Here is a 72,089-nt window from a genome sequence, read left to right as displayed (position 1 = left end):
GGCGACGTGGAGGCGGAAATCTTCATAACCTTGTGCTCCGGCCGGAGGAGGAGGTTATCGAGGCGGATGAGGAGGAGGCAAAGGCAATGGCCGGCTTTCTCGGGTTCATGGCCGGACATGGTGGTCGAGTGCCGACGATCGTTTAGATTAGGTTTACAGTAGGTTTAGTACGGTTTGTGCGAAATATGTAATGAATTTCGTCCAGTATGTAGGAAAAGTTTTTGAAATGTAATGAATTTCATCTGGTTAATTTCATCCGGTTAATTTGAAATTTGCTTTGTTTGCACAAATTTCGTCCAGTTAGTTCATATAGTTGTCGAAAGGTATGCGGGCAGCATCGGATGGCATTCATCAGTGTCCTCGGACAGATGCCGGTGTAAATTTGTGGGCCAGCGCTGGAATGCCCTAACTATCATGCTATAATCGCTAACAATCCTCCATCATTTCGCAGGGAACAGTTATCCCTCGATCAAAATCAGATCTGCGGTGTTTCGCACTCCTCCCGCGTACGAGTGTAAACTCTTGCTTACATAAAAATGGAGCAAGTGGACGGCACTGTAGCATGTCATATCACTCGAACTAGCCCGCCTAACGAGCAGGAAAGCACCGCCCTCGTCATTTTGTTCTGGATTTCTATCGATCAATCGCGCGAAAATGTTACGGTTCGCAAGTTCTAAAGGAAAAGGCAGCACACTTACGACTCATACGCGTCGCAACCCCGACAGTCCGGCTCGCACGCCGCTCACCAAAGGGGTCATGTGTTGTCTTGCAATTTCACTGACATGTGGGACCGTAATTGAATAAACCGTCAATAGCCGAAATCTAATCGCTCGACGGGCGTCGGCTGAGAAGAGAGAAATGGGGGAGGGAGAAGAGATTGCCCGCCCGTCGCGCACGGACTCCAAGAAATATATGGTGATACTGTGAGGTGGGCCATGCTGGAGTCCGGACCGCTTCCGGAGCCTTCTCTCACCGCCCTGGCCCCTCAAGACGCCAGCTGCCCGCTGCATGCATAGCAAGTAGTCCCCACTTATGTGGAGGAGAGAGAGAGAGGCATTGACAAAGTCAGGGAGTAACAGTGGAGACAATAGCTTTCATCAAAAATAAACAATGAATACTCGTTGCTCGTCCTCTATATCGGAAAGAATACTTTCATTCGCCGACATGTGGGATGTCGACCGTCCTGGTCCACCTGCCATGCACAAAATTATCCTGGTCTACCCCAGTCGTATCGCAGGCCCAACCTTTCCCACCGTAAGTTGTTCGGATGAAGGAACCATCATGACTTTGTTGAATTCCGCTTCTTCAAGAAAACTTACTGTACCTGCAATACTGCTATCACACACGAAGACTGGACGGCACTATACCACGTCATATCACTGAAACCCACTAGGCCAAACTAGCCCACCTAGGTCATCTATTTTGGAACGGAGGCAGTACGTCTCTGCACTGCTATGATTTTGTGTTGCACATTCTCTGTACTTTTGCTACGATTTTCCTACCCTATGAACCAAATGAGGCCTGAATGTATGTCGACTATTGTCTGATCGATCGCTAAGCCTACAATTTTAGGAGCTAGGGCTATTGGTCGATCGACGAGGGATAAGTATAAGCGTACCACGAGCTCATCAACCCCAATGTTTCTCTTCGATGAGTGTTTTGCAAGTACTATAGCTCGCACAGTAGCTATCCTACTAACACCAAGAATCATCAAACAAGCCCTCCTGATATGATAAGCAGTTCAAACTTACATCTAAGCATGCCATATATTACATCAAAAGCTGGTGAGGATACATCTGTTTCCATAACTCAGAGAGGGTTCGCATGATTCATTGCATGATTCACTATCAAACAAAAGTAGCAAGATCCGCCCACACAAGATAGTGCACTAGCCCTAAGAAGGTTTGAATACACACATCGTTCTGGTAATTAAACATAGGGCAATGCAAACTACCCTGAAGGATTAGCGCGACCAACTATTTCTTGTCATCGACCTCTCAGGCAATGACCACAACACAGACAGCGGCATGGGAATCGATTTCTGGGGCGATGTCCACAGGACTGACCGCGACATACGAATTGATCTCTGGGGTAATGTCCAGAGGATGGGCAACGGCATCGGAATCGATCTCCGGGGCGATGCCAACAGGACGGGCCATGACATCGGAATCATCAAGGACAACCACCGGCACCTGCACAACACTAACATATTAGCAAGCACATTGCAAATAATCAAAAACTAAGCACATTGCAAATAATCAAAAACCACAACTATGGTAATAAGCCATTATTTTTTACCTTGTGCAGCTCATCGGGGGATCTCATCCCTCCGGGGTCCATCTCTTCGTCCTCGATGGGGGCCATCACCTTTCTAGGGGAATACTGCTTCTCAACGGCGACTATCTCCTCAAACTTGGTCTTGAGCCTCACATAGGTTGCAATCAGAGCTCCTGGGGTAGGCTCGGTGGGGCCCTTGCTGTTATTCCAACTTTCTTTGAGGAGTTCGTCCGCCAACGTCCTCAACTCTTTGGCCAGTGCTTGTTTCTTGGAGTTCTTTGTCTCCATGGGTTGGCCCGCCAACATGGTCAACTCGTTGGTCGGTGCTTGCTTCCTGGAGATCGCAGTCTCCAGTGGGTTGTCCGCCGACAACTCTTTGCCTAGTGCTCCAGGATCCACAAATGAACTGACAAACAAAAAGCAAACGAAAGGAAACCACAATCACAATGAAAACGGGAAAAGAATAGGATGTGAGAATCAGTCGGTGCTTCGCAAAAAGAAGATTATTGGAATGAAAATATAGCAGCATAACTGATTCGCCCACCTTTCCTTCGTCGGTAGAGAAGAAAAATGGCAGAAGTGAGTAACCTGGAGTGAGGTTTTCTTCAAGAAAGGGAAGGAAGGGCTTGAACAAGCATTCCAATGAAATGATGGTTGCTTCATCCAGTCCAACTTGGAGGCCAGCTTACCACTGCTGGTAAAGGTATGGGTTTTGTGATATGACGGGTCATGACAGCCACACAGGGGTGACAAGTGAGTCTCGATTGTAGCACCTCGTTGTGATTTGGTGGATGGCACGCAGGCTCGGATGCTTTGAAATGCCATTAACTTGATTTTAGTCTCTTTAGTATTTGGATCCAAGCATAGATGAGGCTAACAAGTTTTAGTCCCACTACTTTTAGTCATGAGACTAAAACGTATCCAAGCACTCTCTCAATATTGTGCACCGCGACCAAGGCGGAGAGGAAAATGAGAGAACTACGTAATTAATGCATGAGTTTAATTAGGGTAGTTTTGTAAAGTACGAGATACATTCCTCCAATCGCAAAATTGGTTCATGAGATTTGAGATTTGAGCCCTATAAACCGGAAGGGAGGGGGTACTGCACACGGTGTAGTCTAGTCACTTGTTTTTTTAGCCGAAGTCTAGTCACTTGTTGAAATCTCAACAAAGGCAAATACTCCTGTCTGGTTTACAGGTCTATACTACTCCCTCCGTCTAGGTGTGTAAGTCATCTTACGAAAACCAAATAGTCTCAAAACACTTAAGCGCGGTGCATTAACTTTTACCTTATTTCTTGTTTCTTGACATACGTATCAACCAATAAGAGATGAGAGGTGTGCATGCTTTTAATGACTTGCAATGGCTAGTTCAGTGCATGGAACGCTATTAGGCTGGTTGTAATGGGAGTATCATAGCTAGTATCATGCATGCCAACTAGACAACTTTGATGAGGTGGCATAGAATTATATGAAGTAAGAGAGGGTTGAGTATCATATCATGATACCGTATCATAATAAATGCTACACTAGTATGTGTCATGCATGATAATAAATAAAGTCATCTATGATACTACCATATGATACTATGCATTAGGGAGGTAGTATCATACACTAGTATCATATGCATGATACTAACTTATGATAGTACCCATTAGGCTGGTTGTAATGGGGAGTATCATATGCTAGTATCATGCATATGTTACTAGTGTATGATACTACCTCCCTAATGCATAGTATCATATTTTAGTATCATGTAGTACTCTATTTATTCCCATGCATGACACAAAGTAGCATAACATTTATTATGATACGTTATCATGATATGATACTCCACCCTCTCTTTCTTCATTTAATGTTATGACACCTCATAAAAATGCCTAGTTGGCATGCATGATACTAGTTATGATAGTATCATTACGACCAGCCTTACAACAAGCCTTAATTCGCAAATAAACATTGGTGACCCCAGGAGGAAACGGTGCTAAGCGCGTGGAGCTATGCAGAATGAGTATCAACCAATGGATAATGGAGTTTAATTGTTAAACAATAGCAATTTTGTATCATGCAAGAGCCTGGCAGGTACTCCAAGGAACCGCACCACGCGAGCGTTCGCAACTGCCACGTTCAGTTTGCACTTGGCTCTTCGCCTCTTCGAGAAGACGAACTATAATGTTACTGCTACTTCTACAGTATCGAATGCACTACTACATGTCCGTCCACCTTGTGCGGGAGGGATAGCGTGTAGCGAAAGCTTCTACTAACTGCTCCTGCCTTTGCATCCACGACAGGTGGGCCCAACAGGTGATTGGCCCACCTGTCATGCAGCCAAAGGCAGGTGTAGTTAAGGCACCGGAGCTTAGTCCGCGTGGGAGAGGGCGTCGTAGTAATCAAATTTCTCGGGTTTGTACGAGTTGACGCGACACATCAAAGCACTGCATTCGTTAAAAGTCTTTTTACACATTTCAAATGGGCTACTTCGTATGTAGGAGTAGACATATTCTGCTTCGTATGTACTCCCTCCGTTCCAAAATATAAGTCTTTTTAGAGATTTCACTATGAACTACATATGAAACAAAATGAGTGAATCTACACTAAAATATGTCTATATACATCCGTATGTAGTTTGTAGTGGAATCCCTAAAAAGACATACATTTAGGAACGGAGGGAGTAGTCACTTGTTGCAATCTCTAAAAAGACTTATATTTGGAAACGGAGGGAGTACAACGCATGCATGCATGCCATAACTTTCCTTTTGATACTTGTATGTGTTGATTTGACGCACCTTGCCAAATTTTGACTATAAATTTAACTAACCAAATTTTCATGCATGTCACAAAAAATCACAGGGCTGTTTGGATTGTGACTATGTTTGTCTTATGTTGCCACATTATTTTTCCAACACTTGCCACACTTGCCTAACCTGAGTTTCTCAAATTGTTAGACACACTTTGGCTTGCCTAAGGGAATCTTACCACAATTTTTGTGTCTATGACATGTGGAGTTCACTGCTAATAAAAAAATTCTTGTCTTAGGTGTGGCTAATAAAAAAGACATATATTTAGGCACGGAGGGAGTAGAAAATATAAATAATAATGCATGTTGGGGCAACCCGCGTTTCCTCTAATTTTAGCTGTGGGCTTGTTCACAATTTTTACGAGGGGGTGGTTGTTCATTTAATGGAGGGACTTGTAGTACTACCAGACTTGAACGATACAAAGTGCGACCTGGCACACCATAACACCACTTGGAACAAGCGGGTAGCTATCTCAAAAACTAATCAACAACTAAAAAAACCGCGACCTGGCATGTAGTAGTACACAATTTTAAACGATTGTTTTGATGGAGTGAAAAAGGAAAACTACCCCACTACTTATATATAGGCTGGATCCTCCGCGCTTGCTTGCTAGGGCTGCTCTATTCACACACTCTCATCCTCTCCAGATCTAAACAAGATAGGGGTAGTAACCCTGTCTTTCTCCCTTCAAAATACATTGGCTTTCTATCCTCACCGCTGGTTACAGATCCGGATGTATCCCCCTCCGCCGATGAAGGGGAGGAGGGGCAGCGTTTAGGCCGTCGTCGACGGCGAGGGAGGAGACCCTCTGCCGGCCGCACTGTTATCTCTGGCCAAGCGCCGACACGGGAGGTCCTCCGATCCCTTCGTCGTTTCCTGTGGGCGGATCCAGCCTCCCGCCGCCCACCTATCCACATCCCGACAACCTTCAGGTATATCTTCGTTCGAAACCGCCTTAGCTCTACTTCCCCAGCTCGCTACATCGCTGCATGTGCATCATTTTCTACCTCTCAGCCCCTCTCGATCAGATGGTCCAACGTCACCTATTTTTTTGTTCTATTGTTAGAGGTAAAGCTACTTCATGGAGTCGAATCTTGTACTCCCTCCGTCCGAAAATACTTGTCATTGAAATAAAATGGGGGTGGGGGAATTTAATATGTACATCGGACTTGGTACAAACAGGAAGGAAAGGGGATGGAAGTAGTACAGACTGGTCATCCAACCGGTCTCTTGGTCGAAAAGGGAAATATAGGGGTAACACTGTACACAGTGGTATGACCAGGACTAGATTTGCTATCCACACATAGGAGTAGGTGGCTAGAGTGAACAAAAATGGGACCAACCCAGATATGTTTCTTGGATGTTTGTTTCTCGGGGCAACAAACTATGAATCACCACTTTATGCCCCTGTTTATGTACATGGTGCTGTACTACTGGTGCACCGACTGTCCCATGCCCTTATACCAAATATTTAGGCTCCGGTCGGAATAAAGTGGCAGAAAACATAGGTCTTGATGAAAATAGAGGAATAGGAAAGGAATGTAGGTATAAAACTATGGAACAGCGAACCGGAGGAAACTCACAGGAGAATGTGTTCGGATGGACTATGAAATATACAGATTTGTTTTTTTAGAGTAGCATGCTTGGCAGTATGAGATGCTATTTGTTTATTCAGCTGCACAGTGAGTACTCTTGTCTCCACCTCACGTACCACACATAAGTTGATTTTTTATTCCGGCAAACACAGCACAGCAACCTGTCTAACGCATGGCAGCGAGCGCCTGCCTCGGGCTTCCGCCCAAACAATGAGCAGCGCGTGGATGTTTCTAATCCGATGGAATCAGTACTACCAGACCAGCTTTCCTATGAAACACTATTCACCTTTCCCATGTTCCGAACGGTTGGAAGGGAAAGAATACGGTAGGAATTGTGTTCCTACGAAAATCCTGCACCATACCTGTGAACCGAACGCAGCCTTAGTTGTTCTTAATATAATGTCCCTGGTAAAAATGAAGCCATGCCACTGTTTTCGCCTGTAATTGTTTGAGACTCTGACAAGTTTAGCCAAATGTTTTTGCCTATAATTGTTTGAGACTCTGACTGTTTCGTCTATGCCTTTTTGTGCAAACAGGGATATCCAATTCACCTGGTTGCTGTTGTGACCTTTTGGTGCACTGCACAAAACTCTTCTTAAAAGAAGTGACTTTTTTGCTGTTTAACTGGAATGTCAGATGGAACAATTGGTTCATTTTGGTGGGACTGGACAAAGGAAATCTGTGTTCCAATCCTCCTCATCCATATTGGCGCCATAACCTTCCTTTAGGTAAGAATGATATTTAATGCATGTGTTCATCCCTATTTTCTTACTACCATGAGAAAATAATGCAGTTTTTTACTAGTACACTTGTACTCCCTCACTGACAAAACCAATTCTGAATTAGAAGGCCAATCATGTACTTGGTTTCACCAACTGGTGAGGAGAAAGAGAAATAGAGCATGAAGAGGAGGAAGAAGAAGAATAAACAGTGCCAAGGCGATCTTGCTGAAGCCAAAGGCCTTAGTCGAGGCTATTCAAGGGCTCCGGCAACGACTACCTTACATGTGAGACGATCCTCCAGGGAGCCCTTCCACTTCTGGTGTCTCACTTAATTAATTAGGAGCACTTAAGTACCACTAATTTATTACTGCCTAACTTTCCTGTTGGAGTTAAACAAATCTTTAGTAGGACCCTATGCTGAATCATGTACATGTGAATGTTCGTCTATGGAGGTGAATCATGTGGTGGAGCAGGGAGGGAATATTATTAGTGTCATGGCATAATAGTGCTATTGTTTTGCATGTCAATTTATTGCCATTGGTTCAATGAGGCAATGTTTTGCGTATTGTCCATCATGAATTTGATGCTATTGTTTGAGTAATATGCTAATGTCTTCCTATCCTTTCTCACTAAGCTAATGAAGGTTTCACCTTGTTCCTACTTGTGGAAACGGGGATCATGTTGTGCCAATCATACATTTTAGTGGAACTACACAAGAAAATACAATAACTGTATCCCAGCCAGTGCTTTAACTCTGCTGGAAGTTCTTGATAATCTTTCGATATAATCTCAGCACTGGTAAACAAGAGTGATTTCAACCATACATTTGAAGTGCACAAAAATATATACTATTGTGTGATTCCAGTGGGTGCTTTGTCATCTCTTAGGGGACTACATGAATAAGCTTTTTTTCTCAGGTTGGTATGGGCCTAAGGCCTTCATCCATATTAGTTTGTTGTCATCTCTATTTGTATCGTGCTACTGTCATGAGAAACTCATTTATCTTTGCACTTTTAAGTTTTGCAACCTATGTTAAATGGCAATGCTTTGAGTGTTGAGTTGAGTTAATTGGCACTGATTAAATAAACTAATACCTCTCTTTAAGCAAGACTACTATGTTGCTAACTTTACCCATTAAGATAATGAGGGTGCTTCTATTTGTTAGTGTATGTTTCATCAACTAGTTCCACTATTACAGTAATCTCACTCTCTCCATATATGTGCCAACAGGGATGCCCGATTTTGGTAGAACTGCACAAAAACTTTGGGTGCTTCATTGCCTCGACAGCTTTCGTCCTTTCCTGTCAGTCGCTAATCTCCACTTGCTTTCTTCCTTTGCTGTCAGTCGCTTGCCTTATCTCGGCTTCCAGTCAAAGGAAATAGTAATTGATATGCTACCTCACACAGGTTGGTACTGGTCTTTATCCTGATTATTGTGCCTGTCATATGTATTGGTAATTTGGTATTGTGCTACTATTTGCCGATTTCATAAAGGAGTAATTTGGAGCCTGAACTCGCAAGCAAATCATTACATCGGGTGATTTCAGTAGAACTGCACAAAATGATCAGATGGACAGGTACTTATGATGCTGCTATGTACTCTAAAAGTTCACTCAAACAAGCATCGATGTTGCCAATAAGTGCCTATATTCATTCGAGTATCAACGGCGTCAACCAATTGTCAAACTCCAAGGATTAGGAGAGTGAACGCCCAGAAAAATGCAGTCCAGCCTTTGGTCCCAACTTGTGCCTTTTGGTTATCGACACATATGGTAGCGAACCATATGACATGGAGTCTAAAGATTCTAGACAAGTTGGTTGACGCGTATATTCATCTGAGACTTAATCAGTCTGCACGCCAAGGATGCTCCATTTCAGTTGAACTGCACAAAAAATTTGGGTGGTTCATTTTCTCAACCGCCTCCTTTCTCGTCTGCAATGTAGAATTTTGGTGAGATACATGACCAAGATGAGCCAGTAAACTAGTTGGATGAAAGTGGTGGCCAAGTTGCTCATACCTCCGTCGGCACGAGGCCACTATTTGAGGATAAATCTACAAGCAAAGTTCAGATTGTCTGTGTTGCCTCTTATGTACTCGAAAGTTTACTCGTACAAGAACTAATTTTAGCAAGAAGTACCTCTGATTGAACACCATTTACCAGTCTGCACCCTAGGTAATTAAAGTTCGTCCATGGATCATATTGGCTGTGATCTCAATCATTTGGATGCATAAACATACTGAATATGTGTATATCTGAAGCTTTTTGTGAATTATGTATGAATATTGTCGTGTGATCTATCAATCATTTGGATGCATAGATATGTTGAGCTTGTGTATATATGAATCTTTTGAGTAGTTGATAGTGAATGTTGGCTATGAATATGAACGTGTCCTGTGAACCTGAGTTTGATATGACTTGCAACAGAACCAATTATAACACTTCTCCTCCTCTCAACCTGCGACTCCACTGCCACATTTTCCCATCTCCGAGTCATTCCCGTCCGGGGCCTCACCGTCGTCCACCACCTCGCTGTGTTCGGTGCGGTGTGGTCAACAAACGAGAGTCATCGGAACAGGACTGTACATGGAGAGCCTGACGGCTGGGACCCACGAGGTCCATGGTCGCACGCAAGGAAAGTTCCTCCTTATTAAGCTGAAAAAAATGTTTCCTCCACCTGACAACTGGGACCCACCGGCTGTATCTTCGCACGGAAGGAAGCACCTCCTTATTTTGCGAAAAAAATTATTCATCCCATTGACAGCTGGGACCCGTCAGATTTGGTGACTGACTTGTGGGCTTGCTAAGCGGACATGTACGCATGGCTTTGTCAACTTAATCAACAAATGATTCTAGCAGTTGGTCCGTTGGATGTTAATCCAACAGCCGTGCTCCTTCTTCAACCTCTGTTCTTGCTCCTGTCTCCCATGGGCGGCACCGCGGCTGTGCTGCCGCGCACCCGAACCAGTGAAGTTTCCCACTCCTCCACATCTACGACTCCACTGCCCCGTCTTCCCCATCTCCTGGTCATTCCAGTCTGGGTGCGCTTGGCACGGTATGGTCAACATGGTCAACCGAGAGTCATCGGAAGATGACTGTACATGAGAGGCTGACAGTGGGGACGCACCACGCCCATGGATGCGTGCATGCAACGGAACGCGGCGAGGTCAACGTGTTCAAGGAACGACTTCCATCGGAAGTATACTGTACGTGGAGAGTCTCAGGTGGGTCCACGGCCGCAACAAGTAAGTGCCTCCTTATTACGCGGAAAATAATGATTCCTCCAACTAATAGCGGGGACCCACTGGACGGGCCACCATATTTTGTGTAAAAAAACGTTTGCCCCCTGACTACTGGGACACACCTGACGGGCCACCGTATTTTGCGAAAAAACGTCCCCCCCGCTGTCAGCTCGGACCCACCGGAAGTGCCTCCTTATTACGCACAAAAAAATGAATACTCCCCCAGCTAGCTGGGACCCACCTTGGTGGGAGGCTGACTTGTGGGCCTACTAAGTAGACGGGGACAAAGGGCTTCGTCAACTTAGTTAATATGAACGATTCTAGCTCCAGTGACCGTACGATGTCCATCCAATGGCCGTAGTGCTTCTTCAACCTCTGGTCATCTTACTCCAACCGCCTAAACCAGCGTCGGTCGTGCCTCATGCTCCTGCCTCCCATGGCCGGCTGTGCTGCCGCGGAGGACTCATCGCCCCCTACTATTCCCACCGCTGGCCAGGCACTGTGGCGACGGCAGCCTCACACCGCAGCTGAACCGGTGAACCCTCGTACTCCTCTCCACTCGGGCTTCCACTGCCGCGTATTCCCCGGCTCCGCATTGTCCCCTTCCTAGGCCTCGCTGTCGTCCACCGTCGTGGTGCTCTCCGTGCGGCGTGGTCAACGTGGTCAAGGAACGACTTCCATTGGAAGAGTACTGTATGTGGAGAGGCTCACAACTGGGTCCACGGCCACAACCCAGTTTTTTTGTGATTTGCCAAGTAAGTAGCTTTGTCAGGCATGTTGGGCAGCAAATCTTTCAAGACGAGGAGAGATTTCATTCGGCTGGCCGAGAAAATGGCCCATCGGTAATGAGAAATGGGCTGTACATTTTTAAAACACATCAAAGCGGCAATTAGTTTCAAATATGTTTTTTTTTCATTTTGAGATTTTAAATTGTATTAATTTTTATGCATGGAGAATTTGTTGGATTTTATATTGATATACATTTAGTTTTAAAATCAGTTTGAATGTGAGTCAAAATTTCGGGATTAAAATCAGTTCGGACCGCACCGAAATATGCAGAATTTTGTATAAATTTTTAACCGTGGCCACAATATGGGCTGTAATGCTAACAAAAAGAATATGGGCTCCAAAAAAAACCTTAATAATTAGCAAATAGGCCGTAAATTATTAGAAATAATGGCAGATGGGTTGTATGCTGTTTTCCACGGATTTGAGGCTTTCCTAAAAAAAAGGTTGACGCACAAGCAGTGACTGTTGGATGGCCATCCAACGGCCGTCGTGCTTCTTCAATCTCTGCTCTTCCTGCTCCAGCCGCTCAAACAAGCGCCGGCAGGACTGCCTGCTCCCTCCTCCCGCGGCCGGCTGTGCTACCGCACAGGCCTCAGCGCCCCACCGTACTCCCATCGCTGGCCTAGCCATCCCTCTACTCACGCACACCTACTGTTATTCTTCGGCGACGACAGACGAACCAGTAAACCCTCGTTCAGTCGTACTCCCTTCCGCGTGGGAAACAACTGCTGAGTCTTCCCTGCCTCCGTGTCATTCCCTTCCTAGGCCTCACCGTAGTCCACCACCCTGGTGCTCTCGGCGTGGCCTGGTAAACGTGATCAACGACCGACATGCATCTGAAGTGGACTGTACGTGGAGAGGCCGACAACTGGGTCCACGGCCGCAAGCAAGGAAATGCCTCCTTATTACACGCAAAATAATGATTCGTCCACCTGACATCAGGGACCCACCGAAAGGGCCTCAGTATTTCGTGAAAAAAATGTTACCGCCGCTGACAGCTTGGACCCACCAGTTATATCTTCGCACGCAAGGAAGTGCCTCCTTACTACGCACAAAAAAATGAATACTCCCCCTGTTAGCTGGGACCCAGTATGGTGGCAGGCTAACTTGTGGGCCTACTAAGTTGACGGGGACGGAGGGCTTTGTCAACTTAGTCAATATGCAGGATTCTAGCTCCAGTGACCGTACGATGTCCATCCAACATCCGTAGTGCTTCTTCAACCTCTGGTCTTCTTGCTCCAGCCGCCCAAACCAGCGCCGGTCGTGCCTCGTGCTCCTGCCTCCCATGGCCAGTTGCGATGCGGCAGAGGCCTCACCGCCCCATACTACTCCCACCGCTGGCCAGGCCATCCCTCTACTCACCCACACCCCCTGTTATTCTGCGGCGACGGCAACCTCACACCGCAGCGAACCAGTGAACCCTCGTACTCCTCTATGCGTGGGCATCCACTACCGTGTCTTCCCCGGCTCTGTGTCGTCCCCTTCCTAGGCCTCGCCGTCGTCCACCGCCCTGGTACTCTCGGCGTGGCGTGGTCAACGTGGTCAAGGAATGGCTTTCATCGGACGTGGACTGTACATGGAGAGGCTGACAGCTGGGTCCACGGCCACAGCAAGGAAGTGCCTCCTTATTACGCACAAAATAATTATTCCTCCACCTGACAGCGGGGACCCACCGGACGGGCCACCATATTTAGCGAAAAAAAACGTTTCCCCCTATCTGCTGGGACCCACCAATTACATCTTCGCACGAAAGGAAGTGCGTTCGAAAAAAAGAACGATTCGCCCCCCTGACTGTTGGGACCGACCAGCTACATCTTCGCATGCAAGGAAGTGTCTAACAATCAGGACCCACCTGGTCGAAGCGTATGTAGCATTGTCATTCTGGTCGCGAACATGTATGTACATATATACTGGTGGATGTAGAGGCACGCACGTGTCGTAGTAGAGGCGCGCACGTAGCATGTACACGTACGTACAACGGCGAGGGTGCAAGAAATAAAATACGGCCACGTACCTACATACGGGCAGGGTCTCTAACGCCTATCGTGCATATGTACATGGCTAGGTCGGAACGGAGAAACAACGTCGTCGTCGTGTTCATGGGGAGCCAACCGACTGGGTCGGAACGGAATACGTGGTCGTGTTCATCGGGAGGGCTTGGATGGAACAGGCGATGGAAACGAGGCCTGGCATACCGCACAACGGAGGAAACGGCCTTGTGTTCAACCGGCCACATTCGAAACGGAGTCCTATTGATTGAGAGGGGCCTGGCGTACCGCAAAACGGAGGAAACGGACCTCCTACGGCCGAAATGGGGGTCCTGTTGATCGGGAGGGGTGTGGCGTACCGCAAAACGGAGGAAACGGACCTCCTACGGTCGAAACGGGGGTCCTGTTGATCGGGAGGGGTGTGGCGTACCGCAAAACGGACGAAACGGACCTCCTACAGCCGAAATGGGGGTCCTGCTGATTGGTAGGGGTGTGGCGTACCGCAAAACGGATGAAACGGACTTGTGTTGGAGCGCTACGGTCGAAATGGTGGTCATGTTCATCGGGAGGGGTGTGGCGTACCGCAAAACGGGACTCCACGGGATACTGTTCATCTCCACCGTCGACCTCCTCCAGCCTCCACCGGCTACTGTTCAACCACCCCTCCATGGGCACCCCTCCACCGTCTACTGTTCATCCAGCCCTCCACACCACGGGGTCCTGTTCAACCACCCCTTCACGGCCACCCCTCCACCGTCTACTGTTCATCCAGCCCTCCACACCACGGGGTCTTGTTCATCCAGAGGCAACGCCACCGCTCACTGTTCATCCAAACCCCCCCGCAACGCTCACTGTTCATCCAATCGATCGGCTTCAGTTAGCAGCAGTAGCGAAGGAATCGCTCCATCGGGTTCAGTTAACAGCCATCGATCGATTGCTGGGGTTCAATAACGAGTAACCTGCAGTGCAATCACTCGGGTTCAGTTAGAGCCCAACGCCTCGCTCGGGTTTAGTTAGAGTCAACGCCTCGCACACATGCGCGTACGTACGAGAGAAACGCGCATCGCTCGGCCCCTGACCTCCCACCGTAACCGGCAACTCCCCGAAATTTTCCTCCCCCTCGCTTCTACCACGGGTTTTTTCGTCATGGACGGACCAAAGAATGTCATGCAGTTGCGTCTCCGGCCCGCCCAGGACGAAAAGCCCATTTTCTGTCATGATTTTTTGTCATAGAAGTAGCAGCCCACTGCATCTATGATGATATCGGGTTTTGTCACAATTATTGTCATAGAAGTGTCATATGTATGACAGAAATTTTTTTCGTTCGGCCCAAAATGTCACGGATGTGTCTTTTTTTGTAGTGTCTTTAAGGGTGCATGACCATAAAAGATATTACTCATATAAATATAACAACCGTTATTCTCTGATTTAAATGAATAACCGTCTCGCATCAAACAAGATCCACATATAATGTTCATGCTCAACGCTGGCACCAAATAAAAATTATTCCAGTCTAAAAGTAATCCCAAAGGTAGATGTACAGGTAGCATGCCGATCGAGATCACATCGACTTTGGAACCATTTCCCACGCGCATCGTCACCTCGTCCTTAGCCAATCTTCACTTAATTCGTAGTCCCTGTTTCGAGTTGCAAATATTAGCAACAGAACCAGTATCAAATACCCAGGTGCTACTGTGAGCATTAGTAAGGTACACATCAATAACATGTATATCACATATACCTTTGTTCACCTTGCCATCCTTCTTATCCGTCAAATACTTGGGGCAGTTCCACTTCCAGTAGTCTGCTTGCAGTAGAAGCACTCAGTCTCAGACTAAGGTCCATACTTGGGTTTCTTCTCTTGAGCAGCAACTTGTTTGCCGCTCTTCTTGAAGTTCCCTTTCTTCTTCCCTTTACCCTTTTTCTTGAAACTGGTGGTCTTGTTGACCATCAACACTTGATACTCCTTTTTGATTTCTACCTCCGCAGCTTTTAGCATTGCGAAGAGCTCGGGAATAGACTTGTTCATCCCTTGCATATTATGGTTCATCACGAAGCTCTTGTAGCTTGGTGGCAGTGATTGAAGAATTCTATCAATGACACTATCATCAGGAAGATTAACTCCCAGTTAAATCAAGTGATTATTATACCCAGACATTTTGAGTATATGTTCACTGACAGAACTATTCTCTTCCATCTTGCAGCTGTAGAACTTATTAGAGACTTCATATCTCTCAATCCAGGCATTTGCTTATAATATTAACTTCAACTCCTGGAACATCTCATATGCTCCATGATGTTCAAAACGTTGTTGAAGTCCCGGTTCTAAGCGATAAAGCATGGAACACTGAACTATCGAGTAGTCATCAGCTTTGCTCTGCCATACGTTCTTAACGTCGTCAGTTGCATCTGCAACAGGCCTGGCACCCAGTGGTGCTTCCAGGACGTAATTCTTCTAGGCAGCAAGGAGGATAATCCTCAAGTTACGGACCCAGTCCGTGTAATTGCTACCATCATCTTTCAACTTAGCTTTCTCAAGGAACGCATTAAAATTCAATGGAACAACAACACGAGTCATCTATCTACAACAAACATAGACTAGCAAAATACTATCAGGTACTAAGTTCATGATAAATTTAAGTTTAATTAATCATATTACTTAAGAACTCCCACTTAGATAGACATCCCTCTAATCATCTAAGTGATCACGTGATCCAAATCAACTAAACCATGTCCGATCATCACGTGAGATGGAGTAGTTTTCAATGGTGAACATCACTATGTTGATCATATCTACTATATGATTCATGCTCGACCTTTCGGTCTCAGTGTTCCGAGGCCATATCTGTATATGCTAGGCTCGTCAAGTTTAACATGAGTATTCTACGTGTGCAATTGTTTTGCACCTGTTGTATTTGAACGTAGAGCCTATCACACCCGATCATCACGTGGTGTCTCAGCACGAAGAACTTTCGCAATGGTGCATACTCAGGGAGAACACTTCTTGATAATTAGTGAGAGATCATCTTAAAAATGCTACCGTCAATCAAAGCAAGATAAGATGCATAAAGGATAAACATCACATGCAATCAATATAAGTGGTATGATATGGCCATCATTGTGTGCTTGTGATCTCCATCTTCGAAGCACTGTTATGATCACCATCGTCACCGGAGCGACACCTTGATCTCCATCGTAGCATCGTTGTCGTTTCGCCACCTATTGCTTCTACGACTATCGCTACCTCTTAGTGATAAAGTAAAGAAATTACATGGCGATTGCATTGCATACAATAAAGCAACAACCATATGGCTCCTGCCAATTGCCGATAACTCGTTTACAAAACATGATCATCTCATACAATAAAATATAGCATCACGTCTTGACCATATCACATCACAACATGCCCTGCAAAAATAAGTTAGACGTCCTCTACTTTGTTGTTGCAAGTTTTACGTGGCTACTACGGGTTGAGCAAGAACCGTTCTTACCTACGCATCAAAACCACAACGATAGTTCGTCAAGTTAGTGCTTTTTTAACCTTCTCAAGGACCGGACGTAGCCATACTCAGTTCAACTAAAGTTGGAGAAACTGACACCCGCCAGCCACCTATGTGCAAAGCACGTCGGTAGAACCAGTCTCACATAAGCGTACGCGTAATGTCCGTCCGGGCCGCTTCATCCAACAATACCGCCGAACCAAAGTATGACATGCTGGTAAGCAGTATGACTTGTATCACCCACAACTCACTTGTGTTCTACTCGTGCATATAACATCTACGCATAAAACCAGGCTGGGATGCGACTGTTGGGGAACGTAGTAACTTCAAAATTTTCATACGCACATGCAAGATCATGGTGATGCATAGCAACAAGAGAGGAGAGTGTTGTCCATGTACCCTCGTAGATCGAAACCGGAAGCGATATAACAACGCAGTTGATGTAGTCATACGTATTCAAGATCCGACCGGTCAAGTACGGAATGTACGGCACCTCCGAGTTCAGCACATGTTCATCTCGATGACGTCCCTCGAACTCCGATCCAGCCTTGCTTCGAGGGAGAGTTCCGTCAGCACGACGGCGTGGTGACGATGATGATACTCTACCGACGCAGGGCTTTGCGTAAGCACCGCTACGAAATTATCGAGGTGGAATATGGTGGAGGGGGGCATCGCACAAGGCTAATATATCTCAAGGATCAACTGTTGTGTCTAGAGGTGCCCCCCGCCCCCGTATATAAAGGAGCAAGGGGGAGGGGGCGGCCAGCAAGGAGGAGGCACGCCAGGGAGGAGTCCTAGTCCCACCGGGAGTAGGACTCCCTCCTTCCTTGTCCAAGTAGGAGAGGGGGAAGGAATGGATAGAGGAGAGGAAGGAAAGGGGGGAGCCACCCCCTCCTTGTCCTATTCAGACTAGAGGGGGAGGGGGCACGCGGCCTGCCCTGGCCGCCCCTCCTCTGCTCCACTTTGGGCCCATGTGGCCCATTAACCCCCCGGGGGGTTCCGGTAACCCCCCGGTACTCTGGTATACATCCGGTAACCCCCGGAACCATTCCGGTGTCCGAATATAGTCGTCCAATATATCAATCTTCATATCTCGACCATTTCGAGACTCCTCGTCATGTCCGTGATCACATCCGGGACTCCGAACTATCTTCGGTACATCAAAACATATAAACTCATAATATAACCGTCATCTAAATTTAAGCATGCGGACCCTACGGGTTCGAGAACTATGTAGACATGACCGAGACACGTATCCGGTCAATAACCAATAGCGGAACATGGATGCTCATATTAGCTCCCACATATTCTACGAAGATCTTTATCGGTCAAACCGCATAACAACATACGTTGTTCCCTTTGTCATCGGTATGTTACTTGCCCGAGATTCGATCATCGGTATCTCAATACCTAGTTCAATCTCGTTACCGGCAAGTCTCTTTACTCGTTACGTAATGCATCATTTCGTAACTAACTCATTAGCTACATTGCTTGCAATGCTTACAGTGATGTGCATTACCGAGAGGGCCCAGAGATACCTCTCCGACAATCGGAGTGACAAATCCTAATCTCGAAATATGCCAACTCAACATGTACCTTGGAGACACCTATAGAGCTCCTTTATAATCACCAGGTACGTTGTGACGTTTGGTAGCACACAAAGTGTTCCTCCGGTACACGGGAGTTGCATAATCTCATAGGTGTAGGAACATGTATAAGTCATGAAGAAAGCAATAGCAACATACTAAACGATCAAGTGCTAAGCTAATGGAATGGGTCAAGTCAATCACATCATTCTTCTAATGATGTGATCCCATTAATCAAATGACAACTCATGTCTATGGTTAGGAAAATCAACCTTCTTTGATCAACGAGCTAGTCAGGTAGAGGCATACTAGTGACACTATGTTTGTCTATGTATGCACACATGTATTATGTTTCCCGTTAGTACAATTCTAGCATTAATAATAAACATTTATGATGATATAAGGAAATAGATAATGACCTTATTATTGCCTCTAGGGCATATTTCCTTCAAGAGTCACTACAAAGTCACTAATAGCAGAGAACAAATGAAGAGATTATTGTACGGTACGAAACCACCTCAAAGTTATCCTTTCTGATCGATCTATTCAAGAGTCCGTAGTAAAACAACACGAAGCTTTTCTTTCGTTTGATCTATCATAGAGTTCGTACTAGAATAACACCTTAAGACACAAACCAACCAAAACTCTAATGTCACCTAGATATTCCAATGTCACCTCAAGTATCCATGGGTATCATTATACGATATGTATCACACAATCACAGATTCATCTATTCAACCAACACAAAGAACTTCAAAGATTGCCCCAAAGTTTCTACCGGAGAGTCAAGACAAAAACGTGTGCCAACCCCTATGCAAAAGTTCATTGACCCCGCAAGTTGATCACCAAAACATACATCAAGTAGATCACGTGAATATCCCATTGTCACCACAAATAAGCACAGCAAGACATACATCAAGTGGTCTCAAATCCTTAAAGACTCGATCCGACAAGACAACTTCTAGGGGAAAACTCAGTCCATTACAAGAGAGTAGAGGGGGAGAAACATCTTAAGATTCAACTATAATAGCAAAGCTCACGATACATCAAGATCGTGTCGAATCAAGAACACGAGAGAGAGATCAAACACATATCTACTGGTACATAGCCTCAGCCCCGAGGGTGAACTACTCCCTCCTTGTCATGGAGAGCGTCGGATGATGAAGATGGCCACCGGTGAGGGATTCCCCCTCCGGCAGGGTGCCGGAACGGGCTCCCGAGAGGTTTCTGGTGGCTACAGAGGCTTGCAGCGGCGGAACTCCCGATCTATTGTGCTCCTTGATGTTTTTAGGGTATATGGACATATATAGGCGAAAGAAGTCAGTCAGGGGAGCCGCGAGGGGCCCATGAGGGTGGGGGCGTGCCTCCCTGCCTTGTGGCTTCCTCGTTGCTTCCCTTACGTGCACTCCAAGTCTCGTGGATTGCTTCCGTTCCAAAAATAACTCTCCTGAAGGTTTCATTCCGATTGGACTCTGTTTGATATTCCTTTTCTTCGAAACACTGAAATAGGCAAGAAAACAACAATTAGGGCTGGGCCTCCGATTAGTAGGTTAGTCCCAAAAATAATATAAAAGTGTATAATAAAGCCCATAAACATCCAAAACAGATAATATAATAGCATGAATGCTTCATAAATTATAGATACGTTGGAGACGTATGCCACTGAAGAAAAAAGAACTTTATTTATAAATGGCAAGACACCGTTCATGCGTGGTTCCCGACCCTCCATTATTTATAAGTGAATAACTACTACTAGACGCGTCTAATTATCACGTGGGCTGCATCATTGTATAGAAATGAGCTCCACCGTGTCACGTGTGTGGTTGGGGAAAACGCAAAAGACATAAAGAGTGCTACTAGTACTACGTGCGTGGGTGCGTGCACCTCTTCTTTTCGAGCATGGTTATTAAAAGTATAGCCCACTACTCTACCACGCGGTTATTATATGGGCAAGGAGTATAGGCAGTAATAATGACTAATAAGCCATGAAATCACAAGGCCCACCTTTCTCTATGCCTTACCGAGGAAGAAACCATCATTTCACTCCTCGTTGGATAACCATCCGCTGCTATCTCCGCAAATAAATAAAAATCCACAGCTACCTCCGCAGCATGGTTAATAATATAGCCATGGAAATCACGACGTAGAAATATCATTCACTTATACAATAGGGTTGGATCTAAGGCTAGTGATTTTTTTACTTTGTCTCTTTTTATTTTTGTCTCATTTACTCATTTTACATTGTAGAGGATGGCTATTCCTTTCAATGGGACTTCTTCATGGGGTTTAAGACTAAGTAGCTTTGAATTATTCCCGCTGCCCACCACTCTGAATCATGCCATCTATGATAGTACTCTCATTGCAACAATGAGGTCCACTAGGTCTGGCACGTCCTCTAAGAAGAGACTGTCACGCAAAACATACATCTTGTTGCCTTCTTCCTCCTACAGTACATACCACTGGTACGTGCTACTAGTACTACTACTACTCGTTCTCCTATAAACCTTCTGCTTGGCATCTCAAAAATACTAACCATGCGCTTGGCTCTTCGCCTCTTTGGGAAGTTGAGCAATAATGGTACTACAATATATTGTTCTGGCTATCTAAGACCGAATGAATTGTTGCACGTCCACCATGTGGGCGAGGGCCGAGGGGCGAGGGGGAGTTCGTACTAGTACGTCCGTTTCAATATGGTCTACATACGGAGCAAAATGTGTGAATCTACACTCTAAAATATGTCTATATACATCAGTGTTTAGAGTATGTACTAGTAGTTCATGTTTAAATTTACTAAAAGACATATATTTCAAACAATATGATAATCTCTCTAACCAAGGTAGGGATGAGGAGCAACGGAGGGAGTAGTAAAATTTTCTCCTTGTCATGTGAGCTACCACGCGCGTGGGCAAGGGAGCGGGCGTAGGCATACTAAGAAAGCTTCTCCTCGTCCTGCGACTCTGCGAGCCACCGCGCCCATGGGCGGGGGAGACGGTGTACTAAGCAAGCTTCTCCTTGTTCTACAAGTTGACAGGACACATCAAAAGTAATACGTACAGAGCATCTCCAGTGTATATCACTACAAAAAAGACACATCCGTGACATTTTGGGCCGAACGAATTTTTTTTTGTCATACTTATGACACTTCTATGACAATAATTGTGACAAAACCCAGTATCATCATAGATGTGGTGGGATCCTACGTCTATGAAAAAAAATCGTGATCGAAAATGGGCTTTTCATCCTGGGCGGGTCGTGAGACGCAGCTGCATGACATTCTTTGGGCCGTCCATGACGGAAAACACCATGGTAGAAGCGAGGGAGAGGAAAATATCGGGGTGTTCCCGGGTGGTCGGGGTCAAGCGATGCGCGTTTCTCTGCTACACGTACGCGTGTGTGTGCAAGGCATTGGGCTCTAACTCAACCCGAGCGAGGCGTTGGGATCTAACTGAACCCGAGTGATTGCACTGCAAGCTACGCGTTACTGAACCTGAATGATCGATCGATGGTTGTTAACTGAACCCGATCGAGAGATTCCTTCGCTACTGCTGCTAACTGAAGTCGATCGATGCTGCCTCTAGATGAACAGTGAGCGTTGCAGGGGGTTTGATGAGCAGTGAGCGGTGGCGTTGGATGAACAGGACCCCGTGGTATTGCCTCTGGATGAATAGGACCCCGATCGATCGAGCCGGTTAGGTCTGGATGAATAGGACCCCGTGGAGGGCTGGATGAACCGGATGACCCTATGGAGGGCTGGATAAACAGGATGACCCCATGGAGGGCTGGATGAACAGTAGATGGTGGAGGGGTGGATGAACAGTAGCCCGTGGAGGGGTGGTTGAACAGGAGGCCGTGGAGAGGGCTGGTTGAACAGTAGCCGGTGGAGTAGCGCGCGGTAGAGGCTGGATGAACAGGAGCCCGTGGATGAACAGTGGCAGGTGGAGGCTGGAGGAGGTCGACGGTGGATGAAGAGTAGCCCGTGGAGGCTGGAGGAGGTCTACGGTGGAGATGAACTGTATCCTGTGGAGTCCCGTTTTGCGGTTCGCCACACTCCTCCCGATGAACAGGACCCCCGTTTCGATCATAGCACTCCAACACAGGTCTGATTCCTTCATTTTGCGGTACGCCACACCCCTCCCGAGCAACAGGACCCTGTTTCGACCGTAGGAGGTCCAACACAAGTCCGTTTCCTCTGTTTTGCGGTATGCCATACCCCTCCCGATGAACAGGATCTCGTTTCGAACGTGGCCGGTCAAACACAAGGCTGTTTCCTCTGTTGTGCGGTACGCCATGCCTCATTTCCATCTCCTGTTCCGTCCAAGACGGTTGGCTCCCACGCGTTCCGTTTCCTCCCGATGAACATGACACATTCCGTTGCCTCCTGATGACCATGACGCATTCCGTTGCCTCCCCATGAACAACATGACGACGTTGTTTCTCCGTTCTGACGCAGCCATGTACATGAGCTCTGGTTGTACGTATGCGCGAGTAGGCGTTCGAGACCCCGCCCGTATGTACGTACGTGGCCGTATTTACTTTGTTGCACCCTGGCCGCTGTACGTACGTGTACACGCTACGTGCGCGCCTCTACTACGACACGTGCATGCCTCTACTATGACACGTGTGCATCTCTACATCGACCAGTATGTACATACACGTTCGCGACCAGAATGACAACGCTACGTACGGTTCGACCAGGTGGGTCCCGACTGTCAGGCACTTCCTTGTGTGCGAAGATGTAGCTAGTGGGTCCCAACAGTGAGGGGGCGAATCATCTTTTTTGCCCGGACGCACTTCCTTGCGCGTAAATCGTCTTTTGCGAAGATGTAGGTGGCGGGTCCCAGCAGTCAGGGGTAAATGTTTTTTCGTGAAATACGGTGGCCCGTCCGGTGGGCCCCACTGTCAGGTAGAGGAATAATTATTTTGCGCGTAATAAGGAGGCACTTCCTTGCAGCTACCGTGGACCCAGCTGTCAGCCTCTCCACATACAGTACTCTTCCGATGGAAGTCGGTCATTGACCACATTGACCACGCCACAACGAGAGCACCACGGCGGTGGACGACGACGAGTCCTAGGAAGGGGACGACAAAGAGCCGGGGAAGATGCGGCAGTGGATGCCCATGGGGAGAGGAGTACGAGGGTTCACTGGTTTGGCTGCGGTGTGAGGATGTCGTCGCTGCAGAATAACAGGGGTTGTGGGTGAGTGGAAGGATGGCCTGGCTAGTGGTGGGAGTAGTAGGGGGAGGTGAGGCCTCCACGGCAGCACAGCCGACCACGGGAGGCAGGAACAGGCGGCAGGACCAGCGCTGCTTTGGGCGGCTGGAGCAAGAAGACCAGAGGTTGAAGAAGCACGACGGCCGTTGGATGGACATCGTACGGTCACTGCAGCTAGAATCATTTATATTGACTAAGTTGACAAATCCCTTGGTACGCGTCAACTTAGTAGGCCCACAGGTCAGCTTCCGAAACGGTGCGCCCCAGATGTAGGGGGGAGGAATCATTTTTTGGGCAGGTGAAGCTAGAATGTCCGAGATTGAAGAAGAAGCACAACATCCGTTGGATGGATATCCAACGGCCACTGCTGCTAGAACCGTGTGTTGACTATAAGTTGACAAAGCCTTGCATATGCGTCAACTCTCTTTTTTTAGGGGACTTATAGCCCATTTGAGATTTGTAACAATGTGCATCCCATTTTTGAATGCTAATGTAATTTACTACAACCCATTTTTAGTTTGTTAAAACTATAGCCCATTTCAACCAACCGTTCAAAACAGAATTCAATAAATTTCCCACATTTTGATGGGATCTGAAATATTTTTATCCCGAAATTTCTAGTCAGATTAAATACAATTTCAATATAAATTTATATTACGTAAAAATTGAACGAAACATTGCGCTCGCAACAATTAATGAAATTAAAATTTTCAATATCCAAAAATAATATTTTATAAAGTAATTACGTGTTTGGTGCATTTTTTATAGTTACTGCCCAGTTTTTATAATTACATCCCATTTATTATTTCTTAAAGCTCATTTTTCTTGTTAAGCCTAATGCATCCCTCCTAGGAATGATTTGCAGCCCAGCGGGGCGGAGAATAACAACTTGGCCTTGCCTGGGTATTCCTATAAAAAGTATAGCTGGGCTAGCCATTTTTAGCTTGAAAAAAAATTAATATCTGGGCTGGATATCTGGCCTGGGCTAGACGGGCCACAACCCGCCTAGTTAATACCTGCAGCTATGTTTTCGTTGTTGTTCAGAGGAGAAAAATCAATATCTGGGCTAAACATCGCTCAAGAAAAACTCTGCAGTGCTCACACATCAAAAACACAGATACTGCTCGAGTAGCTTGGTCCCAGTTGTCGGCCGCTTCTTGTGCAATTCTCTCGTATATTGACTACATAGGTTGACAATGGTGTGGGACCGTGATGTCAGGAAACCAGGAGGAAGCAAAAAAATATAGTTTTATATAATAAGGAGGCACTTGCGTACGTGCGGCTATGGCCCTGGTGGGTCTCCACTGTCATCCTCTCCAAGTAAAGTCATCTCCTCATCCCCATGTCCGTTGACCATGTTGACAACGCGAGACGGCGTTGCCACGGCGAGCGCAAAAACTCAAAGGACGATGGAGAGGGCCTCGCGGGCCCTACAGATGGTCTGATACAACGCCCGCTTCTCATTTGGGAAGCTAGTAGCATAGGGCCAGATGTCCGCGACGACATTGTCGTTCGCTTGTTCACCGGTGCTCGTTTAGGAGACGGAGGTTGTAGCATAGGTCCTCCTGCACTGGTAGATCTTCCGCCATTAGGGCGTCGAAGTGCGGGGACACTTGCTCTATGGTGAATACGGCATGAAATGGCTTGGACAGTGGCGCCGACTCCTTGTCGGAAGCTACGTCCATCGTCTGATTGTCGTCGCTCAGCTCGGTGAGCTCGCTGGCAAGCCATCATGTCCGGCTACTGGACCATCCCGCTGCAAAGCACGAGTATGACAGCCCTGGCCCACCCAGACCGCCTCCCTCACCCGCGCGCGCTTTCCGCACGAAATGGTCAGCGCCGCCCACCCCGCTTCCCGGTGCAGGCGATTGCTCTGCCTTCAAATGACACAAGTGCCGTCCGTCCGTCTGCCGCCCACATTAATGATACGCGGTTGCCGAGGAGGCTACTCTGGCGCCACACGTCTGTCCCTCCGCTGCCCACCATTGCTATATAAACTGCTGCGCCGGCCATAGCCGCAGTCATCCGCATCCATTCCTTTTCTCCTGTCCAAACAACTACTGCCCACCATGGCTTCCTCGCGCTCCAGCGCTCTTCAGGACGGGCGGACGATGGACCACAAGGAGATGGCTGCCATTACTGCCAACTGGCTGGCCGGTAGGCAGCCGGAGGACGACGATGTCCCAATGGAGAACATGGTAGTCGACGATCCGGCGCGAACCCCCTCCTCCGCGCCATCCTTGCCGGTGCATTGCACCATGACCATCTGCGAGGGCCATGCCCATTATATGGACACGGTGAGGCAGAAGCATGAGGAGCAGTTCCAGGAGGTGCAGGCTGACGCCGCCTACAATCACCATCTCCTCTAGGAGCACCTACAGGCAGAGGAGCAGACCACCGCGGAGCGGGCGGAGCAGGAGGCGCTGCTCGACTCGTACTCCTCCGCCCGCGAGAGCTGCCTCGAGTGCTGCCGGTACCGCATGCGGGTGGCGGAGGCTGCAGCCGCCTACAAAGAGGGCGATGAAGGAGGCAAGGCACTATTTCGTGAGACTGAGGATGAGGCAGAGGACAATGCCGGCTCCGATGAGTCCCAGCTCCGCAGGCGTTGACGAGGTCCTGCTCCGCCGAGGCCTAGTGGCGCCAACAACAAGGCAGAGGACACTGCCTGTTTCGCCGAGGCCCCACTGAGGGATTCCTGGATAAGGGGGTATCCGGACAGCCGGACTATGTACTTTGGCCGGACTGTTGGACTATGAAGATACAAGATTGAAGACTTCGTCCCGTGTCCGGATGGGACTCTCCTTTGTGTGGAAGGCAAGCTTGGCGATTCGGATGTAGATCTCCTTCTCTGTAACCGACTTTGTGTAACCCTAGCCCCCTCTGGTGTTTATATAAACCGGAATGTTTAGTCCGTAGGACAACAACAATCATACCATAGGCTAGCTTCTAGGGTTTAGCCTCTACGATCTTGTGGTAGATCAACTCTTGTAATACTCATATCATCAAGATCAATCAAGCAGGAAGTAGGGTATTACCTCCATCGAGAGGGCCTGAACCTGGGTAAAACATCGTGTCCCCAGTCTCTTATTACCATCAGCCTTACACGCACAGTTTGGGATCCCCTACCCGAGATCCGCCGGTTTTGACACTGACATTGGTGCTTTCATTGAGAGTTCCTCTGTGTCGTTGCTATAAGGCTTGATGGCTCGTCTCATTGTCAAGGACAACATCACCACCGGGGGAGCCTTGGCCCTAGGCCAAACTCTCCGGCTGCGCGGCTTCGTCATGACCGCCCGATCGGCTGTCGCACCGACGATGACTTCTCAGGTTATCAAAAACAGCCTCCATGTCGATTCGAAACTTGCCGAACAGATGGACCCAATGGAGCTCTCATCCCTTAATGAGCTCTTGGATCGCATCGCCGCCCTGGGTGTAACTACGGACTATGACCGGATCAGTCTCAAACCCTACCAAAGGGAGATTTACTCTCCGTCGGTCACGCACGAGATAACCGTAGTGGAAGAGCATCATACGAACTCTCCCTCTATTTTGAGGGCCAACTATGTCCAGATTTCCGAGCTCTCTGAGCCGGACACCCGCTCATGGGAGGACATGGCACAAACCCTAAATTCAGAGTCGGGCGGCGGGCCGAAGAAATTGGGCAACATCCCGGAGCCCGTTAAACTCGGAAGCTTCTTGGCCCCTGGGTCTTGGGCTGGGTCAGGATTCGAATTCAAAGCCACCCACCCACCCAGATTTATTCAATCTTTCGCATATCAGACAAGAGCCCCAAGAGACAGTACATCATTACTGAGCCAGATTCCTCCTTGTGATAAACAGGGTCAAGGACTATCGTGAGAAAGACGTAATCTCCCTCTTTTGCAAAAATTGCACGGACAAAGGGATCCTCAACGCTGTAAGTCGCCATGACATAGTACACTTCGCTGACTTAGCGTCCATAGTGCAGAAGTACTGTGCAATGGAAAGCGCTTGGAAAACCAAAACAAACTTCTGGGACAATCCGGCTCTCACTAAACCCTTCGTCCAAACTAAAAGGGAAAACTCTCGTAAGTCACCCGATTCAATTACCAAAAAACCAAAGCCCGATACAAGGCGTGGAACCGTATTGAAGGAATGGCTCAATGGGCCTTGCCAACTTCAAAACACACCGGAGGCCATGCCAACTCATAGCCTTAGAGCATGTTGGATACTCCGGCAGGTAGCGAAGAGCGGCGAGGATCTCCTCAGAAACCATACAGAACAACATCCCGCCAGAAATAACAATACAGTATTGAAAGTCTTCGAGACTTTCACCTCAAATAATAGGCGCAAGCGAGCTCAACGCAGTCTCGCCGAAGTTTGCCACGTGGCAACAATAAATCCAGGGAACGACACGGCTATAGCTTATAATGCCAGTGACGAACCTCAATTCCGAACAGTCTAGGCACCAGCCACTTTGGTCCTTAGTCCAATCGTGGACGACTTTCGTCTCACTAAAGTGCTCATGGATAGCGGAAGCGGACTAAACCTCATCTACGAGGAAACCCTCAACAAGATGGAAATTGACAAGAACCGCATTGAGCAAAGTAGCACAACCTTCAGGGGAATCATCCCTAGTCCGGAGACACGATGTGCAGGAAAAATCACACTGGATGTGGTATTCGGCACACCGGAGAATTACAGGTCCGAAGAAATTACATTCTAAGTGGCCCCGTTCAGCAGCGGATACCACGCCCTTTTAGGGCGGGACGCATTCACAAGCTTCCAAGCTATACCCCATTACGGGTACATGAAGCTCAAAATGCCCGGGCCCAATGGAATAATCACTCTAGATAGTGATCCGGACGTCGCACTCTGCGCCGAAAATCAAACTGCCACACTAGCCCTGGAGGCATTATCAGAAGCCCTCACGGCCGAAGAACTGACAACGCTACGAGCCACAGTGGACAGAGACGACGTGATACTCGACAAGCGACCCAAGTCGACCTCTTTCAAGCCCGCGGACGAGATAGTCAAATTCTAGGTCCACCCAACGGACCCTATAGAAACAGCTTCCATTGGGACACAGTTGAACCCCACAATAGACTCCACACTATGAAATTTCCTGTGGGAGAATGTGGATATTTTCGCCTGGCATCCTTCAGACATGTCGGGCATCCCACGTAGGCTGGCCGAACACAGCCTCAATATTTTGAAAGGATACAAGCCAGTCAAGCAGACTCTTAGGCGCTTCTTAGAGCCCAAGCGGCATGCCATCGGAGAAGATCTAGCCAAGCTACTCGAGGCCAGATTCATCAGAGACATAAAACATCCGGATTGGCTAGCAAACCTGGTAATGGTACCAAAGAAGGACAAATCCTGACGCCTATGTGTCGATTTCAAGGACCTCAATAAGGCTTGCCCCAAGGATCCCTTCCCCCTCCCCCACATTGATCAAATCATTGATGCCACCGCAGGACACGACTCATTGTGTTTCCTCGACGCATACTCTGGATACCATCAGATCAGGACGGCAGAGTCTGACCAAGCCGCAACGGCCTTCATTACGCCATACGGCCCCTTCTGTTTCAATACCATGCCTTTCAGGCTCAAAAACGCCAGTGCAACCTATCAACGCATGATTCAAACATGCCTGGAAAAGCAAATCGGCAAAACAGTAGAGGCTTACGTAGACGACATGGTCATTAAAACAAGACACGCTGAAACTTTAATAAATGACTTTAGGCTCACATTCGACAACCTCCGAACATATATACGACATCAAGCTCAACCCGGAGAAATGTGTCTTCGGTGTACCCTCCGGGAAATTGCTCGGCTTCATCATCTCCAATTGAGGAATTGAAGCAAATCCGGCAAAAATCTAAGCTCTGTCACAGTTGGCTATCACAACGGACCTCAAGCAGATCCAGAAACTAACTGGATGTGGCTGCCTAAAGCCGCTTTATCTCCCGATTAGGAGAAAAGGAACTACCTCTTTATCGCCTTCTTTGACGCACCGAACACTTCGAGTGGATGGATGTGGCCACGGCAGGACTGGAAGAAAAAAAGGCCCACTTTGCCACCAATCCAGTCCTGACCGCGCCAAATACTGGCGAACCCATGCTATTATACATAGCTGCAGCACACCAAGTTGTAAGTGCAGTGCTCGTCGTCGAGCGAGAAGCAGACGAACATAAGTTCCCGCTCCAAAGGCCGGTATATTACGTGTCCACTGTCCTCACTCCATGCAAATCTCGGTACCCACACTATCAAAAGATAGTGTACGCGGTCTTCATGGTATTCCAGAAGCTACGACACTACTTCCATGAGTGTTTGATCACGGTGGCCTCCGAAGTACCACTCAACGATATAATAAACAACCACGACGCAACGGGCCGAATTGCTAAATGAGCTATCGAGCTCCTTCCGTTCGACATAACATACAAACCACGATGGGCCATTAAGTCGCAAGTTCTGGCTAACTTTGTCGCTGAATGGACAGAAGCCAAACTCCCTAAAGAGTACGGGGCATACTCCAATTGGATCATGCACTTCGACGGCTCTAAAATGATGGCCGGATTGGGAGCAGGTGTTGTCCTGACATCCCCCACCGGAGACACGGTTCAATACGGACTCCAAATACTATACACAGACTCCAACAATGCGTCTGAATACGAGGCTCTGTTGCATGGTCTTCGGATGGCAGTCTCCATGGGCATCCAACACCTCAAAGTGCGCGGGGACTCGAACCTCGCAATATCTCAGATAAATGGAGACTTCGATGCCAAAGATCCAAAAATGCCGGCTTATCGTAACGCCATCCTCAAGATGTCAGCTCAGTTCGAGGGGCTCAAATTCCACCATGTGGTCAGAGAAAATAATCAAGCGGCGGATGTCCTCGCCCGCATCGGCGCTAAACGCGACCCCGTACCACCTAATATATTCTTGGAAAGGCTGTTCAAGCCATCTATGGTGTGGGAAGGGGAGTCCGACAACATTAGTCCGGCTCCACATACAATCCCAGATTCCGAACCATCTGACGTAATCGGAGGTTCTACCACCGAAATAACACCTTCGGCCCACGAAATCATGGTTGTCATCGCCCCGTGGACTGAGCCCTTCTTAGCGTACCTAAATAGGCAAGAGCTCCCTGAGGACCAAAATGAGGCACGTTGTATTGTGCGACGCTCTAAGGCCTACAAAGTCCATGAAGGAGAGCTCTACAAGAAAAGTACTACCGGAGTGCTCCAAAGATGCATCTCCGAAGAGGAAAGGCAGCAGCTCTTATCCGAAATCCATTCCGGACTCAGCGGGCACCACGCTGCAGCTCGGGCACTTGTCAGCAAGGCCTTCCGTACAGGTTTTTACTGGCCGACAACCCGAGCAGATGCACAGGACCTTGTCCAACATTGCGTTGGTTGCCAACTCTTCGCCAATCAGAGCCATATGCCCCCTACCGCTCTCCAAACAATACCCATAACTTGGCTCTTCACGGTCTGGGGGCTGGATATGGTCGGACCTCTCAAAGGGGGAAGCCATAAGAAAAAAATACTTATTGGTCATGGTGGACAAGTTCACCAAATGGATAGAAGACAAACTAGTTAAAATGGCCGAATCCGGACCAGTGATAGACTTCATATCAGGGGTCGTACACCGTTACGGTGTCCCCCACAGCATCATCACTAACAATGGTTCAAATTTCACAGCCGATGAGGTGAAAACTTGGTGCGGCAACATGGGCATTAAGCTCGATTACGCCTCTGTCTATCACCCACAAACAAATGGTCAAGTCGAACGTGCAAATGGTCTCATCATGAGTGGCATCAAACCCAGACTAGTGCGATCCTTGAAAGAATTAGACACGCATTGGGTCGAGGAGCTCGACTCTGTACTCTGGGGGCTGCGGACTACGCCGAATCGTACCATCAGATACACACTATTTTTTATGGTGTACGACGCAGAAGCAGTGCTACCTTGCGACATAATCCATGACTCACCTCGCGTGCGCATGTACGAAGAGAAGGAAGCCGAGCTAGATCGGCAGGACAATTTAGATGCTTTGGAGGAGGAGCGTGACATAGCAAAAGGTCGTTCCGCATTCTATCAGCAACAGGCTCGAAGGTATCAAAGCAGGGAAGTACGGGCCAAAACTTATAACATCGGCGAACTAGTTCTACGCCTCCCTGAGAAGAAGAAGGACAAGCTCAAACCCATGTGGGAGGGTCCTTTCATCATTCATAAAGTTCTCACCGGAGGAGCGTACCGTCTGCACAGTGCAGCTGATAACAGACTCGAGGCGAACCCTGGAACGCGGCCAGACTCCGAAGATTCTACGCCTAGTGCCAAACTCAGGGTTCGTCTCCTCACCTCCTCCTCTTCCATTATGTTCTCTTCCTTCCTTTCTTGCCTTCTTTCCCTTTCCACACAGAGTCTTACAAAATTGTACGGATGCTTCGATCGCTCCGGACGCACTATGCGTGCACACTATACCTGGGGGCTTCCTATACAGAAGCTAAATATAACCACCTTAATGGCTCCCTGCCAGCCACATATGCGTTTTCTTTCCATATGTGCCTTTTCTTCACCATTATATGCATCGATATGACTTAAGTTTTGGCCATGCTTGGTTGCCTGGCTCTTGTGTTTATGCCCTACGTTCTCGTTAATTCGGCTAGGGCATAAGGGGAGCACCTCTGCGATTGTTACTGCCGGTTCAGCCGGATGTATACCTCAGTCTGGGTGAAGCCCAAAGCTAGCGTTCTTAAGGGAATATTCGGTCGGTGAACAAAAGATGTTTTCGTTTGTTACAATGTGAATCCCCAGATGTTTTGTTTCCTGTGCTTCTGTTCGCAGTTCGGACATGCACATCGATGCATGCGCACCCAGAGAAAGGAACCCCTAACGGAACTATTCTCTCTAGAAGATGTTTCTTACTATCCATGTAATATAACATAACTAGTTGGGTACTTGTCTGTTCAAGCACTTATGACCCCTACGCCTGGTTTCCATGCATACCCCGGTTTTTCATAACTGTGCGGGTATTCGGATACACTCCGGACAATCGGGTCCGGGGGCTGAAGCGAAAAGGTCCGCCATGACAAATGATTTTCAATCCGGCTAGGGACTACATAGGTCCATTTGAATTACATAGTCACTTAGATTGGCTATATTCTTCCTCTATACCATCCAACAGGCTGTTTAGCTTAGAATCCTGTTGGGAGTACTTTGCTGCTAACACTACTTGGTCATATACCAGACTTACAGGTATCTCTTGCCCATTTGCCCCCACCGGTCCGACTTCAGCCATATGGTTCGGGTCAGCCTTGGCGTATCGCGTCTTCATCATGGCCCAGGCTTCCCTTGCACCTTGTTGGCAGGCTGATATCTTCCATAACCGGAAGCGTTGTCGTGCTCCTTTGAGCATCTCCACAAGCTCGCTCATGCCTCCTGGCAGGGAAGCGCATGGCCACAAGGCCTGGGCAATACCCTGCATCACTTGTCGCGCTCGTTCGTGCAGTTGTGAAAGATCTTGCAGCATATCGCCTGTGGATCCGGGCATCTCCTCTTCAAGACGTACGGTCCGTCAGCATACCAACAGACATAACTCTATCAATACGCTTCCTCGCCGAACTATACTATAGTTCGTTTAAGCACTTACTATAAATGTCGCGTCGAAGCCTCCTGTTCTCCTTCATGGAGTCAGCAAGCTGAGCCCGAACATCTTTTAATTTGACTCTCAGTTGGATATTAGCATCTTGGAGATTTTTCTCTCTCGAATAGCCTTCATCAGCACATGCTCGCGCACCATCAGCTGACTTCGCAGATGTCGCTCACTATCTTCCACAATCTTCGGATTCTCCCCGGGATTGTCTGGAGTATCTCTTGTTAGATTTATAAACCATGCCAAATAAATAATGGGTACAAGGATAGTCTTACCAGAAGAGGCCTTTTTCGATTCCTCTTGTTCGGCAACAGCGGCCTTCAGTTGGGTCTTACATTTCTCCAGTTCTTGAGATAAATGGGTATTCTTATCTATAAACACCTATGCATACAATGATCCTTAAATCAGTTGTGCCAACTGCTTCAAGTCTCAGGGGCTACTACTACACATACTTATCAGATTTTCTTACCCGTATATCCTTCGCATACTGGTCCATTGCTATGGCAAGTCCATCTTGAGCGGCGCGAATATATGCGTCTCCAGAGTTGAAGGCATCGAAAGCCTCCTCGGAGAAAATACCATTGCGGAGTACGGCCCGTCTGCGCCGGTGATTCATGGCACTCCTCACTTTGGAGTTTGAACTGGAAAGCATGTCCGCATCCTCTGTGGGAGGGAAATTCGGCGTTGCCCCCACATCAGCCTCCACCCGTGAGTCCGCTTTAGGAATCCGACTGCTTGAGGCTTGGCCGGCGTCCGGCGGATGTTTTTCCTGCCAGGACGCAATTCAAACTGTCACAATTCGGCAAAGATAATCATAGAGCAAGTCCAATTGGTACCTCTGCCCCGGTGTCTCAGTTCTAACCGCCTTCCTCTTACGCCTGCCCGGACCGGATGCCCTTTGCTGATGAGCCCCCGTGTGCTCAGCACGGTATCCTGATGGCCGTTTCTGCAAAAATACAACATGTGCGCTTAAGGCACGGCATAATTCGGAATTTAGGGCTCTGGCTTTACTTACCTTCGACGCCGGGAGTAGCCCGAGATAATCAGCAAGGATGGCCGCTAAAGCGCCGTCGCGGCTTGCTTGATAAAATGTCCCGTCTACAAGCTCCACAGATATATCCGGAGCTTCTTCAAGTCCGGGGTCGAGAGCCCGGCCAGGATCCTCTGTCTGCGGAGGTGGGTTGTTGAACTCTTCCATGGCCCTTTGTAGTTCCTGCTTTGAAAAATAGAAAGATAAATGATTGGTGATAAAGGACACAGGTATGAATAGAGTCGAGTAAGGAATGACAGCTTACCCAGCTTGGGGGGTTGTACATGGCAAATCCATCCCGTGGCTTAATGTGGAGAAACTCCTCTTCTTCCCCTTTGTACAAATCGGACAATATTTTCGCCAGTGCGGTGGCGGAGTCCGGACCTTTACGACCGCAGCAGGTGGCATCATCTTCTCCATTGAAGTGCCACATGGGTTTCCCCCGATATTGAAGTGGTTGCACCCCCCGCATGATGCATATTGACATAACCTCTATCATTGTCAATCCTGATTTGGCCAGAATTTTTATCTTGCCCATCAGATAGAGGACCTCTCTGTCGTCTTCCTCCTGGGGGCTTCGCGGGCGCCAGTTTTGGCGTTTCTTCAGTGGGGCGTTGGTAAACCCAGAAGGGCCCGTCTGTGCTGGGTCCGGAAGGGGAACATCATCAACATAAACCACTCCGAGGGCCAGCCTTCGGATGCCTCCTTCAGAGTGCCGGATAGGTATCTGGCCTGGGCGATGCGCCATATTTCAGCTCCGCCCACTTGATATATAGATCCCTCCTAATTGCGAGGGACGGGGCAGAATAGCCTCTTCCATAGCTCGAAATGAACTTCGCAGCCCAGGAAGAGCTCACAGAAGGCAACATACCCTGCGATGTGCAGTATGGAGGCAGGAGTGAAGTTTTGCAGCTGGAGACCGTAGAACTCCAGGAGCCCGCGGAGGAATTATTGGATTGGAAACCCAAGGCCTCTCAGCAAATACGGGACAAGGCATATCCGCTCCCCTCTAGATGGGTTCGGAAAGTTCTTCGCCTGCTCCCCGCCATTATATGTGGCGAGCCTGGCTCGGACGGGGACCATGTATGCAGGTGGGAGGAACCCCTGGGTCTGCAACTCCACTAATCAGCTATGAGGGACAGAGCACTTTTCCCAATCTCCTGGCTTGGAGTTAAGGGTGCGAGAGGAGGAGCTTCAGCGGTCAGCCATGATGGAATGGCTTTTCCCGAGCACGCCCTGTTGAATGCTTGCTGGGAGGAAAATGGTGTGATTTGGATCTGAGGATCCACATCTCTTCAAATAGATGGTTGGCTTTCAGGGTCAGGGTGGCAAATGTAAAAATGCCCCGACTTCTCGTATTCACTTGACACGTGGAGATAGCCATTATTGAAGCATAGAAGCCAAGGAGTACGACATTAATGGAGGCTGGACACTGTTCACCACGACAGGTACTCTGGAGTTGGAGAAGAACCCTCCTTGCAATGCCGAAGACAATCGGCGCGTCGGACTCATCATCATTGAAGCCTGGTTCAGGGGCTACTGAGGGATTCCTGGATAAGGGGGTATCCGGACGGCCGGACTATGTACTTTGGCCGGACTATTGGACTATGAAGATACAAGATTGAAGACTTCGTCCCGTGTCCGAATGGGACTCTTCTTTGCATGGAACGCAAGCTTGGCGATTTGGATGTAGATCTCCTTCTCTGTAACCGACTCTGTGTAACCCTAGCCCCCTCCGGTGTCTATATAAACCGAAGGGTTTAGTCCGTAGGACAACAACAATCATACCATAGGCTAGCTTCTATGGTTTAGCCTCTACGATCTCGTGGTAGATCAACTCTTGTAATACTCATATCATCAAGATCAATCAAGCAGGAAGTAGGGAATTACCTCCATCGAGAGGGCCCGACCCTGGGTAAAACATCGTGTCCCCAGTCTCATTTTACCATCAGCCATAGATGCATAGGTCGGGACCCCCTACCCGAGATCCGCTTGTTTTGACACCGACACCCACCCCGCCAACAATGAGGCAGAGGACATCGCCGGCTCAGCCGAGGCCCCACCCTGCCAGCAACGAGGGCGAGGATTTCCCCCGCTCCGCTGAGGTGCCGCCCGCCGGCAACGAGACAGAGGACATCGCCGGCTCCGCCGAGGCAGCGCCCTGCTGCCAACAAGGCTGCGCCACACAGAAAATGAGGAAGATTAGAATACGGTAGGACGCTACCTCTCGGCTCCAAGTAAGGCCACCGCTGCTACCCTCAGGTTGAAGCCAAGCTAGGTGGGATGACCATTGACGGCCGATTAGCTTCTTGGTAGCGACGTGGAGTCGGAGAGCTATGTTGGAGAAGGACGCTGCTTCTACTTAACTGCTGGTGCAATTGACTGACTGACACGTGGGCCCAACAGGCATCTGGGCACATGTCAGTTACGCAACTGCACCTACAGTTAAGTCACAGAAGCTTCTGTTCGGCTCAGCCGGACATAGGTGGGTAGCTTCGGTTAATTAATTATACCTCCAGCGCACCCCTTTTTAGTTGAAGAATGTATGAAATGTAATGAAATTTGGCATGTTTATTTGAAATCTGACCGTGTATGAATGTATTCAGTTCGATTAGTTTGAATTATTGTATCACTGGCATTGGATGAACATGCAAAACAATACTTACTAGCATTATTCCCAGGGTGATTACCTCGTTTGCAGCAGTTTCACATGTACTCCCTCCGGTCCTGTCTTGTCTGCATACAAGTTTTGTCTGCAGTGAAAGTATCTCTACTTTGACCAATCTTATAGAAAAAGTATGCACTTTCACAATGTGCGTAGTAAAAAGGAATAGAAGGAGTACAAAGAGTTTGAGCAGCTTTTTAGCGTTCCTGTACATTGCTATCAAACACACAGGCCTGGCAATTCATAGAGAACATTCAAAACAATCGATGATTATGCATCTCAGTGATTCACATGTCAGAGCCAATATTTACTTCACAACTAAAGAATAAAGAAAAAAATGATCGATGCTGCTGGTAGCAAAGGGCGTCCCATTTGAAAATATCACACGCATGTGTTCTTGCTATAATCAATGAGCAAAATTTGACAGGGTTATCCCATTTCAAAATATCAAATGCCTACGATTGTGGAATGGGCGGGGTTTGCCATCAATTCGGACATTGACATGGCACCTTGTGCTAAATAAACCAGCTGTTCTTTTTCTGCAGTTCCACCAAAATCAACTAGGTTCGCGCGTAGCTTGTATGATTTTGCCCTTATATGTTGCAACGCCTTGAACTTATCGGCACCTCCTTTCTTGTGGTGGAAATGAATGATTCGATGTATTCATGAACATTTTGTGCAGTTCCCATTGAAATCAAGCTGAGCACCCCTGTTTGCACAAATACAGAAAAAGTGATTAGTATAAAGCAATTGTACTATGAATTGACAGTTTAAACAGGCACCTACATGGTCCATGTGGAGACACTTTTAGAAAAATGGAACTAACCGGAAAGAATCCTAGAACAACATTGTACTCGCGCATCACAGCAAGAAAATGGAGATTTGTCGGTCCTTCTGAGCTGAAGTTAGTTTGGTCTTGTGGGGAGTAATGTAACGATCCTTCAACTGCTCCTTCTGATGAGAAGATAGAGAGGGCTTCTTCATCCTGACATAATCGAAACTAGTCATTTCATGTACTCCATATTCTTCTTCAGAGGAGGATGATCCTATTGTGTGGAAAGACAAGAGGACAACTAGATGCTAGCATCCCTGTTTGCTCGAAAAAAGGGAAGGAAATATTTAAAACATCACATATCAAGCACTTCTCAAGGACAATACCACTTATTCATGACAGTATCTAAACAGTAGCACAATACCGATAGAGATGACAAAGCTCAATCATATGGATGAAATCAGTGGGCGAGTACCAACCTTTGTCATGAGGCTTATTGTGTAGAGCATACAGATGAAGCACTTCTCTGGAACCATCTGTTGCTATCTACTGTGGTGGCCATGCCTACTATATACTCCTCGATTAGTTTAATGTTTCCAACATCTTCTTGTGCAGTTCCACGAAAATATATGGTATCTTCAAAGAAGATCCCTGTTTGCACAAGTAGAGATAATTACGTATTCCATTAATAGTGGTATCAAATCAATGGCAAAACAATTGCTCGTTCCAGCCATAGCAATAAATTAAGATGCAAAACTATATCATTACTTGTGTCATCACAATTCCAGTGCTTCATTGCAGCACCGGGAGTTGATTTTTGTTTTTCTTCCGCTTGTTCTTCCCCTTCATCACTTGGTTCTATAACAGACAAGCTTCGCCTTCAATGTAAGATTTGGCATGTCAATTAGGGAGCACGAGTATAGCACTAAACAATGACATTAATTTTCTGATGAAAGTGGCAAAATACAGGCCAACAATTGTGAAATATCATTATCTTACCTCAATGGGATATTACGCTACACATACAGATTGGAAGTCTTGTCTCCATTTGTGCGGTTCACTAAAATCAAGCAACATTACCATACAAGTAGCACAACATATGAAAGCACACTACAGAATCATGTGAAAGAAGGCTAGTATTGACCTCTCATGATGCGGAATTCAAACAACTCACAAGAAGAAGATCTGAACCAAATTTGCCAACACGGATAGGAAGTAAGATCTCCTCTTGTGCAGTTCCACTAAGATCAAGCAATCAAGCAACATTGTCAGTGTGACATTTTGGTTGAACTGCACAAAACACTCTTAAAACAAAAGTCTTTTGTGCAGTGCAATAAAAGGTCACGATGGCAATGAGGTGAAGTACATAACCCTGTTTACACAGAGGTGCAAAGGAAACAACTAGTGGTCAATAATGGTGGATGACACAGAAGCCAACAAAAAGAAGCATCTAACTTATCTAAACGGGATAGAAAGCAAGACAGTAGCATTTCTCAAACGGTGGTATCGATTAATATTAACAGAGAGATTATATTAACAATAAAATTCATTAAACATGTAATTTGCTTTTAACTGTGACATTGCATCAATTTTCCAGCAGCATTATTAGAGGGTGTTTGTTTACAGGGACATTTTGGTGTAGGGACTAAAAAAACTCCATGTTAATCCCATCTAAACCAAAAAGGAGGGACTTTTAGGGACTAAAAGTGGGCATTTGGGACTAAAGAAAGAAGACCCCGAGGGAGATTCTTTTTGGGACCTTTTCCAAAAGTTTCCCCTGCCACGCATCACACCTTCTCTCTGTTAGTTCATTACTAGGGGTAACATGGTCTTTTAGCATGTCATTTAATAACCTCTAGGAAATGTTTAGTCCCACGAACCAAGCAGGTAGGGACTAGGGAGTTTTTAACCAAGCACGGCCTTAGATTAACAACAGCTAAAGAGTTGCACGGGACAGTGGACGCACCACCACCATGTGCATCTATTTGTGTTGGTCCCAGTTTTGTTATCTTTAGACACCTTTCCCTATGTGAGCGCAACAAATCTAGTCCTGCTCAAACTCTACAGCCTTGTCCCCAAAACAAAAGTTCAGTTCGTTACAGATGTGCGTAATGTATTTGTCATTGTTTTACCTTTTCGACCAACGTAGTTGCTGGATGGCTAGTCTGTACTAGTACTTTCCCCCCTTCCTTTCCTCTTTGAACCACGTCATAGATTTATGCTACACAACTTTCGCCACTACTTTCCCCCATTCCTTTCCTCTTTGAACCACATCTTAGATTCATGCGATACAACTTTCCCCCTTCCTTTCCTTTTTGAACCACGTCCTAGGTTCATGCTATACAACTTTTCCCACTACTTTCCCCCATTCCTTTCCTCTTTGAACCATGGCCTAGATTCATGGCATACAACTTTCCCCACTACTTTCCTGTTTGATCCAACACCTAGATTCGAGTGCAGAAGCAGAAAAATCCCACATGCATCTAGAGCAATGCATGTGGAATAAGTAAATTATACCTTAAGGTTCTTGGGGTGTGGTTCGGTGGGCGACCGGAGGTCATTCGGCCCACACTATGTACGGCGGCAAAGAAGAAGGGGTCGAAGGCCCTCCCGCACCGCCACTGGGTGAAAGTGAATAGCTACGTCGGTAGTGGATTCCCTCCCTCGCCGACGGCGACAGTGTTAAGCCTCCTTCTCTTCCCGGAGGACGAATCTTGCCGACTCTTTGACCAGCAGTGAGGGGAGAGAGAGAGGCCAAGGAAGTCTTGTTTAGATCTAGAGAGGGTGAGAGAGTCTGAAGAGAGCAACTACAAGCGCTAAGAGAGAGAGAGGGGTCAACGAAGTCTTGTTTAGATCTGGAGAGGGTGAGAGAGTGTGAAGAGACCAACTACAAGCGCAGAGGCTCCAGCGTGTATATATATACTAGAGAGAGAGTGTGAAGAGTGCAAACCCTAGAAAACAAGCGCCGAGGCTGTAGCTTATACGTGATGAGGTGATTATACGGTCACTACGATATCGTATAGCTCCGTATCCATCCATTTTGACCAGTCAAAGAATCCTCCTGGCACGAATTATGCTCAGGTGTAGTTATCGAACCCGAGACCTCAAGTTTGATGAGCGAACAGGCTAACCAGCTACACAACCCTCCCGTTATGTTCAACGAGAGGAAAATAACCTTTTATACATTCCTTCATTCGTGTGACAGGCATGTCGTGTTTTTTTTGTGGGAGTCATTGGGATTTAAATCATAATCGTGTCATGTGGCTTTGGTGGTAAGACTATCCACAGTGGTGCAGAAATAATGCAGCCTTTGTAACCTTACCTCTCTCTAGGTAGTACATTGGGTCCCACTAGTCAGAGGGTGAAACAAACAAATTAATAAGAAAAATTAAAAGTGCCAGTGGTGTATCTTACCTCACACATCTCCTACTGCTCGGGAACACTGTCCAATTGATCCCTCTATTCGCTCACGTACTATTTTAAGTGAATCCTTATTATAACATGCACAAACTTTTGGGCACTTGTATTCGACCTAAGTCAGTGTGCCATCGTATCTCGTACTACTCCCTCCGTCTAGGTGTAATAAGTCACGTTAGAAGGCGCAGCGGGACCATGGTGCAAGTAGATTGGAGGAGAAGGAGAAACTTGATCAGTCATTCCTCCAATCAAAGCCCTGATTTCTGTCTCTAAACGCAAATATTAATCCAAAGAACTAAGAGATGTCGTTTTAGCTACCATGCAGGGCCACGTATTAACTTGCATGCAAGCCGACTTTCATTTCTTGACTGATTAACGCGTAGTTGCGCTCCATGCATTGGGTTTCCGGGGGAGATAACAAGGCAGAGTAAGGAGCGTTTGGTTACATTGCTTAGCTAGACTGGTAACTTGGACTAGTAACATGCATCTGTTACTAGTCTATGTTACTACTACGCGAAGTTTGCCTTCGGAAGTGAGCTGATCTGGCTCTCCTGAGCTAGCGAGGTTTTTCTAGCCCACCCAAGCTAGCTGGCCCACAAAAGCTAACATATTTTAACAGTTCCAAATGCCTAACCTTGCCCGGCTATGCTATAAGCTGTTCTTGCTAAGGATCCAAATGCTCCCTAAGTAACGACGCTCGCTAGCAACGAGGCCAGGACGGGCTTGACATGCGAAGTTAATGGACGACGCCTAAACATTTTGGGAATATCTGATTTCCGTAAGATGACTTAACACCTAGATGGAGGGAGTACTACACCTCAGTCCAGGTTTGATGGAATATTCGTCACCTCTTCTCTTCTTGTACGTACTCCATTTGTATCTCACTTCCTACGGCTTCGCACTCACACGATTTTCCTATTCTATGAACCTGTGTGTGCGTGAATGTGCGTGTGTATGTGTGTGTTTAACAACATCTGTGTGTTAGAGAGAGCGACAGATCGACCTACTCCTACAGAGAGATGGTGTGTAGTGTGCGATTTTAGCCGCGAGATTCGGTGCATCCTCTCGTTTCCGGGCGTCCAGTAGGGACAGGCGGACAGCCGCCACGCCGCTCCTGACCATCCTGGCCCACCCAAAGCCCCTCCATCGCCCGCGCGCGCTTCCCGCCCGAAACGCTCAGCGCCGCTCCAAAGAATCGGTGCCGCATTCATGCTCGGGTAGAGCAGACGCAACCTCTCACTAGCGCCTGCGTTGAATGGAGAAGCGGATTCAAGAGTGATGGTTGCTTCGTCCGTCCAACTTACCGTTGGGTCTATGTGATTTGACGGCTCATTGGTCATTATTACTGAGGTGGTAGCACTGCTGGATGTTCCATGCTTTTGGCGAAAGGAGGTACTACTAGATTACAATTTCTCCATTCTTACAGCGGAGGAGTGCAAGAGCAGTGAAAACACGCAGGCTCAGTGATTACATGGCCCACCTCACAGTATCACCATACTTTCTGGACACCGTGCGACACCTAACTCTTTACATAGTACTCCCTCCGTTCCTAAATATAAGTCTTTGTAGAGATTCCACTAGGTGGACTACATACGGAACAAACTGAATGAATCTACACTTAAAATGCATCTATATACATCCGTATGTGGTTCATGGTGAAATATCTACAAAGACTTATAGTTAGGAACGGAGGAAGTACTACTATAGTATGTAATGTAATTTATCGGCGAGATAAATTTGTACAATGCTATGAAGCTTCCAGCTTCTGTTACATGTATCTTGCATCCAAGGTGGCCTATTGCAACATTTCATCAAATACAAAGGAGACTAACATGCATGCTATTGCATCTCAATGATTGACAGATCATAGCAAATATGTACTCCCTCCGTTCCAAAATAAGTGTCTCAACTTTATGCAAAATTTAGTACAAAGTTGTACTACTACTAAAGTTGACACTTATTTTGGAACAGAGGCGGCTAAAGAAAAAAACGATCCATGCAGTCCCTAGCCCTTGAACCATAAAACCTAAACAGGCTTTAATTTTCTAGCAGCGCTCGAGCTTCCAAAGAAATGAAGTTTGCAACATTTTGACCATTGGATCATTTTGTGTAGTTTCACCAAAATCGAGATGAGCATCCCTGTGGCATAGAAATTGAAGAAGCTTGATTAGAATAAGATTACTGGGACTAGTTGATGAGACATAAACTCATCACAAATATAGTACGTAGAAGCCAATAGAGGTATGTGCGGGGCAAAGAAGTAGAGAAATAACCACATGGAGTGATGTGGGCAGCTGGAGCAGTGGTGCAAGCCGGCTGTAAAGGGAGTTGTACCTGAGGGATGTCGAGACGTAGCACAACCTTGAGAAGGATGGCGGGAGGCGGTAACTACCCACGTTGCGGCAGTGAGCAAGGGACGAAGGCAACCTCACCGGCTTTGTGAGAGAGAACGGCGGGGACCCCTGATCGGGACGTGCCGACAGTGGGTTTTCACCGTCGGCGACGGTGACCACATCTACACTAAGCATCCACCCCTTCCCCTCGTGGACGTGATCCACCGAGATGTTAGAGATGTGGCCACAATCGTTTTGTGCGAGAGAGTGCGAAGAGAGCAACCCCAACAAACAACCGTGTAGGCTAACCCGTCCTGCCTATGTATATAGTGGAGAGGTTTCCTTTTCTCTCCATATGAACCTATCATATTGCGTACGTGCCACTGAAGAAAAAAACTTTATTTATAAATGACGTGGCACCTACTACTCGTTCTCCTAGAATTGGCTCTTCGCCTCTTCGGGAAGTCGAGCAATAATGGTACTGTAGTATATATCATTCTGGCTATATGAGATCGAATGAATTGCTACACATCCACCATGTGGGCGAGGGTCGAGGGGCGAGGGAGAATGCGTACTATTACGTCCGTTTCAGGGGGTGTTTGTTTCCAGGGACTTTTTAGTGTAGGGACTAGAAAAAGTCCCTCTTAGAGACTTTTTAACCAAACAGGAGGGACTACTAGGGACTAAAACTTGCTTTTTGGGACTTAATGAAGAAGACACTCAAGAGAGTCTTTTTTGGGACTTTTCCAACAATGCCCCTCCCTGCACCCATTGCCCCGCCGCCCCATGGTGTTGTTTGGTTGTTATTTTTTTGTATACTAGGGGTAACATGGTTATCCAATAACCCCTAGGGAGGGACTAGGGACTTTTTAGTCCTTGAAAACAAACAGGGAGGGACTTTTTAAGGAGTAGGGACCTTTTAGTTGGGACTAGGAAAAGTCCTAGGACTTATGAACCAAACAGGGCCTCAATATGGACTACATATGTAGCAAAATGAGTGAATCTACACTCTAAAATACGTCTATATACATCAGCGTTTGGAGTATGTACTAGTAGTTCATATTGAAATCTACTAAAGGACGTATATATTCCAAACAATATGATAATCTCTCTAACCAAGGCAATAGGGACGAGGAGTAAATGGAGGGAGTAGTAAAAAAATTCCTCGTCCTACGAGCCACCGCGCGCGTGGGCGAGGGACCGGGCGTAAGGCATACAGTAGTACTACTACTAGTAAGCAAGCTTCACCTCGTCCTGCGAGCCACCGCGCCCGTGGGCGGGGGAGACGGCGTACTAAGCAAGCTTCTCCTCTTTCTGCGAGTTGACGGGACACATCAAAAGTACTCCAGTGTATAGAGCCTTGCCTCTAAGGCAGGCCCCACATGGTTTGCCTCTTTTTTAACATAACACATCAAGTCACAACTTGTTTGTTCACCCGTGGTAGACGATCCTCCCCCCATCAAGTGGACAATGAGCACAAGTGTCAAATTACCACATGGGCTGCCTTTTCATACAGAAATGAGCTCCACCGTGTACCCGCGAGGGTGTGGTTGGGAAAGAGACGGGAGTACGTGCGTCGTGCGTGCACCTCTTCTCTTCGTGCACGTCCCCCACCTACGTGGGTGTGTGTGCGAGAGATACAAACCTAGACAGATGGCGTGTGCGATCCTAAGTGATTTTGTCGGTGCAAAAAAGTAGGGGCTCTCCTTTTGAACCCTTTACTTGTGCACGGGCACTCAGAGCCACCCACCATCGCCACACATAGCAGGGCAAGGGAGGGAAGCCGAAGAGAAGCCGGAGGCTCAAGACGAACAAGACAACATCAAGGACCAAGGCCTCAAAGTGCAGATCGGCGAAGCGGGTTTCCCCGGCAAGACCCTTGCCGGGGACGACCTGAGCAGCCCCAGCAAGGCCCTTGCCGGGGCAGCTCGCCCACACCGGCTGAGCGAGCCTCCCTTGAACCCACGGCCTCCAATGTCAACAAGCACATTGGACCAGGGTTCGAGAGGCACCTCCGTGGTGGCATGCATCTTTGTGAAGACATAGGATGCTCAAGATCAGATGAGGATTGGAAGGCAACACTTCCTGCCAAGATCCTTACCAAAGGAATCTACAAGACCCCCGGCAAGACCCTTGCTGGGGACGCCAGCGAGCCACGACAGGACCCTTGCTGGGCCACCCGGCAAGACCCTTGCCAGATGCGATGGCAGGGCCACTGCCAGGCCCGCACCAACCAACACTCCGCCACTGTTCCCATGCAGCTGCCAGCCCAACTAGCTGGGCAGGCACCTGTGTGGCACATGCAGCTTCGAGGCCAACTCAGCATGCACCTGCGTGGCGGCATGCAGATCTTCGTGGAGGCTCCACCACCGCGCCACCTCGGCTTCTTGCCTCCCTACATGGTACCGCATGCATCGCTGGCTAGGGCGCGTGTTGAAGCAAGGAGGAGCGGCGACAGATGGGACGGGCCTCGCTCCCACCCCCGATAAAGTAGGGACACCTAATCCATGCATTGATTACATCTTGTCCGATAATATGGGCGATAAGCTCGCAACACTGTAGTCCTTTCCACCTCCTGTGTGCCATTGTGGCAGCCCCTTCGCCTATAAAAGGAGGCCCGTGGCATACAGGGAAGGGATACGACTCTTTCAAACCACGCAGCACTCGTAGCTAGTTCAAGAGCTCAAGAACACTCAATACATCCACCAAGTAGGACTAGGGTTTTACGCATCGTTGCGGCCCGAACCTGGGTAAACGATCCCCGTGTCAATTACTAACCCTGCTCTTCTCACAACCCCGCGCCCCGCAACCATAGTAGGGATTCTTGTGATCTCATAGGTGTCGTTTCCCACCGACATCTTTGGCGTGCCAGGTAGGAGGGGCAATTGTGAGAATCTAGTCTAGCAGTTGACCTAGTTGTTCCTCATTGCCATGGATCCTAAGAAGAAGATGACCATGGCGATAGGTTCGTCCGGGACCGGATTGCCCGTACTGGTGCGGAACAGTAGCGGACCAGTCACTGAGAGGACCCGTGGCGCGGCCCGCGAACATTCGCATCACCCTGGCGGTCCAGGCCTGACGAGTGGTGTCGTTCGCGCGCCAGGCGAGGAGCCACCAGTCACGGCCTCCAGAGACGGAGTCGGGCCCCCCGCAGGCGGCGCGGGGCCCTCGAGGGGCACCGCCATCCCGCCAGACGGCAGCACGGCGGCCTCCAAGATGCCAACACCGGCACCCACGGCACGCTCTTCTCACGTTGTGCGTGACGAGCAGCGCCGCCCTGCTGGAGACCCTGGGCGCCGTCCTGGGAAGAGTCCCATGCGCCCTTCACATGATGAGGAAGGCCAGCATGCGTGCCGAGGTGCTGACGGAGATGGCGAACGACTGCGGGGCCGTGATGCGGCTCTTTCTAACGCGGTTAGAAGTCGAGGTGCATCGCAGTCCACCCAGCTTTCGCCACCACCCACGCCAGCGGAAGCCCTAGCGCGCGGAGCTGCTCCTCGATTTTCCTCCCTCCGCGGAGAAGCTCAAAAAATGTAGGGCCACCGTTCGGAGCCTCGTCGGCATCGCCAACAACGACGAGTTGCGGCCGTCAGGTCCTGTAGGCCATCGCTCCGTCGGGCCACCGCACGCTAGCGGAGGTCAGGCCAGAGGCGATGCAGCCACGGTGCACTCCCCTCCTCCATCCCGACCACCGCGGGTGGCGGTCCGTCGCGAGGCCACACATGATGATATCTCCATAGCATCGTCCGACCCGCGAACCCATCGCTGCCAATGCCAGGTTCTTCGGGAGCGATTTCATGAAGACGCTCGAACTACTATCGAGCGCCGGCGCGACGCATGCCACCAGTCGGATAGGCGGGCAGGGCCCACTATGGACCACCCAGCACCGGGGGGCTACGGTGGCCTGCCGTAAGAGGTAGGTTGTCCGTCCTTCACTCGCGAGTTGCGGTAGTTCCAGTGGCCCTCCCACCGCACATTCAAACCCGACATTGGCGAAAAGTACAATGGCAAGACTCACCCGTCGAAGATCCTCAGCATCTACACCATCGCGATGTAGGCTGCTAGGGCCCGTGATGACAAGGTGCTTGCCAATTACTTTCCGTTGGCCCTTAAGGCCAATGTTATGTCATGGTTGATGCACTTGCCGATAGACTCCATTTCTTCTTGGTCGGATCTGTGTCATGAGTTTGTTGGCGCCTTTACCGGAGGCCACCAAGCTCAGGGCCAGGCAAGTGCATATCATCCCCCAGAAGGAAGGAGAAAACTTGCGCAAGTACATCCAAAGGTTTAGCCGAGTGCAGTACAACATCCCCGACGTTCATCCTGCCGACGTGATCATTTCATTCCATCAGAATGTTCACAATCGTAAGATGCGTGAAGAGCTGGCAATGAACAAGGTCAGGGATGTGGCCGAACTTTATGTTCTGGCTGATCGATGCGCTCGCGCTGAATAGGGAAGGAAGTACCCCGGCAACGACGCCGGCGCGGAAACTGACTCCACGGATGATACCGCCGCCCCGGCGAAGAAGGGTCGGAGCCGTAACAGGAAGCACGGTAGCAAGAACGTGCTTGCCGTCGAGGGATCCGACGACACTGGCACCACCAAGAAGCCCAAGGCAAGTGACCCCGGCAAGGAGGTTGTCAGGTGTGCCGCTTGCCGGGCCTTGGCGGCTGCCGACAAGCCAGGAGGCTCCGACAACCAGCATTGCAAGATCCACCGCACCAAAGGCCACGATCTCCAGAACTACCGGCAAGTAGAGCTGCTCGCTGAGAAGCAGAAAGCCGAGTATGAGAGGCTGGACAAGGAGAAGGGTCAAGAGGGTGCCGAAGGATCCGGCAAGAAGCATGGTGGCAAAGGAGGCCGCCGCGGCAAAGATAATCAGCAAGAGAGGCCTGCTCAGGGCCGCAACAAGAAGCTGAAAGACGATGATCATGACGAGGGCGATGAGTCCGGCGACCATGAGTTCCAGAAAGCCATAGAAGCCATGTGCGTTGACGGTGGCGCCTCGCTGCATACATCCCATCGCCAGCTCAAGCAGTGGGCGCGTGAGATCACACCGGTGGAGCTATCAGTCGATGCACGGACGCCGCTGAGGTGGTCCAGCACGCCCATCATCTTTGACACCGAGGACCACCCTGACCGCACTACCGCGGTCGGGTGCTTGCTGTTGTTGGTCTGACCAACAATCAGCAACCTCAAGGTGACGAATGTGCTGGTTGACGACGGGGCCGGTCTGAACTTGATCTCGCCCATTGTGATCAAGAGGCTGCAAATTCCTGATGGAGACCTCGAGGCGACGGGCACGTTCCAAGGGGTCAGCCCAGGGAGGAGTCAGCCGAAGGGAAAGGTCACGCTGCCCATGACATTCGGAGGCGAGCTAAACCACAAAACCGAAAGGATTGTCTTCGATGTAGCCAAGATCCCCTTGCCCTACAACAGGATCCTCGGCCGCTCGGCGCTAGCCAAATTCATGGTGGCTTCACATTACGCCTGCAACATGTTGAATATGCCCGGGCCGATGAAGATCATCACTGTCCCCTCCGACAAGAAAGATGCGTTGCTTTGCTCCGACCAACTCTACCGGGAAGCAGTTGCAGCAGCTGCCGCCAAGGCACCTGCTCCTGCCGACGGAGCCCCGGGAGGGAAGAAGACCAGTGAGACCCCTCGCACCTACTCCGGCAAGCACACCTCTTCGGGGTGTTGCGCTCCCGTTGAGGAAGTGCCAGAGAGCTCCACCGGCAAGAGCAAGAACTCCAGAGCTGCACCACCAGAGACCAAGAAGGTGCCCATCAACGAGGATGGCACGGGGGGAGCTTTCACCATAAGCTCCACCCTCGACAGCAAATAGGAAAGCGAGTTTGTCACTTTCCTGCAGGCAAATGTCGATGTGTTTACATGGCAAGCTTCCAACATTCCCGGCGTTCCTAGGGAAGTGATTGAGCACCATCTTGTTGTCTGTCCTCATGCGCGGCCCGTCAGGTAGAAGGTCAGGAAGTAAGCTTTGGAGAGGCAGGAGTTCATCACAGAGGAGATCAGAAAACTAGAGGCGGTAGGCTTGGTAAGAGGATTACTCCATCCGACGTGGTTGGCCAATCCGGTCGTGGTGCGCAAGGCAAGCGGGAAGTGGAGGCTGTGTATTGATTACACGGACATTAAGAAGGCTTGTCCAAAGGATCCCTTCCCGTTACCGCGCATTGACCAGATTGTTAACTCCACAGCTGGGTGTGACCTATTATGATTCCTCGACGCCGACTCCGGATTCCACCAGATCTTCATGACTAAAGAGGACGAGGAGAAGAAAGCATTCATCACCCCATGTGGTACGTATTGATTTTTATGGATGCCTTTCGGGTTGAAGAGTGCCGGCTCAACCTTTGCAAGGGCGGTCCAAATTGGTTTTGAGCCTCAGCTACATAGACATATGGAAGCTTATATGGATGACATAGTGGTCAAAACCAAGGACAAAGCAACCCTTGTGCAAGATCTGGAGGAGACATTTGCAAGCCTGCGCAAGATCAACCTCAAATTGAACCCTGAGAAGTGTGTCTTCGGCGTTCCGTCTGGCAAGCTTCTCAGGTTCTTTGTGTCCCAGCACAAGATTGAAGCAAACCCAGATAAGATCAAGGCCATCGAGCAGATTGAGGCACCCAAACGGATCAAGGATGTTGGTCGGCTCACTGGCTGCGTTGCTGCCATGAGCCGATTCATCTCCAAGTCCGTGGAGCGTGCCCTTCCTTTTTTCAAGATATTGAAGAAAGCAGGGCCAGTGGAGTGGACCCCGGAGGCCGAGGAAGCGTTGCAGGATTTGAAGAAATACCTCTCCTCTACCCCTGTGTTGGTTGCGCCCAAACCACAAGAACCATTGTTGCTTTATCTAGCGGCAACAAATCAGGTGGTTAGCGCTGCACTAGTGGCGCAGAGAGAGGTCGACAAGAAGGCAGCGGCAGCAGCAGAGTCAGCAGATGGTAAGCCGGAACCCTCTCCGGCAGGGCTCGATCCCGGCAAGACTGAGTCCCCGGCAGAGGCTGACGCCAGTGCGACAGGGCCCACGCGACCGGGTGAACAGGCACAAAAGAAGAAAATGGTACAACACCCAGTTTACTTCGTCAGCTCCCTCTTGCAGGGGGCTAGGTCGAGGTACTTAGATGTGGAAAAGCATCTCTTCGGCCTCGTTATGGCTTCGAGGAAGCCACGCCATTATTCCAAGCACACGAGATCACGGTGGTCACCCACCTCCCATTGCAACGGATACTGCATAACCCAGATGCAACAGGGAGGATCGTGGAATGGGCCCTGGAGCTATCAAGTTTCGGTTTGAAGTTCAAAGTACCTCGACGATTCAGAGCAGAGTCTTGGCGGAGTTTGTTGCAGAATGGACCTCGACGCCCGATGAAGGGGTGCAGGAGACCACTCTCCCCGGCAAGGAAACGAGCCGCAACTGGATCGTGTACTTTCATGGTGCCTTCTCACTACAAGGCACCGGTGCTGGTGTGCTGCTTGTCGCACCCACCGGAGAGCACCTCAAGTATGTCATCCAGATGCATTTCCCCCGGGAGATGTCAACCAACAACACCGCCAAGTACGAGGGTTTGCTTGCCGGCCTCAAGATTGCGGCAGACCTTGGAGTTAAAAAGCACATCGTCAGGGGCGACTCATAGCTCGTCGTGAGGCAGATCAACAAAGATTATCAAAGAACATTGATGGAAGCTTATGTAGATGAGGTGACGAAACTAGAGGAGCGCTTTGACGGTATACAAGCGAAGCATGTCCCTCGGACGGAGAATGACATCGCCGACTACCTGTCAAAGCGCACTGCCCTCAAGCTACCTGTGGAACCAGGTACTTTTGTGCTTCGGTTAACTCAACTATCCGTTGAGCCGCCAACCGGGTAGAGCAAACGGAGGAAGCTAGGATCCGGCAAGTACTTCCCCAGCGAGCTCCCGGGAGCCACCGGCGAAGATGTTGCCGTGGATGCCGATCCTGCCACGAGGCAACCGATTCCGGCAGGACCTCAGGTCATGGTCGTAGAGACGGCCACTCCCGTGGCAGAAGAGATGCCTTTGGACCTTGTCGTCGAGCCACATGTTGCGGCATGGGCACAGCATACGGTCCGTTTCCTCCAAAAGGAGAGCTCCCTGAGGAGCAGGAAGAGGCAGAAAGAGTAGCCCACCGGTCCGCTCTATACCAATTCATTGATAACGTATTGTACAGAAAAAGACCGAACGGGGCGAAATTAAAGTGCATCTCCCGGGAGGAAGGACTAAAGCTGTTGGCGAAGATACACGAAGGCATATGTGGCTCCCACATAGGGTCGAGGGCCCTTGCCGGCAAGGCTTTCCGGCAGGGCTTCTTCTGGCCCACCGCCCTCCAGGATGCGACGACACTAGTAACTAAGTGTGAAGTGTGCCAGTTCCATTCAAAGAAGCTTGATTAACCAGCTCAAGCCCTTCAAACTATCCCTGTCTCCTGGCCCTTCTCGGTCTGGGGGCTCGACATATTGGGCCCCTTCCCCCGTGCTGTCGAGGGCTTTGAGTACTTGTACATCGCAATCGACAAGTTCACAAAGTGGCTAGAGGTGGAAGCAGTGAGGAAGGTGACAGCGCAGTCAGCCATAAAGTTCTTCACGGGACTAGTGTGCCGTTTTGGGGTGCCCAATAGGATCATCACCGACAACGGCACACAGTTCACAAGCCATGCCTTCATGTAATACATTGAGGATCTCGACAGCAAGGTATGTTTTGCTTCCGTGGCACATCCACGGAGCAACGGCCAATCGGAGAGAGCAAATGCTGAAGTTCTGCGAGGCTTAAGAATGAAGACTTTTGACAGGCTGCGCAAGAGTGGAAGGCGCTGGATTGATGAGTTGCCAGCGGTTCTTTGGTCGATCAGAACGACGCCAAATCGAGCCACCAGCCAGACACCATTTGCCCTGGTTTACGGGGCAGAAGCAGTTCTCCCCACATAACTCATATAAGGGTCATCTTGAGTGCTCGCTTATGATGAGCTTGAGCAAGAGCGATTGCAGCAAGATGAAGCGACGCTCCTTGAGGAAGATCGTCTCCGGGCGGCTATGAGAGAAGCATGCTACCAGCAAGCCTTGCGCCGCTACCATAGCCGCAAGGTTCTTGCCCGGAGCTTTGAGGAAGGCGACCTTGTTCTTCAGCATGTACAGTTGGCCAAGAATTCCAACAAGTTAACGCCAAAGTGGGAAGGCCCTTATTGGGTAACACGAGTCACCAGGCCCGGCGCAGTCCGGCTGGAGACCGAAGATGTCGTTCCAGTGAGTAACTCCTGGAACATCAAGCATCTCCGCAAGTTTTACCCATAAGGTGCGGCTGCCGGGCATCCCGGCAAGCCACCCTTTTGTTCAAGCCTTGCCGGCAAGGCATGTAACCCTTTGTACAAAGCCAGGCGCAGACCCTGAGCATAAATAAACGAAGCGCTGGTGACCTAAGCTATAGTATGCATGCTAGGTTAAGTCTCTTCCTTGGTTAGGGTTGATAGTGCTTAGCGGAGGCTAACCCCTAGCTTAGAGGTCGAGTGCTCGTCTCTCTGTTCTTCTCTATCTTCTTTGGTTCGCAGGGCATATAAGTATTCTTGCCGAGATATTTTTGGAGAAGGGTGGCGGAGCGGCATCCAGGCCCCGGCAAGCCAAAGTTGCCGGGGGCTGCAAGGACAAGGATCCATCCGCAGCAAGACAAGGTCGCTGGGGGCTGCAGATCCAGATAAGTTCTCTATCCTCTATCATGCATTTTGTTATGGACCGGGGTATGTGAATCCTCGTTTTATCCCTTGTCTTCCGTGCTCCCCTCTTTCCGTACCCCAGGACTATCTCCTGGGGATGGATTTGGTCATAGTCGCGGCAGCAAAGAAGAGGAACGAGGAGCCTAAGCCCACCTCATCCCTGCCTCCGCCAAGGGCGTGAGAAAGGTCGAGCAAAGTGGGGAGACGGCAAGTACTGTTGCTGGGCGAAAAATGTTTGTCTTAAATAACGAGGATTCACTCCTTGTCGTGGGTTCCACCTGCGAACGAAAAACCCGGCAAACATCCCTTTTTCATTAAAAAAACATCCCTTACAGGTACAGTTCATACGAGATGAAAAACATGAGCGAGGGGATTACAAGTTCTAAAGTTAACAAAGGTCCGAAGGCTTACAAGACTAAAATGAGATAAGATGCCCGTAATCCCTTTCTTGTCCCTCTCCTCAGGAAATGGAACAAGAAAGCAGAAGAGCAAAAGAGGCACCTAGGCGAGGTAAGAGCAACAGAAGACCCCAAGAGAACATGCCAACAGTCGCCTAGGAGAGGGTCGGGGGTGGTGGCAACGGGGAAAGAGCTGGAAGATGAGGCAGCGGCCCGTCGATGAAGGCGTCGGTGCCCGCGTACTCCGACTTGACGGCCCACCACCCGCCTTCCTCGCCTTCCCCGGCTTCCCTATGCCTACCGCCCAAGGAGACAGCCCCGAGAAGTCCAAGAAGCTGGCCCCGCCCCCGGCGGGTCCCACCGGATGAGCGGCCAGGTGCAGATGCTGCTGCTGTCGCACCCGCCTAGGTGCGGGGCATCTAACGCCTAGTTGGACTCGACCATGTGATCTGCCCCGCTGTCCTCCTCATCACTCCCGCTCGAGGAAGTGTTCCTGTCATCGGAGGAGCTCTCCACGCAGCACTTCAAGCGAGTTCCAAGATCTCCAAAGACCTTGACGGAGAGCAGGCCGTTCTCCATTAATTTGAAGAATAGAACGAGCCCCACCGTCAAGTTGTGGACACGGTCAAAGGTCTTCCACCGTCGGTGAAGATACATGACGTGAGGGGCGGGGAACTCGATGTCGGCCCATGTGTCGCTGATCCCGCAACCACTCATATGAAGCCGCAGCGCCTGCGGCGGGTCCAGCTCCATCTCCCGTGCAAATGTAGTCGGGAGGCGAAGACGACGACGCGGTGGCTGGCGCAGCCTGACAAAGAACTCGCAAGGGTTGTCCCCGACGTGGCCCTCCACCGGAGCAGGGGCCGCTGGCGGAGGCGAGGCCGATCTGCAGCCCCGTCCTCCTCTCCCTTGAGCGCCAGGACGGCCTCGACCTCGCCCCTTCCCCCTCCCTCTCGTGGCCGGCTCCGCCGCTACGAGCTCTTGGGGAGGGGCGATGCGTTGTCAAGCCGAGACCCTCGCCGCCACCGATGAAGGATCACCATGCCCCCTCACCATGGCAGAAGAAAGCAGGAAGCGGGAATGGGGAGAGGCAGATAGCGAAGGATTGAGAGGCATCGTTCCTCCCGCTTCCCTCTTTATAAAGGGGCAGGGGCGAGACTCGGCCACCCCCTCTCGGCCAATCTAGCCCGTTTAAGTGAAAGCAAGCGGGGCCGTCGATCGCCCTCCCCGCTCCATTGAAGGTGCGTGGAAATCAACCCACGCACACGCATGACTCCCCACATCCCACGCGCCTATCATTCGCTCGGCATCGTGCATGCAGCGAACGTGGCGCAAGGGATGGGCGCGGTGAGACGCGTGGAGCGACAGTTCCCAAGCGAGGGCAGTAAATGAGCAGCGGCCCTGCGGTCTCGAAGAGACACGCAAGCCGCCTCTTTACTGTCCACCACGGGATGATGCCAGCACGCTTCCATCATGCGCGTGCGCACGACCCCCACCTCGCGTGTTTAACGCGCGTCGTGGGGAAGCGCAGCGGACGGAACAGTTACCACAGTAAAATCCGCCCCGCCTGCCCGTGTACCGTTCTGGGCCTGGCCCAACAACATGTCGCACTTATGTATGGCCCAGGCCCGGGGGCTCCTATCGGTGTACAAAAGTAGGGGCTCTCCTTTTGACCCCTTTACTTGTGCACGGGCAGTCAGAGCCACGCGTCATTGCCACACATAGCAGGGCAAGGGAGGGAAGCCGGAGAGAAGCCGGAGGCTCAAGATGAACAAGACAACATCAAGGACCAAGGCCACAAAGTGCAGATCGGTGAAGCGGGTTTCCCCGGCAAGACCCTTGCCGGGGGCGACCTCAGCAGCCCCGACAAGGCCCTTGCCGGGGCAGCTCGCCCACACCGGCTGAGCGAGCCTCCCTTGAACCCACGGCCTCCAATGTCAACAAGCACGTTGGACCAGGGTTCGGGAGGCACCTCCATGGTGGCATGCAGATCTTTGTGAAGACATAGGATGCTCAAGATCAGATGAGGATTGGAAGGCAATACTCCCTGCCAAGATCCTTACCAAAGGAATCCACAAGACCCACAGCAAGACCCTTGCCGAGGACGCCAGCGCGCCACGGCAGGACCCTTGCCGGGCCACCCGGTAAGACCCTTGCCGGGCCACCCGACAAGACCATTGCCAGAGGCGACGGCAGGGCCACTGCCAGACCCGCACCAACCAACTCCCCGCCGTCGTTCGCATGCAGCTGCCAGCCCAACTAGCTGGGCAGGCACCTGCGTGGCACATGCAGCTTCCAGGCCAACTCAGCATGCACCTGTGTGGTGGCATGCAGATCTTCCTGGAGGCTCCACCACCGCACCACCTCAGCTACTTGCCTGCCTACATGGTACCGCATGCATCGCTGGCCAGGGCGTGTGTCAAAGCGAGGAGGAGCAGCGACAGACGGGACGGGCCTCGCTCCCGTCCCCGATAAAGTGAGGGACACCTAAGCCATGCATTTATTGCATCTTGTCCGGTAATACGGGTTCTAAGCTCGCAATACTCTAGGCCTTCCACCTCCTGTGTGCCACTGTAGCAACCCCTTCACATATAAAAGGAGGCCTGTGGCATACAGGGAAGGGATTCGGCTCTTTCGAACCACGCAGCACCCGTAGCTAGTTCAAGAGCTCAAGAACACTCAATACATCCACCAAGCAAGACTAGGGTTTTACGCATGCTTGCGGCCCCAACCTGGGTAAACGATCCCCGTGTCAATTACTAATCATGCTCTTCTCACAACCCTGTGCCCCGCAACCATAGTAGGGATTCTTGTGATCCCATAGGTGTCGTTTCCCACCGACAGATTTCATGAATGTATTTGTTGGAATATGTGTCGATGACATCTCAAACAAAATTTTGCATGCAATGTGTGTGAAATGGAGGCCAATCCATATCGTATACAGAGGGCCGGGTGATCCATGAGAAGAGAGGGAGGGGTCTTAGATATCGATAGAGTCGAAGAGAGGATTAAGTGGGGGGGGTGCGAGATAAATGAAGAGATCCATCGAAATTGTGTGTGTGTGTGTATGTGTGTGTGCAAGTCAAAGATATAGGGCGACTGACCTACCAGAACGTTAGAGGGCACATGTCAAGTTTGTGTGTGGCAAGCAGACATGACTAGAGCGCTCGATGTATCGTTGTGTGTGTGTGTGGGAGGGGGTGGGGAAGGGGTAGGCAGAGTCCTAACTATAGAGGTAGAACGACTCGTATATGTGTTGAGAAGGAAAGACTCAGCTATGTCTTGAGGGAGATCGGTCAACATCCATACATAACTGAAGGACTGGAAATAGGATGGGACAAAGAGAGAGAGAGAGAGAGAGAGAAGAGAGAGAGAGAGGGACGGAGAAGGGTAGGGTGTTCGATGGGTGATGGAGTTGCTTCTCGAAGATGGTGGGAGAGGCCTACTAGACAAACTGAGGGTGGAACTGCAATATTTATCAATAAGAGTGGGGATATGTTTCTGTGTGTGCATGTGCGTGATAGATCTGTCGGGACGCATCCATGGATGATGAAGGGGAACCATGTGTTTGGTAAGCAAACCTAACTAGATCGATAGATCAATTGTTGTTTTTCGGAGGAAGGGAGAGACATAACTAATGAGGTAGATCGATCGATGCATGGGGAAAACGAGTTATAAGGACCTAGCTAGCTATATGTATAGCGGGAGATCAGTTGGTGTACGTCCATTTGTTAGAGGCCAATAAGGCCCAGCGAGATGGATAGACAGAGATAATGGAGCTAGGAGGTGGTGCGAGAGGCCCAGATACTAGCTAGATAGGGGGAGGAGTGTGCGGTTGTGAGATCGATGAAAAGAGGGGCAAGAGTTTACACGTGTGGGACCGTATGAGAGACATGAGGCAAGGACACATAAAGGAGGAGATTGAAGGTGCATGTGTATGTTGTAGGCAGACATCGCTGGAGAGGTTTATCGATTGGTGTGTGTCAGAAAGGAATTGTGGAGACTATGGGAGAACGACCTAAAGAGAGAAAAATGAATGCGCGCGATGGATAGAATGTTGAGGGATGGGGAGGGCGAGGATGGCGTGTGCATGCATGAGGGAAATTTGTGGTAGCTACAAAGGCTAGAGGATTGTGTGGGTGTAAGAGACTAACAAAGATCATAATTTGATATGAAAGTGGATTCATATATTTGAATAGGAGATCATAGTGTTTGAAACATATGCATGCATGAATATAGTGGTGATACGCGTGTTGTGGTTTTGCACATGTTATACCATAATGTGATAATGCATGGCGTTTGCAGCTCACAGCTAAATGTCGAACAATCTAAACCATACTATACATCGAACAATCTCACATTTTATTTGAATTTGTGATAATGTTGGCATTTGCAGCTTACAACTAAATATCGAACAATCTAAACAATACTATATATCGAACATTCTCACATTTTATTTGAATTTGTGGTAATGTGTGGTGTTTGCAACTCACATCTAAATACTTGTAGGCGCAGGGGGCGGGGCACCATACATAATGTGATAAACACATTATACATATGAGACATGGTTTAGATTTTGAAGATCTAGCTAGAGTTTGAAATGTACTGTGATTTGAAATCAACATAAAGTGGATTCAAAAAATCGAGTTTGAGTTCATATTGTACACATAGTTCATATGTAACTCGAGACTAATCATGTGGTGTGCTGTGAAGATAATACACAAACGATGGTTTAACTTGACAATAATGATGATTGTAGATCTTATTAAAATAGAGAAACAAATTCAAATGCTTTGACTTCACAACAATCATTATTGTAGATCTTATTAAAATAGAGAAACGAATTCAAATTTGGTTCAAATTGAAGCGGTAGTATATACGTTTGGAATGCACTAAAACGTTCACTTGAGTAGTAGGTTGCATGCATTATACACGTAGCGAAATATTTTAATTGAACATAACATGAATTCAAAGTTTTGAATGACATTTGTAGTGCGAATTGATTTGGTAAAATACTCGTTAGGCTTGTCCGGAAATTTCAACCCGCGCCTCGTTAGCCCGAAATATTTAAGATATATCTTTGTCTCGTTGTGCTCTGACAACACCCTCAATCTCAACCCGTGCCTTGCTATTCCAAAATTACAACACGCGTGAAAACTCCCACCTCCTCAAATCGATGGGGGTACTTTCGTAACTTACCCCATATTTCAGACACGCGCGTCCCTAAGCCATGGTTCCCCACACCCATCCATCATACACCGAGGCTGCAATAACCCGCGAAGCCCCACACTCTCCTCCGTCCGCCACCCAGCCGGAGCCTCTTCCCCGACGACGTCATCCACAGCAACACCTCGACGTCCCTCATCCACCGTACCGGATGAGGATCCTTCGTCGATCTGGTCGTCCCGCCGGTTCAGCCACCCCGTCCTGCACCTCCAAGGAGGTGCCCCGATGTTCTCCTCGTCTTTCGCGCCACCTCCATTCCCACACCACCGTATTCACCTGCACTACCGAAAGAGCATCATCATCATCGTTTCCTTGGATGAAGCTGCGGCCTAATCGGCACCACCAAAGAGGTTGTACACTAATCACCACATTTTCTTATTGATTCGATCTCATAGTGCTGCCAGCGCTCGGTTCCGAGCCGACACGGCGCGGCTCCATCCACGGCGGCGTCGCCGGACACTTCCTCCATGGCGTCGCTCCCTCGGTGGTGACGACCACATCAGTAGGAGTTGTTGCTGCTTTAACTTTCGCTCGCGCTGCTGCTCTGCTCTTGCTCTCGGTCCCCTGCCTGGTCTGCTCTTGCTATTGCTCTTGCTATTGCTCTTGCTCGCGCTGCTGCTCTCGCTCTTTCTCTTGCTTGCGATGCTGCTCCGATTTAGCTACACTTCAATCGACTGAATCAACTTTTGGGTCAGTCGGTTTTCAGGGGGTGGGGGCTCGCCGGAGTTAAGGAAGAACCAGCCGCAGCAGGGAGGGGGGCTCGCCAGAGAGGTACCCCACTATCTATCTTAGGGTTCAGGGTGAGGGCAGTGTTCGCCGGCGGTGGTGGGGCGGTGGTGTGGGATCGCCAGAGAAAAAGCTCGGCACGGGGGGGTCTAGAGGGATGGCCGGGGCGGCAGCGGACCGATGGTGGGGAGTGTTTTCGGGGCGGGTAGGGCGGCACTGTCGTGGTTCTAAGTCTGACAGTAGTGTACGGGGGTAGGAATGGAGAGGCAAGATCTTAGCTATGGAGTAGTTGTATACGCAATAGGTTTACGAGTTCAGGCCCTTCTCGGAGGATGTAACAACTCTACGTCTCGGAGCCCAGAGGCGGTCGACTGGATTATGCGTGTATGAGTTACAGGGGTGCAAACCCTTTACACTGAGGAGGGGGGTGGCTTATATAGAGTTTGCCAGGCCCCTCCGGCCCTCAGTTATGCATGGTTTAAGATACATTAAGATCGGGCGTTACTGGTAATGCCACAAATAAAGTGCTATGATGACCATAAAAGCTACTCAACGATCGAGTGTCTTCGAGTCCGTCGAGTGGAACACTTCTGAGTCGATTGACAGGTGGTTTCTTCTAGAGATGTCCTTGGGGAGGGTAGTTTGGACAGGTCCATGACCCTACCCTAGGTACATAGCTTCATCATTAGCCCCCAAATGGATCGAGGTTTGAGTGGGGAAGGAGTTGAGAACTCTTTCGACCCATTTTTTGTGATATGAGTAGATCTTGTTCTGGATCCATGAACCTAAATAACGACACCAACTTCTTTTTCGGTCGCCATGATCCATTCTTGGTTTCAGTCGAGTGAATTTCTTTACTTGAAAAGCTCCGAGTGACGGTGTGGAGAAGATCCTCCGTCTGACAAGTTTTTCTGCTGCTCGTGGATTTTGCGGGATTCGAATTTTGGGAAGCGCGCGGGGCGCAGGAGGCCGCAGTAATCGGACGGGATAGGGCGGAGACGCCTCAATCTCCGCACCACCTTTTTCGCCACGTATCGCGCGCGCGACTGTTGCAGGATTTGATAGGATCGTCTGGGCCTACAGGTCAGTTGAAAGTGCTAGTTATCGACTAGAGGGGGGTGAATAGGCGATTTTTATGAATGTCTTCAAAACGTGGAAGTTTCATAGACAAACAATAGAAATGACCTAATTGATATGCAGCGGAAGATAAACTACAACAAGCAAGCCATAGTCAAGTATGCAATAGCGTTAACGTACGAAGACTAATAGCAGCTGGGTAGTAGGATCAGGATGGAAGATAGTATGAAGCCAATCAAAAATGGTAGTCAAGCAATGAAGTCAATCAGATAAGACAGATAAGGAACGACTTCACGAAGACAAACTCAAAGTAAAGGAGGGAAGAGATAGAACCAGTCACTTGTTGAAGACAAAGGATTTGTTGGACCAGTTCCAGTTGCTGTGACAACTGTACGTCTGGTTAGGGACGCTGAGATTGAACTCAGAAGACCGTGTCTTCACCTTATTCCCCTTGAGCTAAGGACACTTAGTCCTCGCCCAATCACTCTGGTAATCTTCAAGGTAGACTTCCAAACCTTCACAGACTTTGTTCACCCGGCAATCCACAATGACTCTTGGATGCTCAGAACGCGACGCCAAACCGGCTAGAGGATGCACAGTCCTCAAGTGTAATAAGTCTTCAGGTCACACAGACAGAAAGACTTCAGTGATGCCTAACACTCTTTGGCTCTGGGTGTTTGGGCTTTGTCCTCGCAAGGATTTCTCTCTCTCAAATGCTTCGAGGTGGGTTGCTCTCAAACGACAAAAGCTGTAAACTAACTCTGAGCAGCCACCAATTTATGGTGTAGGGGGTGGGCTATTTATAGCCACAAGGCAACCCGACCTGATTTGTCCGAAATGACCCTGGGTCACGAAGGAACTGACACGTGTTCCAACGGTCATATTTCAAACACACGCGGCAAATTTACTTGGGCTACAAGCAAAGCTGACTCATCCAGCTCTGGATAAGATTTGCTCTCATTGTCTTCGCTCGAAGACATAGGATTTGGGTTGAGCATCACTTCAGTAACACTGACTTAGTTCACTTGGACCCCACTAAACAGTACGGTGGTTCCTATGACTCAACAAAGCAGAAAAGGAAATAATGAAACCACACAGTCTTCGCGCTCCATAATCTTCACGCAATGTCTTCTCATGTCATAGTCTTCGATATGAATATCTTCTCATACCACCATTGTCTTCAGTGTCTTCATACATTTTTAGGGGTCATCTCCGGTAGGTAAACCGAATCAATGAGGGACACTAATTCCGTTATCCTGCAATTCTCACAAACGCATTAGGCCCTCAACCAACTTTGTCGTCAATACTCCAAAACCAACTAGGGGTGGCACTAGATGCACTTAAAATCTCCCCCTTTTTGGTGATTGATGACAAACTGGTTGAAGTTTTCAACGAGGATAAAGTATGTGAAATTGTAAAGGATAGGAAATTGTCTTCATAAGTAGCAAGGGCTCCCCCTGAAGATGTGCATATAAGTAATTTTGCTTTTGGAATGCAAATGCACATGGCAGGTTGTACTTGTGGAGATCCACTTCAACTTATGAAGATAATTCATCATGCATGAAATGATATAGCAAATAGGATGACATGCATAATGAGAATGGACGTCTGCAGGATGATCTAAGTGCGGAAGTTATCATCGCACATGCGGAATTTCTCATCGCACCATAGTAAAGCAAATAAGTAACAGACGACCATCAAGTTTAGGTGTTACAACTCAAAGATCCAAATGTTTTAAAAAGCAAGAGTTGTAAGCACAAGGCAAAATATAATGCAACCGCCCATATGAACCCGCTTGAAGACTGTCAACTCATACGCTTCTCCCCCTTTTGTCAGTAAGGACCAAAAAGGTTTGAAGACATAGAGCATCTACTCGTCCTCATGAGTAGGTGAAGCAGCAGGGTTATTGTCGTTGGTTGGCGGTGCAGACGAACTTGGTGCAGTGTCGATGCGTGCAGTTGTAGGAGGTGGTGAAGTAGCATCATCTTCGTCATTGATCGCTCTGGCATTGACAGTTGCCGCGGAGGAAGAATATTCAGAATCTTCAAGATATGGAGTGCGACGTAGGACAGCAGTCCGAGGAGGAGTGGAGTCAAACTGGAATCTTTCATTGAAGCCATCGTCTTGAAGATCTGCTTCAGCACTAAGCAGGGTCAAGCTCTTCCATGATCGCCGGCAAGTTTCATGAGCAACAAAGGCTTTCTTGGTGGCAAGGTTACGAATGCGATTGACATCCACCAAGAGGCTTTGCATCTATCTTTTGAGCCAAAAGTGATGTTTATCCTGTTTCTGATGAAGGGCCACAAGAAGTTCTCGGTCATTGAGAACGCGAGAACGCTTCTGAGGCCTTTGGGTGATGGTGCTTTCAGTGCCTTCAGTAGGTGCTCGATGAGGCTGACGAGTATTTCCCGCCAATCGATAGATTCGTGTTGCTGCTTGAACACCTTCAATGGCTTGAGTGAAGCTTTGGTGCTCGGCATTCTGAAGACAAAGAGGCTTCTTGGCAGGGTCAGAGTATATGGCTTCAACTGACATATCAACCTCTGGTAGGAAGATCACATGATTGCGAGGAGAAGGTTGATAGTTGACAGCAGAGTGTCGCTTGATGAGGCGCATGACCCATGGAGCATAAAACTTCAGACCAAACAGATCAGATCCAGAAGCAGCAAGTTGCCTGATGAAGAAATCATGTGCATTGAAGCTGATTCCATTGAGGATGTAAAAGACCAATGTCTTCATGGCTCCTTCAAGTTTTGCAGCCGATGAATGTCCTTTGATCGGCCATAGAGTCCGCCTGATGATACTATATATAGTGCGCGGCAGATACTCAAGGTCATCAAGAAAGAACTCCTTTGGATATTCAGCATCACGTGGCAAAGGCTTCATCATGCTCAACATCTGGCTCATATTGGGTTCAGGCTTATGGAAGATGCTCTCCAATGCATTGCATTGGTTTCGACAACCAGGTTCATAGAGCTCTCCAGGAGTGGATAAGCCTGTAAGCTCAATGATGTCAAGAGCTTTGGCTTCATGATGAACATTTCCTGTCATCCACTCGGGAACCCATGTCTTCGTATCTCTGTTATAACCGCGAATGTGGAGTGTAGCATAGAATTGAACCAATAGCTCTTCATTCCAATGTTCTTTGTCTGTGACAAAGTTGAGCAGACCGGCATCACGAAAGTAGTCAAGTGCTTCTTCTAAGCATGGCAGTCCAGCAATGACTTCAGTGTCGAGGCGCATATGAGGGAAAATGCACCCTTGATCATACAGAACGCATGAGTAATAGCTTCTCTGCTGATAGCTCCAGAACCGATCTAATGATATCCTTGGCTTGGAGTAAGGGTTCTTGGTGCTGTCAAAGAAGGTATTGTGGCTTTTGAAGCCATTAGCATTGAAGGACCCTGGTGAGTTTGTAGTACCTGGAAACCTTGGCGGTCTTGGCTTGGGCTTCTGGACCTGAGGCCTATGCTCAACATGATAATCAAATTGAGGTCCAGAGGCAGTAGGCGGAGGTACCAGAATGGGCCATCGAACAGTGGTTAGCTGACCATGGTTGTATGCTTGCTCAACTGTATGGGGCCTTGGTGGTGGAACTGGAGCAGGGGCAACAGCTGAGGCTTCAGGCTGCACAACAGGTGCTTCAGGAGCAGTTTCCTCATTAGCTTCAGGTGAAGTGGCCTCATTAGCTTCAGACACACTGGTTGGTTCAAGCTCCACATTAGCGTCAGCCATGACAATGTCATCGGCTTCATTGTCGTTGGTGGTGGCAGCTTCAATATTTTCAACCTCCTCTTGATGAACAGGAGGGTCGGGCACTGGCACGTTCACATCAGGAGCAACTTCTTCAATAACTGGGGGAGTAGGGACACGTACGTCTCCTTGATTCTCTTCGGCTGATGCAGCCGGAATGTCTTCAGCAGCTTGGGCTTCAGACATGGAGACATTCACAGTTGGAGTGGGTTCAGAAAATACTTGACGTGCAACAGGTTGGCGTTGCACTTCTCCTTCTGGAACGCTCGACAGAGGGACTTGAGGCATTTGTCCTTTGCGAAGCCTGCGAAATGCTGGCAACGCCTTTGGAGACGGAGTTGGCTGGGCCTCAAAGTCTTCATCTTCTTCTTGCACGGGTGGTGTAGCTTGTTGTTGTTGTTGGGGAGTACTTGGGGAGTCGTGTTCTTGCGGGCGATCAGCCCATGAAGCATCCTGAGCAATTGGCGTCAGAGGACGACCAATGCTGATGATTTCGCTGTTCGTAAGAACAGGCGATGATACCACGTTGTGTTCGATATGAGGAAGAACTTCATCATCTTCAACATTGTCAGCATGACCAATGTCTTCAGCAGCGATGGGTTCAGCTATTGGTATATCTTCAGCTTCATGAGCCTCTGTGGAAGCAGGCTCATGAACTATCATCCTTCTTTCTTGATGTTCTGACGCAGGGCGAACCACTGAAATGGGTTCAACAACTAAGGGCTCTGTGGGAGCAACCCTAGTCTTCTTGGTCTTGCACTTCTTCTTGGAGGGAGCAGCATCAGAGGCTTCAGTATTCTTTCTCTTTCTGGCTTCAGCCTCGGCAGCCCTTGTCTTCTTCTGTTCTGAAGCGGTTGTGGTGACCTTTGGCTTTGAGCCAGTCATGCTGCTTGGGAAGATAATGCGAGGGGCTTCTTGGCCTGAAGGCGCGAGCTGGTCAGCAGGAAGCTTCTTCTTTTTCTTTACAGCCATCCTGGGGTCAATGCCAGGACGGCCAAGTGACTCAGCCTCATTGTAGGCAAGCACACACTTATCAGCCAATCTCTTCATGCGCGCACGAGAGCCTTGAGCTTCTTGGCGCTTGTTCAGAAAAGCTTATTTAAACTCATGTAGCCTGACCTTGAAGTTTCTGACGTCTTGAAAACTGAGCTTCGCCACATGCTTCTTGAATTGAGCCTTCTCATAATCAATTTTGTTCTTCAGCTCAACGATGCGCTGAGCAAGAGCCAGCTCAGAAGCAATGGCGCCATTGAAAGAGACGCTGAGGCCAATGGGAAGCTGCAAATCTTCAAAGCTTAGATTGGGGGTATCGAACCACTCATCAATGAAGTTATGGATGATTGCCACATCAAAGAGAGGCAAGTTGTTGAAGATTTCTGCTTCTTCCTTGCTCTTTATCAGTTGCTCAAGGGCATCATCAGCAAGATCTTCCTCACTTGAAAGATCAATGGGTTCTTCACGGAGAATGGCGGCAGGAGTCTAGGCTTGACCAGTATGCCTGACAAGTTGCTTTTTCTTCTCCGTCTTCTTGGAGATGCGGGATTGATCTTCAGACTGCACACTGGCTTCAGGAGGTGCAGTGGCCAGTGGCTTCACACGAGAAGCTTTTGGAGGTGCAGCTGATGATGAAGCCTTAATCTTCTTTGGCTTCTGCGGCCTTGGAGGAGGAGCTGGGGCTTCATCAGAATCAGCCTCATTGTCAGAATGATCCACTTTGGCACCTTGTACCAAGATGTAGGAGATGAGGCCATTAAGGTTTGCAAAGGGGTCAATTCTGTTTTCTTCAGCTTCACGTGTGCCATCATCACGGGGAGCAGAGGGGCCAGGAGTGAAGTGTAATCCCCATGACTTCTTGTTTTCCTTTGCCGAAGCCTTAGCATACTGAAAATTGCGCTTGAAGAGATTGTCGTCACGACACCAGAGTAATGATGTGGGATCGGCATTCTCAGGCTGAGGTCCACGGACCATGCAAGGATAGAAATCTTGTGCAATAGCTTCACCCCGGTAGAGAATATCGCCCCAAGGACTCTTGATTGCATTCTTCTCTGCATATTCCTTGGTTACGAACTTGTACTTGAACCACTCTTCAGCCCAATAGCGTCGAATCCATTGGATTCATGTCTTGCGCTGATGATATGTCTCTTCAGGATCTGTCTTGTAGAGTTCTGCTAGGTCGTCAGGCAGATCTTTGGATGTTCCTTCTCGGCACTGTCTGCCACCCTTCCTTGCTGATTTTTCTGCAGCCATGAACTTCAAACTGAATGGCTTCAATACGTTCAATGGCTTCAGAGACCTTCGCTTGCTGGTCAAGCAGGAACTGGCTTCAGGAGAATTGATATGATGCTGTAAGTATTCTGCAAACGAATGCAGACTATGAGAACCAAGGGATTCTCCCACGGACATGTACCTGTGATAGCATTAGAGATGTGAGGGAAGGGGAAGAGGTCATATGCAGTCTCAGAAGATTTTGAAGATAAATCAGTTTGAAGACATTGACCTCATGATGCGAAGACATTCACTTATATGAGGTGAGTTGGTTCCGGATTTGTACCAATCCGTGAATAAGTACAAGTGAGGAATCAAACTAGATAGGAAATATAAGTGAATAGACTAGGCATTATGAGATGCAGACAGAATAGATCTAACATTGAGTAGGTAGAAACCACTTTCGTTAAATAGGATGAATCTATGAAGATCAAAAGGTGGTAAAAATAGAGTTATAATTACCGCACGAAGAACTGCTAGATGAGATGAATAGGAGACCGAGCAGTTCAGCCCACCGTGCCCTAACTTGGCGACGGAGGACACCTACGGCGATGGCGGAGTGGATGATGTCCGCGGCCGGCGTGAGGACAGCGTCGGAGAAGTCGCGGCAGCTAAGCGCTTCATCGCCGGCATTGTCGAGAGCTAGCGGTGGCGCTAGGGTTTTGACGAGGTGGAGAGGTGGAAGAAGGATTTGTTTACCGCAGGGGACACGTATTTATAAGTAGGTGTGCAGCACAGCGCAATTATGCAGGTGCCCCTGTCTATTCACATCCGTGGGACATGTGGCAAGCATGCAACATACTCAGAATTGTCCCACGTTCCCACGCCCGCCAAGTTTGTCGGATGGTTGTTCCGGCTTCTCCGGATATCGACAATAAATATGAATCATTTAAATAGGACTTGATGTTTGTCTCTGTGTCTTCTGCTGACTAGGACGTAGAGAAGACATTCGACAGTTTCAATAGAATGCATATGATTTGGACAGATAGAGTTTGAGATAGAAAGCATAGAGAGGTTAGGGTCTGATCACATTCACTTAGTTCAAAAGATTCAACTTGAAGACATAGCTATAAGTGAATGCTGTAGAGGACAGAACACTAGTATATATATATGCAATCAAATCATCATAGCGCAGAAAATCATGAAGATAAATTGAAACTGAAGACAAACCAAATGCGAAGTCTTTGCAAAAGTAACGCCATGAGTGAAACACTTCAAACAGAGAAATTTGGTGGTGGCGTTACCCACCGTATAGGAAGTATTAGACCCAGACACGGCGCACAATTATCGTGGCGCTCCGAAGTCAAATTCCATGTTAATGTATTCAAACTCAGAGTGTAAATCTTCATTGATTGAAGATATACATTACTTTGTGTGTTACACATCTAAGTCATCAACATGCATAAGTGTTAGGATGTGTGCCTGATCACAGGACATTAGAGGATTCCAAGATATTTAGCTCAGACCATAACTTGCAAAAGCTTTTCTCATCCAAGGGCTTTGTGAAGATATCTGCAAGTTGCTCTTCAGTGTTGACGTGAATGATATCGATATCTTTCTTCATGACATGATCTCTGAGAAAGTGCTGACGAATTTCAATGTGTTTTGTCTTCGAGTGTCGGACTGGATTGTTGGCTATCTTGATGGCACTCTCGTTGTCACAGAAGAGAGGTACTTGTTTCAGGTTGATGCCATAGTCCTTGAGAGTTTGCTTCATCCATAGAAGTTGAGCACAACAGGAACCAGCAGCAATGTATTCAGATTCAGCAATTGAGAGTGATACACAATTCTGCTTCTTTGAAGACCAACAGACAAGTGATCGTCCCAAAAAGTGACATGTTCCTGATGTTGACTTGCGTTCCACCTTGTCACCAGCATAATCAGCATCCGAGAATCCAACCAAATCAAATTTTGAGCCCTTGGGATACCATAATCCGAGTGTTGGGGTGTAAGCCAAGTATCGAAGAATTCGCTTCACAGCTAAGTGATGCGATTCCTTTGGTGCCGCTTGGAATCGAGCACACACACAAACACTAAGCATAATATCTGGCCTAGATGCACATAGATAAAGTAAAGAACCAATCATGGAGCGGTATACCTTTTGATCGAACTATTTACCATTGTCATTGGGACCAAGGTGGTGTTTGGCTGGCATAGGCGTCGTATAACCTTTCCAGGCTTCCATTCCAAACTTCTTTAGACAATCTTTGAGGTATTTTTCTTGAGATATGAAGATGCCATTGCTTTGCTGACGAATTTGAAGACCAAGGAAGAACTTCAGTTCTCCCATCATGGACATCTGATATTGCTCTTGCATCATGTATCCAAACTCATCACTATACTTCTGGTTGGTGCAGCCGAAGATAATGTCATCCACATATATTTGGCACACAAACAGTTCGCCATCATATGTCTTCGTGAAGAGTGTGGGATCGAGGGATCCTGGTTTGAAGCCTTTGCTCTTCAGGAAGTCTTTGATCGTATCATAATATGCGCGAGGAGCTTGTTTGAGGCCATACAGTGCTTTGTTTAGCTTGTACACCATATCAGGATGTTTTGGATCTTCAAAGCCAGGTGGTTGAGCGACATATACTTCTTCTTCAATATTGCCATTGAGAAATGCACTCTTCACATCCATTTGATATAACAAGATGTTGTGATGATTAGCATATGCTAGCAGTATGCGAATAGCTTCAAGCCTAGCAACAGGAGCAAATGTTTTATCGAAGCCAATTCCTTCAACTTGAGTATATCCTTGAGCCATAAGACATGCTTTGTTTCTGACGACTTGACCATGCTCGTCTTGCTTGTTTCGATATATCCATTTCGTTCCAATAATGTTATGCTTGCGAGGGTCAGGTCGCTTGACAAGTTCCCAAATATTATTCAGCTTGAACTGTTGAAGTTCTTCTTGCATGGCTTGAATCCATTCAGGTTCCATAAAAGCTTCAACAACTTTCTTGGGTTCTGATATTAACACAAATGAAAAGTGCCCACAGAAGTTTGCTAACTGTGTTGCTCTTGAGCGAGTGAGCGGACCAGGCGCATGGATGCTGTCAATTATCTTCTCGATTTGTACTTCATTTGCAACATGAGGATGAACTGGACAAAGACCTTGCTCATGCTGATCATTGTCATCATTGGGAGGATTGTCTTCAGGTTGGTTTGGTGCAGAAATGATAAGTTCCTCTTCAGGTTGTGCTTTAGATGGCATGACTTCACCAGTTCCCATCAGCTTGATAGATTCACTGGAAGGTGCTTCATCTAGTGTACTTGGCACGAGCTCTCGTTGTGAACCATTGGTTTCATCAAATCGCACATCCACTGTTTCAACGATTTTGTAGTGGAAGAGGTTGAAGACTCTGTAAGAGTGCAAATCCTTTCCATAGCCAAGCATGAAGCCTACGTGAGCTTTGGGTTCAAATTTTGACTTGTGATGGGGATCCTTGATCCAGCACCTAGCACCAAAGACTCTGAAGTAGCTGACATTTGGCTTCTTGCCAGTAAGGAGCTCATAGGATGTTTTGCCCAGAAGCTTATGGATGTAGACACGGTTGATGATGTGACAAGCTGTATCAATAGCTTCAGGCCAGAACTTTCTTGGTGTCTTGTACTCGTCGAGCATTGTTCGAGCCATCTCAATGACGGTTCTATTCTTGCGCTCAATAATACCATTTTGCTGAGGTGTGTAAGGAGCAGAAAATTCATGAGTGATTCCCATTGTATCCAGATAAAGATCAAGGCCGGTGTTCTTGAATTCAATGCTGTTATCACTTCTGATGTGCTTGATCTTGACGCCATAATTGTTCATTGCTTGATTGGCGAATCGTCTGAAGACATCTTGTACTTCAGTCTTGTAGAGAATTATGTGCTCCCATGTATATCTTGAGTAGTCATCAACAATGATGAAGCCATAGAGACACGCAGTCGTTGTGAGGGTGGAGTAGTGAGTAGGGCCAAATTCCATGTGCAACAGCTCAAAGGGTTGAGATGTCGTCATGATTGTCTTCGAGGGGTGCTTGGCCCTCGTCATCTTCCCAGCTTCGCAAGCACCACACAAATGATCTTTCTTGAACTTCACACCGTCGATACCTATGACATGCTTCTTCTTGACGAGAGTGTGCAAGTCCCTCATGCCAGCATGCCCCAGCCTTTGATGGCAAAGCCAGCATTCTTAAGCTTTTGCAAGAAGACATACGGCAAGCTGTGGACCTGCTGAGATATCTACCATGTATAGATCACCTTTACTATACCCTTCAAAGACTAGAGACTTGTCAGATTCCATTAGTACAAGGCAACGATATTTTCCAAATATCACAATCATGTTTAAGTCACAAAGCATTGAGACAGACATTAAGTTGAATCCAAGGGATTCAACAATCATGACTTTATCCATGTGTTGATCCTTTGAGATTGCAACTCTACCTAGACCCAATACCTTTCCTTTACAAGTGTCAGCAAATGTGATTTGACTCTTGTCGGATGGACGCAAGGTTGAGTCCATGAGAAGACTTCGATCACCAGTCATATGATTAGCGCATCCGCTGTCAATAATCCATTCTGAAGCATTTGGTGACATGCCCTACAGTGCAGTTAGGAGGATAGGCTTCACAAGGTATGTTGTGAAGCATAAGCATTTGATGCACACTAGGATTATCACAGCTTAGATCAAAGTTAGCACACAGTATGACAGGTAAGCGATTCATATGTGGAATACATAGTAAGTCATTTTATCATGCGTCCCTTCATGTTTTAGGTCCCCAACAATAATATCGGACGCCTTTGATTGCTTGCTGGAGACCACATTCTGCAAAAGAGAGTTAATTCTTCTTCACCACCCACATTTTCAGGGGTGGCTTAGAAGCAGTGAGTCTAAGTGCAGCATCTGAGAATTTCGGCTTTGAAGCACTAGCAAATAGCCTTGCAGGAGATGAATGATACTCATGTGAATAAGCAGAAAAGTTCTTAGTTCTACGAACATAGCGGTTTGAAGACACATGCTCATATTCATGAGTCTGAGTATGATTTCCCTACAAAACATTGGCGTTAGGGTGACTCAAGTGAGTCCTGTGTTCGTATGAAGCCGTTGGACCATATGATGCCTTTGGTCTAGGGTTTGTCTTCTTCCCTAGTGGTGTCATGATGACATTCACTGGAAGATTCTCAAGGCAGCTTTTGGGAACCCAGATCTTCTTCATAGGAGGTCCATTCCTGCAGTTAGTACCAATATACCTGGCAAACACTTCACCATTCTGATTTTTGAACAGTTTATAGTTTGCATCAAAGGATTTATCAATGATAATAGGATTAGCACAGGTAAATCCAGATAAAGTGG

This window comes from Triticum aestivum, chromosome 2B (genome assembly GCF_018294505.1).
Source record: "Triticum aestivum cultivar Chinese Spring chromosome 2B, IWGSC CS RefSeq v2.1, whole genome shotgun sequence".
NCBI classification, from domain to species: domain Eukaryota; kingdom Viridiplantae; phylum Streptophyta; class Magnoliopsida; order Poales; family Poaceae; genus Triticum; species Triticum aestivum.
This window is presented reverse-complemented; position numbering follows the sequence as displayed.